This window comes from Hibiscus syriacus, unplaced genomic scaffold (genome assembly GCF_006381635.1).
Source record: "Hibiscus syriacus cultivar Baekdansim isolate YM2019G1 unplaced genomic scaffold, ASM638163v2 tig00110239_pilon, whole genome shotgun sequence".
Taxonomy (NCBI): Eukaryota; Viridiplantae; Streptophyta; class Magnoliopsida; order Malvales; family Malvaceae; genus Hibiscus; species Hibiscus syriacus.
Window position 1 is genome coordinate 1,449,637 of NW_024062641.1, and position 72,089 is coordinate 1,521,725.

The 72,089-nt window shown below is 34.9% G+C and overlaps 1 pseudogene; it reads right to left on the reverse strand.

Annotated features, from left to right (window-relative positions):
• Positions 1-14,869: 14,869 nt before the first annotated feature.
• Positions 14,870-55,804, reverse strand: LOC120114656 (annotated as a pseudogene).
• Between the last annotated feature and the right edge of the window lie 16,285 nt (positions 55,805-72,089).

The following is a 72,089-nucleotide window of genomic DNA, read 5'->3' on the forward strand; positions in this document are numbered from 1 at the left end:
TGGGTCAATCTATTTGTGAAGTTAGAATTGCATATGGCTCCTTCGTCGTGAAGTTGAACCAATGATTGGATATCCTTCGTCGTGAAGTTAAAATCCAATCTAAAAATGAATGCTGCTTGTATGCACGATTCCATTCGTTGTGAAGTTGAAACCGTGAGTGTCCCCTTCCAAGTCCAATATCCTCCATCGTGAAGTTGAAATTGGCTCTGGAACTGGAAAATTATTTGTTGACAACCATCCGTCCCTTCGTTGTGAAGTTGAACTTGTGTTGTCTGGAGTCCAATATCCTTCGTTGTGAAGTTGAAATTGGTTCTGAAATTGGGAAATTGTTTGTTGACAACCAGCGGTCCCTTCGTTGTGAAGTTGAACTTGCGTTGTCTTGAGTCCAATATCCTTCGCTGTGAAGTTGAAATTGGCTCTGGAATTGAGAAGTTGTTTGTTGACAACCAACGGTACCTTCGTCGTGAAGTTGAACTTGCGTCGTCTGGAGCCCAATATCCTTCATTGTGAAGTTAAAATTGGCTCTGAAATTGAGAAGTTGTTTGTTGACAACCAGCGGTCCCTTCGTCGTGAAGTTGACTTGCATTGTCTGGAGTCCAATATCCTTCGCTATGAAGTTGAAATTGGCTTTGAAATTAGGAAGTTATATATTGACAACCAGTGGTCCCTTCGTTGTGAAGTTGAACTTGCATTGTATGGAGTCCAATATCCTTCGCTGTGAAGTTGAAATTGGCTCTGAAATTGGGAAGTTGTTTATTGACAACCAGTGGTCCCTTCGTCGTGAAGTTGAACTTGCGTTGTCTGGAGTCCAATATCCTTCGCTGTGAAGTTAAAATTGGCTCTGAAATTGGGAAATTGTTTATTAATAACCAGCGGTCCCTTCGTCGTGAAGTTGAACTTGCGTTGTCTAGAGTCCAATATCCTTCGCTGTGAAGTTGAAATTGGCTCTGAAATTGAGAAGTTGTTGTTGACAACCAGCGGTCCCTTCGTCGTGAAGTTGAACTTGCGTTGTCTGGAGTCCAATATACTTCGCTGTGAAGTTGAAATTGGCTCTGAAATTGGGAAGTTGTTGTTGACAACCAGCGGTCCATTCGTCTTGAAGTTGAACTTGTGTTGTCTTGAGTGGCGCGACATCCTCCATGGTGGAGTTGAAATCGTGGATGTTTGGATTTGAAATCTATTCTCGAGCAAATTGTGAGTTTATTATCCTTCGTCGCGAAGTTGAAATTGACTCTGGCTAAAACTTGAAAAAGTTATGGTGATGTGGAGAGAAATCTCGATCTTCGATGGCCTGTATGGAATTTTGAAGATTTTGACCCCTGGTCTTGAATTCTTCAAATGTTCAAATCTGATGTTTGTTTTTATATCCTTGATCCGAGAAATGCCTCTCGATCATTTCAAGTATATGCATGAGCCCTGATCAGCTTCCGAGTACCTGTACTTTTCAATGAATCTTTGTGCAGTAATATACGAATATCTTTTGCATGAATGAATAAATCATTAAGTTTAAGCTCAATCTAAGATGCTCAAAAGGAATTGGTGTAGAGAAAAGGATTGTCTTTTATTCATGAGGGAAAAAGAAACAAATAATACATGACAAAACATTTTGGAAGATGAAGACATGATGAAGTATAAATGAATGTCTTAGATTTCAATAATGTGGGCACTTCTGAGCTGAAAAGCTGTTAGGTGACCTTGAATACAACCTTTGCCAAAGGATCTTTGAAAAATGCGACAATCCTCAGGTGAGTGCAAACTTTCTCTGACTCGTTGAGTCTACGGAAATTCAGATGCCGGGGAGTTTCAAATGTTTGGGTTTCTTGATTTATCCAAATCTCCCTTTCGAATTTTCAACTTGGATCCGTCCTTGGTTGCAAGACGCCCTTTGCGGGTTTTCACCTTGAACCCACCTTTTTGCTCTTTTTTTTTATCTAGGGCGCCCTTTCGGGTTTTCACCCTAAATGTTTTTTTACTTAGGACGCCCTTTCGGGTTTTCATCCTAAGCGTAGTATTTTTTTACTGCATCTGAGTTGATGGGATGTGGCAGGTCAAGTCCGTCCATTTCGGCCAGGACAAGGGCCCCTCCGGAAAAGGCCTTCTTCACGACATAGGGTCCTTCCTAATTTGGCGACAATTTTCCTCGGAAATCTTTCTGAACTGGAAAAATTCTTTTTAGCACCAGATCTCCTTCATGGAATAATCTTGGGCGTACCTTCTTGTCATGTGCTCGAATCATTCGTTTTTGATAGATTTGACCATAGTGAATGGCTTTCAGTCTCTTTTCATCTATCAGATTAAGCTGATCGTATCTGGATTGCATCTATTCTGCATCATCTAGTTTGACTTCTGTCAAGATCCGCAGTGATGGAATTTCTACTTCAATGGGCAGTACTGCTTCCATTCCATAAGCTAGTGAAAATGAAGTTGCCCCAGTCGAGGTCGTACTGAGGTTCGATAAGCGAACAAAGCGAAAGGAAACTTCTCATGCCAGTCCTTGTAGGTCTCGGTTGTTTTTTTCACTATCTTTTTAATGTTTTTGTTTGCTGCTTCTACTGCACCATTCATCTTTGGTCTGTAGGTAGTAGAATTGTGATGTTTTATGTTGAATTGCTCATAAGCAGCTTTCATCATTTTATTGTTCAAGTTTGTAGCATTATCAGTAATGATCCTTTCAGGTAAACCATACCGACATATGATTTCTTTCTTCAAAAACTTACAGATAACAGATTGAGTGACACTGACATAGGAAGCATCCTCTACCCACTCAGTGAAATAATCAATAGCTACAAGGATGAAACGATGACCATTCGAAGCCTTTGGATGGATTTGTCCAATTACATCCATGCCCCACACAGAGAAAGGCCATGGTGACGTCATGACATGAAGCGGATGTGGTGGAACATTTATTTTATCTCCGTAAATCTGACATTTATAACACTTTCTAGCATAGTTGATGCAATCATTTTCCAGTGTGGACCAGAAATATCCAAATCTCATTATCTATCTCGACATCATATGTCCATTTGCATGTATCCAGCATCGGCGCACCTTAACAGAACTTGATTATGGCTTTTCTTGTACAAGACTTCTCCGTCAAGGATGTATCCAGCTGGCATCCTTCTAATGGTTCTTTTATCGATTTCAGTTGCCTCTTCTGGATAGCTTCGATGTTTGATATACTGCAAAATGTCATCGTACCAAGGCTTTGTGTCTTTTACTTCTTCAATCTGGTAACAATGAGCCGGGTACTCATACGACTGCATGTCAATTGGCATCATCTCAGACTCCTTGCTAACTTTGAATGCGGCTGCCAAGGTAGCCAAAGCATCAGCCATTTAATTCTCTTCTCTTGGCACATAGTGGAAAGTGACTTCATCGAAATCTTCGAGCAGATCCAGTATTAGCTTCCGGTATTCTATCAGTTTTGTATCTTTGGTTTCCCATTCTCCGCGGAGCTGATAGATTACTAATACTGATTCTTCGTATATCCGCAAGGTCTTTACGTTTTGCCCCAGTGCAGCTCGAATTCCCAAGATACAGGCCTCATACTCTGCCATATTATTGGTACAATCGAAGTTCAGTCTGCTGGTAAATGGATAATGAATTTCTTCTGGAGAGATCAATATTGCCCCGATGCCATGTCCTAATGCATTGGATGCCCCATCGAAGTACATTTTCCAGGAACTGTCTGTTGAAGTACCTGTTTCTTCTAAGGATAAAGCCATCAAGTCTTCGTCTGGGAAATCAGAGTCTAATGGCTCATAATTCTCATTGGCTCTCCTTGCTAAGAAATCTGATATGGCACTTCCTTTGATTGCTTTTTGGCTCACGTATTCAATGTCGAATTCGAACAATAGCATCTGCCATCGGGCTAACCTTCCGGATAGAGCAGGTACCCCTATCATGTATTTTAAAGGATCTAATTTGGAAATCAACCAAGTGGTGTGATACAACATTTATTGTCTGAGTCTTTTTGTAGCCTAGACTAAAGCACAACAAACTTTCTCGATGGGAGGATATCTGACCTCGCAATCGGTGAACTTCTTACTCAGATAGTAGATGGTTCTTTCTTTTCTTCCAGACTCGTCATGTTGACCCAGGACACACCCCATTGAGTTCTCGAATATGGATAGGTACAAGAACAGAGGTTTGCCTGGGATGGGGGACATCAAGATAGGAGCATGAGACAGATACTCTTTCACCTTTTCGAATACAATCTGACAGTTTTCATCCCATGCCCCAGGGCTATTTTTTCGGAGAAGTCGAAAGATTGGATCACACTTATCGGTTAACTGAGATATGAACCGAGCTATGTAATTTAATCTGCCCAGAAAACCTCGGACCTCCTTTTGTGTTCGAGGTGGAGGTAGATTCTGGATGGCCTTAACTTTGTCAGGATCAACCTTAATGCCTTTTCTGCTGACCACGAAGCCTAACAGTTTCCCGGATGTTACTCCAAAAGTACACTTGCTAGGGTTCAGACGAAGCTGGAACTTCCTCAATCTTTGGAAGAGCTTTATCAAATACTCGACGTGTTCATTTTCGGTCTGTGCCTTGATAATCATGTCGTTGATATAAACCTCGATTTCTTTGTGCATCATATCATGGAATAGGGTCACCATAGCTCTCTGATATATTTCCCCAGCATTCTTTAATCCGGAAGGCATCACTTTGAAACAGAAAGTTCCACACATCGTGACAAAAGTGGTCTTCTCCATATCTTCGGGATGCATTTTGATCTGATTATACCCCGAAAATCCATCCATGAATGAAAAGTAGTTGTTCCCGGCTGTATTGTCCACCAAAGTGTCTATGTGTGGCAGAGGAAAGTTATCCTTAGGACTTGCCCTGTTAAGGTCCCGGTAATCGACACACATGCGTACTTTCCCATCCTTTTTTGGCACAGGCACTATGTTAGCCACCCACTCCGGATATTTGGCCACTTGAAGAAAACCAACATCAAACTGCTTCTTAACTTCTTCTTTGATCTTAAGGAGCATTTCTGGTCGCATTCTTCTCAGTTTTTGCTACACTGGTTTGCATTCTGGTTTAATTGGCAGTTTGTGGACTACCATATCTGTGTCTAATCCAGGCATGTCTTGATACGACTAGGCGAACACCTCTCTGTACTCCTGAAGTAAGACTATCAGGTTGTGTCTTGCTTCCGTTGAAAGAGTCGTGCCGATTTTAACCTCCTTTCAATCTTCCTCAGTACCCAGATTCAAGATTTCGATTGTCTCTTTATGGGGCAATATTTGTTTATCTTCTCTTTCTACCACTCTCAACAATTCAGTTTTCGATCATTCTTCTAACTGTCCCAGATGTCTCGAAGCTCTTGAACATTGTTCTGTTTTAGGCTGATAGAGGCATAATTAACCAGCTCTGACATATAACTTCCTTGAAGACTGTCTCCCTTTTCCTTCTGGGTCTTCTCGGACCATAGTCGTACCTCTGGGTTTTTAATCTCTTGCATTACAACACCTTTGTCCATTTGTTCAGATTATTTTGTGTGTAATAAATGCTTTTTTAGGGATCAATGACCTCTTGTTATGATGCAAATGCTAGAAAACAAACACAAAGGTAAAAACGTTAGTAAAATGAAAACATATAAGTAAATATGAAATGACGAAAGAAAAAAAATAGTAAGAAGGAACAAAAACATGGTTAGGGTAAAAATGTCATAGGGTTTGAAATGTGGTTTCGGGGTAGGCTCTATTTCTCCATAGCTTCTCGGTTCAGGTTCTAAAAAACGGTACCCGAGTTCTCCTTGCCGGTGCCCCCGTGGGCTTGCCAGACCCTTAGTCCTAAACCTATCACAGGCTTGTGTGGACTAAGTTAAACTCGAGAGGACACATTCCCTTATGCCCATACGGAGAATAAATTCGCACGAAGGCATAAGGTATATGAATCCCGAAGGCTACTTGCTAGGCCCATACGGTGAATAAATTCACTCGAAGGCGTCGTTTTCACCCCCACTTAAAACGGGTTTGGAGCTCGGGTTTAGAGCCTTAAATGAAAAAAGTTCTGGAAGCTGAAATCATTAGAAAACGGGCAGTCAACTATTTACTCAGAAAAATATAATAAAAAAGTAAGCAATAAGGATCGAAATGTTACCTTAAAATTTAAACTTACCCTTTTCATAAAAAAGACAACTGGAAATTACCTTAGCCTGACTCGCTTACCTGTCCCCAGCAGAGTCGCCAAGCTGTCGCAACCGTCTTTCAGTTGTGCCCCGGAATTGGGCTTCGACGTGAAAAATGGATTGGAAGTCGCCACCGATCATTTACTTAAAACAAATGGGTTGATCGGATACCCTATTTCTTACCTGATCTGCGTCTTACCAAAGATGTGTCGGGTTCGGGAGTCGGTTACGGTCAAGGAAGGATTAGCACCCTAGAACCGCCCTTTCGGTACTATGTAATTTCCAGTCGTCTTTAGTTAAGAAAATATAAATTTAAATTAAGAGGTAAAAATATCGATCCAAATTGCTTACATCTAATTTATTAACAACATACTTTTTAAAAGTCAAAAAATGTGTTTAAAAGAACTGAAAACAAATAATACAAAAAATGAAGGAAATAAAGCAAGTAATATAAAATAAAGAAAATAAGTGAATAAAAAAGTAAAGATAAAAATACATAAATAAAATATAAATAAATAAAATGAAGAAAGATGATAATATATACATATAATATAATATTAAATGAAACGAGTGAAAACAATTGTGAAAGAACAATAAATAAATGCTAAGAGGAAAAAACAAGTAATAATAACATAAAGTTAAAACGTCAAACCTAATCTATTAATTAATTAAACTAGAGTAATGCATGGAAATGAAGAAGAAAAAAAACGGTGGGGGAGGGTAGGTAGATATAATTAATGTGGGTATAATATATGTATATAATAATACAAAATTATAAAATATAGTACTTTAAAAATAATAACCAAATAAATATAATAAAAAATATACGCATATATATGTATATATGACAAAATAGATAATATAAAATAGTATAAGTAAAAAAACAAGAGAAGAATATAAAAAATACATACATAAATATAATATATAATAATAAATAATAAATAAAAAATATGTAATAGTAATAATAAAACGGAATATATTTAAAAAAAATTAAAATAAAAATTAAAAATAAAAATTTAAAATTAAAACATGAACTGAAGGGCTAAATTGATAGAAAACCACGATTGAGGGTCGAAATCAAAAGGAAATTTAGTTTAAAATCCGAAATAGGAATCAAATTGAGTTTTTTAAAAAAAATTGTGAGGACCAAAAACGTAGTTTCCCCTATTTTTAACAAAAACGCGCGGATCCTCCCCGGGTCGGGTCGACACGCGGGTCACCATTGGGTTTAGTATTTAACCCAAAAATTTTGTTTTGTCTCTCATTTTTCCTTCTTCACGAGCCAAAGACCCTTCCCTCTCACTCTGTTCTCTGCCTTGTTCTTCAAAATGAAGAACACAGGCGATATTTTCTAGAAACCGACAGTTGCTCCGCCTCGCCGCCGCCGTTGAACGACGACGGCCGCAGTTCATCGACGGTAAAATCACGAAAATGTTCTATTTTCCAGGAGCTTTTCTCCTCCTCGTTTTGAAAATCAAGTTGGTTTTTCAAAAAAAGGGCATCGGGTTTTCGTAGATCTACAAAAATAATCTCGAGCGAAAACACCCTTTCATCGGCCAAAAAAGCGACTTGTGGGTTCGATCCGCACCAAACAACACAGGAAATACAACCTGTAAAGCAAGAAACCGAATGAACAAAGTAAAAATCTACCTTTTTTATTATCTCTTTTGAAAATCTTTAAAAGGGCTTGAATCTTGTTGGCTATTGTGTGCTTGTATGTGTGATTGTCACGTAGTGATCTTGCGTTCGAATCCAGTGTAAATCCCCCCCTTTTACAACCGTTTATGTGTTCTATTTATAGTACAAAAATACCCTAAGTTTAGCCTATTTGATTCCGAGTGAAACTCGGTTTCTTGTTGTTGAATAACACACGGCGTTGCTTTGTGTTTCATGTGTTGGTGATGAGCGAAATGGCCGACGGAGTCTTCAGTGTGAAGGAGTCCGTAGTGGAAACGGCGCTGGAACATGCATGTGGCGCTGGAATGATTGGAGGTTGAAACCCTAAAATAGGATCTTCTATGAACCGTTGGATCTAGTCTAGATCCAACGGCCATGCTGACGACTAGAATGAGCTAGGGTTTGGAACAACCCTAATCTATTACACCAGGCTTGACCTGCTGTTGGGCTTGGGTAGCTGACTTGGGCCATTGTTATTTTGTAACTTGTTTATTAGGCTTGTATTTAAATAAAATAAATGAATGAATATTTTTATAATATAGTTTGTAATATAATAAAAACATATTATATAAAACTATATCAATGGACTAAATTCGATGTCTACAAACGGGAAATCGTTTCTACTTTCTGAGGATGCACGAGGACGGAGCATTCATCGACGTCGACAGAGACGTGCACCATCACAACCCCATCATCCCCCGACTCGTGGACGGAGAGCAGGTGCTTTCGGTTCGTCGTCAGCTGCACCACCGGAACCTTCACAACAATCACCGTTTGCAACGACGTACACGTCGTGGCCATATTTGATGCCACCACCGCCTTTCCCTTACCAGATGTCGTCGTCACTGCCGCCACCATCACAGAGTTATATGACCCCTCCTGGAGGATATTATGGGTCTATGTTTGTAGATCCAACTTAAGGTTCATATACTGGTTATTTGGCGGGTACAACCTCATCACCGATGGCCGCCGTACAAATACCTCCTGTACACCTCCAGGGTTCTTATTCTATTGAGGTACTACATCATCATCAGCTCCTCATCAACAAGATGTATCTGCTCCTGACGACGGTGATGACAATGAGGAGTCAGAACTAGTTATACGAAGAAATCCTCCTCGAGACAGACAGCTACCGCCCTGCGGAACACATTCTCACTGCAGACATTGATAGATTTTGATATTTTATTATATTTGTATTTAGTTGTTTATTGGACTTTTTTATTATAATTTTTATTATTATTTATCATTTAATACTTAATTTATTTTGTTAATTTTGTTGGACTTTTTGTTAATTTATTTTGTTAATTTTGTTTATTACCATTTAATATCAGATGATGGTTAGATTTTATTATTTATTATTATAATATTGTAAGTTTGTTTTATTTAATTATATTCAAATACCAAATTGATATTAGTTTGAAAATTTTAATAATTGTGTTCGATAACTTTCTTAAGTTTGTCACTTATTATCTCTTTTATTATAATCACATATAACGGCAACGTTGAATCTCATTTTCTTGTATTGTTTTTTAATCTTTATCAGCGGTTATTAAATGACATTAACTTTAAGTAAATGTAAATTAAATTACAAGAATTATTATTTGATAAACAATAACTACATTAGTTCCTCATCAATGGTTACTTGATGACAACAGAAGTTGACATGTTCTTCTAGTGTGTCATGAGTTTCTACAATGCCCACATTTTTTATCGTGTCTAGATTTTTCTCGAATATCCATATCACAATGAATCCGAGTAGATTTTGGATGACCACAGTCCCTCAATAAAGTCAGATCTGGTACAATCTGAACCCAATTCTAAATCTCATTAGGGTCTTTGTCATTACCTATGGGGGGAACTCAAATTCGTATACCTTAAACACTTATGATAGTAGGTATATTAGATCCACAAAACGGTTATAGTCTTGACGGGTATGCGAGCAAGCTGCTATCACATGAGCGCATGGATACTTCAGAGCTTGAAAAAACCTACAGTCGCACCATTTGACCTGTATATTTTCTCTTAATGATACAACTTCAATCCCTTGAAGAGGTCGTGGCAACTCTGTGATACGAAACAATTCATGCATTCTAGAGAAGCTTGTTACATACATTCATTTGATGCATCAATTTTTTTTGTAGATCTGTAAGTAATCTAGGGTGATAGACATGACCACCTTGCATCCAGGTTTGAGCTTGTCCCCCGAGCTTCGAAAAAAGCACCCCCAAACAAAAATATATAGTTTTTACCAAAGCCGCTACAGGTAAGTGACATGCACCCTTTAAGGTAATTGGTAAAAACTACTGTAGCGGCAAATCTTGAAGCATGGATTCAAATGTTTGAGGTAATAGTTTGTAACATGAGCATAAAATGTATAAATTACTAACTTTGTTTCTTAAAAAAATGAAAATGATCGAAAGAAAAAAAACTACAGTAGTTTCACTTACCTATGCGCACAAGTAATTGGCGCTCATTATTCTTCTTGAACCTTCCATGGTAGTTCACGGCAATGTGTCGGATACAATACCTGTGTTGTACAAAGGGTGGTTGACACAATGGACTCAAATAATCCATTGTTGCTTTGATCCCAACTCCGCGATTTGAAAAAACACATATTTTTTCCCTTGTGATAACATGTGAACGTAAGTTTTGGAGGGAAAAAGCCCAAGAATCTGTATCTTCTCCTTCAACAAGAGCAAAAACAACTAGAAGAATGTTACAATTACCATCTTGGACTATTGTCAATAGTAAAACTTGCTTGTATTTTCCATACAAGAAAGTCTCGGTGATCTGGACGACTGGCTTGCAGTATTTGACAGCATTAACGCACTATGGGTAAGTCCAAAAAACTGGCTTGACAGATGACTTCAAAGTCCAAGTTGGGATTATCTTGGTTGATCCCTCCAGCACAACATGTGTGAGGACCGTTGTATACCGTTAGTTCCCATATATTATTTTTCCTCTTCCTCTTCGATATGCGAACCATCCAATTGCATCCGTCTTCACGTCGGGCACAGTGGTATACATATTTTTCTGTCGTAGAGCGGGCAACTATGGATTGAATAGAATTACGGATATTGAAATTTTTTTATAGCCAACATCGCTTCTTCTTTGCTTGAAAACTCCATGCCTAAAGATAACTCATCATTATTTATTTATGAGTCAATTCCATTTCCACCGAGATGAGGTATATCTGGAAATTTTAACCCGTACATTGCACCATATTCAGCTTCATACGTGTGTGCTGGAGGGTCAGTTTGTGCCATATTTGAGGGAACTTCATCTACATCATCATCATCATCGGAGTTGAATTGCGGTGATTCTGGGTGAATAAATAGTCCAGTCTTAGCACCATCCGCACCTGGCTCACGAAGTAGTTCTTATGGTAGAGATGATGGTTCCTCCATGCTCTCCACATTTAGGTCGAAGAACCTACTACTTGCACGCCTTTCCCTTGAACTAGAAGGCATCAACATTGAGATCGAAAACGCTCGCAGTCGAATGCCTCCCCTTGGAGCTTGAAGCCATCATGTCAAATGGAAACTGCACAGATTGTTGTGTCGAGGGCATCTCCATATTAAAGTCAAAGAAATTGGCAGATGAATGCCTTCCCCTTGAACTGGACGCGATGTTTCCTTAGGGATTGTTCATGGACCCACCTCGGTACAGATCGTAAGAAGTTGCTGATGAATGTATCCCAATTGAAGTTGATAGAACGACAACATGATGCAGATTTCCCATTATGACATTAAAATCATTACACATTACTGTAGTCGGGCTGTCAACTTGATCAACTTGTTCAGCCAGTCCATAGTGGAAGCTTAATGACAGACACCAAACAGCACACACTTCAACAAACTTTGCATACATCTCCGTATCGACGTCTGAATAATTACTTTGAGAATCAATCATCATTTCAACATCATCATTGTTCGATAGTTCGAACGCAATATAAGTTAATGGCAACAATGATGTTGGAAATCTGTACTGAAGCGACAACATTCTTCTAGTACTTCCAACATGAACCTTCCTTGAAATCTTCGTTATCAACTCCTCAAGAGTTATGTTTCCCTTGAATGATATTTTAACATAATGATTTGATATGAAAACAACGCCGGTTTCATCTTCCCGAATTTCTTCATCATAATAAACAATAGCTGAAATTCGCGTCATTCTTAGAGTTTGAAAGTGAGACAATATTATATCTGCAAAAAAAACCTGAAACAAGCCTAATTAAATAAATAATATATGAATTAAAACATAACACATTAAAATAATTTAAATAATAATAAAATTTTAAATATATGAATTAATATATCACACATAAACGTAAATAATTTAAATAATATAATTTTATATTATTTTCGTATCGGCAAAAATATTTCGACGTATGCTCCCGCTTTCCAATTTTACAACCACAAAAATTAATTGAAAACAATTAGTACAATTTTTTTTTTCAAATAATCAAATATAATTATAAAAAATATTATAAAAAAATTACCTTATAATGAAAAATCGAACGAACTTCTGAGTCAAATATAAGAGGATTATCGGGTGTTTTCTACTGGTTGAGAGTATTATTGTATTAATTTTTCGATTGAGAGGGAGTTGTAAGAGAGTTTATGGGGAAATGTGTATTTATAGTTGAGAGAGGAGATGCTTTAAACCCGAAAAGTGCGGGTGCAATTATGCAAGGCGCGACCCATGCACCGTGCCATTCTGATGCGTCTAATAATTGCAGGAAGGCGCGACCCATGCACCGCGATATATCCCTACGTGGCAGAAGGTGCGGCCTATGCACCGCGTCTTACCCAGCGTGTCGCCATGTCAGCATAAGGAGCGGTGCATGGGCCGCACCTTACACCACTTGGTGTCAGGTCAGCGTAAGGCGCGGTGCATGGGCCGCGACTTCCTACAAAAGATGTTAGATCAGTAAATAAAGATGAAAAAGTATCTTACAGATAAATAAAGATTTGCAGGTGTTTTTTCAGAAAAATCTCCGTAGTTGTAGTGGTGATTGGAAAAGAAGGTTTAAAATTGGCAAAAAAAGAAGAAGAAAGTGTTTCAAAATGCAATCATAATCTGGTGGATAAATAAACAAAGGTTTAAAATAAAGTGTGTATGTGTGGGTGATGTTTATTTTTGGTGGATCCATCTACCTGCCTCCACATTGTATTGATGCTAGTTGCTCATTATTTTACTGTTTTCAAGATGTAGCAAGTCAGAGTTTAGGACAGGGAAAGGCAGCCACTAACGTAGGGAGGTGGGGTGGCCTGTAGCCTGCAGGTGTAGGGTTAACCTGCTGTAAATGGTTCAACGATATTCAGGTTTTTGAAGCCATACACCATGGAAAAACCAACTATTATCTTATATTCCTATTTCCTACCAATAAGGATGGTAGAAAAACTTCCTCTTACTACTATCACTCCAACAAAATATCTTGGAACGGATCATTCTGATTTAGATATTTAAATTTATAAAAAGAAATTTTAAATGTTATGATGAATACTTGATTCTGTATAAATCATATTTGAATGCACTAAAAGTTGGATGGCTAAATTTGTTTTGTAATTTGAAGTTGAATTCAAATATTAGATCAAAACATTATGGGATGCAAGTTTTGTCTGAATTATACTGCAGATTCTTATGAACTACTAGCATTTTATAGGAAACACTACCTTAAAACTCGAAAGGTTCAAATCTGGGTTTGAGTCCACCTGTTGGTGATTTGTAATTGTTTTGAGTCCTCCAGTAGTCAATTCTCTTTGTCAACCTCCGCAACAATAAACTTCTAGTTAGGAGTCTTCTCAAAAGAAAAATAAATCATTACAAACTTGAAGTTTTCTTGTCCATGAAGACATTATCATGCATTCAGAAAACAATGATTACACTTGAAAATCAATTATTGTTCTCTGATTCGTCAAATCTATTGGGGTCGCTGCCCTTATCTAAGTCTTTTGGGATTGGAGTGTTATAATTAACAGCTCCAAGATTGAAAACAATAAGACATATATATAATATATCCATTGCCGGATAAGTTTCTAATAATTAACAATGCAGTTTATAAAATTAAATGAAAGCAATCAAAAACCAAAACAAGTTTGAATATATACTTGTTGGTTCACTCTTGCTTTTCTCTGCTTTTATATATATATATATATATTATTGGAATCCCAGTGCAAGTTGCCTATGCCCATTGGCATCTGTTTCGCTGTCTGTAACAGAGCAGAGAAATACAGATTTGGGCTTGCTGCCTTGAATCAGTTTACATTCTCCACATTTCTGCTAAAGATGCTGGAAATAGTTTTGTCTGTTTCTGGGTTTTCTGTTTTTGGGCTAATTAATAAGCAACGCTGGAGTCTTGAAAGTGTGAGCCCAAGAAACAGGATGACAAGCATCTCCCTCTCTCATCCATGGATGACCCCAGCCTTTCGGGTCTGCAATAAAGCTCATTAAACCTGAATATTAATTCTGTCAAAACCATTTTCCCCAAACATTTCATATGCTTTGCTGGAAGATAAGATAATAATGGAAAAATGGTCAGTCTCTCTGTCAATGAGGGCACAATTTAGAGCAAAAATTATATGCTTCTCCTGTTTACCGAAAAGAGTATTTAAATATAATCGTTTGATAAACACCTTAGAACTATAGATATGGCACATCCAAAGGACAACCACATACAGAAATTGAAGCGAGTAAATAAAAAACACTAATACTAACAGATATGGATTCCATATACAGTCATTGGTTATAATGTTACTTTGACGTGAAACTAAGAAACGATTTCAGTTCTTCAAACTATTTATTAAGAGGCTACCTCAATCAACTTTAATACCAATAATTCGCAGGCTTAATGATCACTCTTCCCTTTGGAGGAAAAGAATCTGCTAAAGCCTCGTAAATGTTTCTCCGAGCAAAAATTATATGCTTCTCCTGTTTACCGAAAAGAGTATTTAAATATAATCGTTTGATAAACACCTTAGAACTATAGATATGGCACATCCAAAGGACAACCACATACAGAAATTGAAGCGAGTAAATAAAAAACACTAATACTAACAGATATGGATTCCATATACAGTCATTGGTTATAATGTTACTTTGACGTGAAACTAAGAAACGATTTCAGTTCTTCAAACTATTTATTAAGAGGCTACCTCAATCAACTTTAATACCAATAATTCGCAGGCTTAATGATCACTCTTCCCTTTGGAGGAAAAGAATCTGCTAAAGCCTCGTAAATGTTTCTCCGGAATTGGGTTAGAAGACGAAGATGAAGAGCTCGACATTGTAGACCTGGGTTTTGAATTGATGGGTGATCTCAAAGGGGTTGCTTCAGTATCGGATGGGTTGCATGGTATGTTAAATGACTCCATGGGGGACTCTGCACCAGTTCCGCTTCCAGTCCCCCCAAGCAGCAGCAACACTCTCTCTCTTTGTCTGATATAAATCCTGCAAGTAGATGCTGCTGGTTCCGGGATCATAGTTGCGGCTCCTCTCATTTGTATGGTGATCCCATTATATCCGTCTGAGGATGGAAAACTTTCAGCTGTTTGCCGCGAAGGAATATGGTTTCTTGACGTTCAGCTAGTTTCTCTGCTAGTTCTTTCTCCTGTGGAAGAAAATATAACTTGAAAAGTGGAAGAATGACTTGTACTAAAGCAGCAAATCAAGTTTCAATAACAGCATAACTATGAAACATAATAGAAATGAAAGAAGCTTTATCTGATATTTTCAAATTCGTGTGAATTAAGCTCTAGCAAATCTTTCCATAGCTACATCCCCCCCAAGGAAAATACCTCACAGGGACAGTGTAAAGTATGCATAGTCATGCAAAAGAATTTGGCATTTTAAGCAGTAATATTAGATTTCTTAGTGGGTCTCAAAAGACCGGTTCTGAGAAACACATGATGAAATGTAGCCTCACCTGCTTGCTCTTGAGGTCATTATCTGCTGATAAAGAACATACAGAACATTTGTCATTCCTAAAGGTGATGGAAAACCGTTATGTTAGTCACAAAATAAACTGGAACATAGAGTACGCAACAATATTTGGTAGTAACTCTATATTGTACCTTTGCAATTGCTCTTCTAGCTTCTTACATCTGGCAAAAGCATCATGATGGCTTCTCTTTTCATCTCGAAGCTAGCTTTTACCTGGAGAAGGTTAACCTCGGTCTCTAACTCATTTGCACGTGTTTCTAGTGCTCTATAAGACTCTGTCATGCACTTGAGTAGTGTCTCAGCCAAGCTGTTTGACCTTTGAGCACAAACCAATTTGAGATTTAGCTTCTGCTAGAAGCTGCTCGGTTTCATGTAACTGGGACTTCAATTCCCTGAACTCTTCTGAAGAGTATTCACTTGTTTGTTTTTGTTGATATTCTGAGACCGTGTTTCCATCATCAGGAACCTCAGTATTGGAAGTTGGATTTAAAAAGTGGGCACTGCCATTTTGATAGCTTCTGCCTAATGAGTCGTTTTGTGTTACCTTATTCTCTGGAAAAGCAACCTTATCTATGCAATCAGGACTACTGATTTCCACTTCATTACCCTTGTAGCCAAGCACATTGAATCTTAGTTCACTGGCTTTGGCTAAAACAGCAGAAAGATCAAAAACAAAATCATCCAAATTCACATTGCTGCAAAAGACTTTATCGTAAGTGACCAAGAACTCATCAATTCTGTAGCTTAATCCCTTGCCGTCAGAGGATATGTCATCAACTGCCCTTGCTTCCTTTTCCAAGGACCGTACAAATTCATGAATATGAGAAAGTGCATTAACTAATTCTTGACGCACAGTTTCAGAAGTCACCCTATCACCTGGGGACATGGGATTTTTTCTCTTTGGTTAAGCTACCACCTCCAGAATAGGCCTGTCCATTGCATGTGCCAACATAGGCATGCACTTCTTCAGATACACCATTGATCGAATGCGGGTTCAGGATTTCGCTTGCATCCTGCCCAACATGTTTGATGTCCTCCAGAATTTTATGCATACCAACATCTCTAGACGTTGATTGAAGCACCGTCAAGAGCCTTGCTCGAAGCTTTGTGACAGACAAATTGACTGAATCTGATATGTGATTTGCTGGTGCTGATAGATCATGCTGCTTTTCAGAATGGAGTTCCTTGCAAGAAATCTCTCCTGAAGCATCGCTCTTAACAGTTTCAGAAGTTGTCTTACCATTTTCACTTGGATCATGTGAAGATCAGGCCAACTTCTTCATCTCAAGAAAATCGTGCATAATGTCCAGATGCATCGCATTCACAGTTTTGTTCGACTTTTCAGTAACATTTTCTTTCTTAAATTGAGAGAGTCCAGATATCAAAGCCATAGCCAATGTCTCAGAACAACTTCTGTCATCGTCATTTCCATCTTCAGACAAAGAAGTCATACTCGGTGGATTGCTAGCAGTTTGGCTCAAGTAAACTTCTGTAGGGATCTGGAAAAATGCTTTTGAGGGACTTCTTTGTTGATTGCTGATGGCAAGTTGTGCTTCTAAAGTTTGAAGCTTGCTAGATGTCTTGGCGCACAGATTCCTAGAAGCCAGTAGTTCACTGTTACGTATTGCCAAAGCTTCCTTCAGCATCTTTGTTTCTTCCTCCATTGCCAATAAACGATCCGCCAAAAACTCATACTCTATGGGATTTTTGTGCATTGTCAATGGAAAAATCTATCACAGTGGACAGGTGTGCAGTACAAGCCCGGGAAGGAGACCTCTTGAATCGAGTATCCCTGTAATCCTGTCCAAAACTCTCAACCTCTAGCTTCATTTGGGCAAGTGCAGAAGGGACTGGCAACTTTTTCCGCACAAGACCACGCAGTCTTTGGCACTCTGCTTCTAGCTTTGCTATCTTTTTTACACCCTCCATATGCTGCTTGTTAGCTGCTTCTGCAGATCTCATGCTCATATTCTTCTTCATTTCGAATTTCTAGCTCTTTGGAAAGCACATGAATCGCATAATTGAGCGAATCTATTTCCCTTTTGCACGATTCAATGTTACCCTTCAAACGTTCAATCTCAGCCTCAGCTCGTGATTTTTCTTCACTAATCTTGATCACCATGTTAGAACGTTCTTGCAAAGACAGTGAAATTGCATCATTGTCAGCTTCAGACTTGAGGAGCTCTTGGTCTAAATGAGCTAATTTAGCTTCAAGCTCAAACTTAATCTTCTCGCACTGCTTGTTTTTGCTAATTACCACATCTTGCAACTTCTGTTCGTGTTCTTCATTCAGAATCCGGATTTGCCACATGCACTCTTTAAGAGCATCATCCAAATGTGACGCCTTATCTTCAGCAGTGAGCTTCGAAAGGGTAACAGATTCCAGACTGTTTTTCAATGCCAAGGCCTCTGCTTCAGCCTTTTCCCAACCTAAAACAAAACCAGCACCACAGGTTGAGAAAGAAATTCGGATTAATCGGAGTTACCGTAGCACTACATTAGAATATTAGACTAGAACGTTCGAGCATATACTAACCCGAGACAGCTTCTTCTGCAACTCTGGTGTGCTGTTTCACCAGGTCTTCCTTGACAGTAATCTCTGAATTGGCAGCAGAAAGCTTTTCTCTCAAATCATTTACTCATTCTCCAACGCCTGAACTTGTTCCTCGTATGTTATAACTTGATTCTCCAAGCCAGTAAGACGCGAATGTGATTCGACTGAATTTTGAACATACTTTTAGCTTTTTTTAAGGTATTCTGTTAAAAATACCACAAATTTGATATCGGATAAAATAACTCAACAGTTAAATATAAGCAGATCCAAATCAACTGCGTATATAACCTGATCGCCTTGAGATGGAGCTGGAGATAAAGTAGTTGCAGCGGCGGCGGCTTTATCAGATGATTTTTTTTCATCCAAGGCCAATTACACACCGAGGGAAGACGATCTATAATCAGTTGAAGAAAAATATAGAAAGAAAACCGAGACATTTACATGTTAAGACAATGTTAAGGGGTTATAGAAATAAAGTAGAGGCATCGCAGCCTTTCTCCGACCTAAGACCCCATAGCGGATGACTAAAGGCTACATATTGCAGCCACTCAGGCTAGGAATACTACTCTTAGATGGGTTTCCGGATCGAAATACCATAAACAAATTCAATTTCCTTAAAGCCACATTCAAATACCATAAACAGAAACGTCTGGTGACAGCTAATTGCCTCACGTATTCAGTCTGGACAACACGCGGCAAAATAATTCCAAGTGTATTTAATTGAAAATCACCATGAAGTAATTATCTATTCGCATTTAATTTATTTTGCTGGTTTAGGTAGTCATTCTTGTGAGGTGGAATTCGCTTTGATAAAATCAGATAATAGCACAGCTTTCAAAAATCAAAAGCATCTTCATGCATTCTAAACTTTCTCAGCCGCCAAACAGCACAAACGTCAGGGGAAAAAACAAAAAAAATCTTGCAACTTCGAAAATTTTCAAATCAGGTCGAACTAAACAGAATGAAAAAAAGGGGGTACGAATTCGCAGTGGTTTGGAACTTAAAGAAAACAGCAAAGACAACAAAGAGAAAGTGATAGAATAAACGAATCGAGTCACATCAATACCTTTTAAACAAATCTAAAGCCAATGCTCTGGGATGAAAGCTTGAAACAAGTAAGATCGTCAGTGTTTCCAGTGTTGTAATTGAATCAGATGAGAAAACATATTCAAGCCAATCATGTTCATCAATGGCCACATTTCATCAAATGCAAAAGATTGAATCAAAGAGAGAGATTTTAGAACCGAGACGTGGTTTCATATTGATTAAACGAGAAAGAATAATAAAAGAAAAGGAATTTACTTAATGCATTTGGATTTAAAGGACTGAAGCTGGGGAAAAGAGTGATAAAAGTCTGGAACTGGACTTATAAATGAACTTAAATAAAAACTGAAGAGAAACAGAATATAAAAGGCTTGAAATGGAAGAAATCCGAAAACAGGAAACTTCACCGACAAAAAAGATAAAAAAATCAATCTCAGAGGAAACATTTACTCTGTATGAAGTCGACAACTGTCTTCCAATGAGAAACAAACTTAGTGCAGAAGTTAAAACAAAAAAGAAACAGAGTCAAATTTCCACTCACTCGATTCTGCAGGAACCACCAACATTCCCAGTTAAACAAAAGAAACCAATCAAAGGAATAAAAAATAAGAAGCACCGCTTCATCTCGCGTTATTACATAAACAAGATTTAGCTTGAGAAATTCAGCTTCCTGCAGGCCAGGGAAATTGAATACGCAAAAAGAGTTGTCTCGCTCGCGGTTTAAAGATTTAAGATCCAAATTTATGCATTTTTTCTTTATTTTCAATGTTAATGTTAACGTTATGAGAAAGAGAAAGAGAAAGAAATGGTGGCAAATGGGAATGGCGATGGAAGAGGAGGAAGACGGTGGAAGTGGTGGTGGTTGAAACCGGTTTTTATCTGTTTTGTAGAGTATTGTAGATAATTTGGGACCAAAACTGAAATCGATTGGACGAAATTACCCATTATGAAATCAAGCAAAGACAAGAGAGCCTGTACTCTTTGGGTAGAAGCAACGGCTTAGCTGGAAACGATGGTTGGAAAGTTATTTGTTTGTGTTTTTATGTTTTGTATGTGTCACGACTCTCGCTCTCTCCGGACCACCGTCACTCCAGCTCATTAGGTTTCATAAAGACTCGTCTGCTACCCTGCTCCGTCGCACCATTCCTCGCCATGTATCATCACATCTCCCACCACTAACGTTTCAGTTTCTACGCTTTTGGAACATATAATTTAATGTTGGTGTCTTTGATATGCTCTTAAACCAACTATACACATTTTTGAATAAGTAGGGTGAAGTGCACAAACGAGGGAACGTGCAAGGAAAGACAACTAATATAAGAGGAAACGTACAAGGAAAGACAACTAATATAAAAACAAAGCGGCGTAATCAGAAATTTGAAAAGAAATTTAACACAAAATAGGTATAGTACTACTGAAAATGTTGAATTATATGTAATATATTAAGTTATAACTATTTTAAAATGATTTAAAATGACGTAACCATATAACTTATGTTGTCGGTAAGTATTGATACTTCAAAATAAATATTGATATTTTCGAAATTTATAATATTTCAGATCGCAACATACTTTCCAAGTAATAATATACTTTCTCAATGAACCATAACGTTATTGAACGCAATCAAATTTCTTATAGATATTCATAACATATGTAGCTTTTAACTTATTTTTGTTATCATTTGAATGACTAAGGCCACATCAGCTTAAAATCTAGTAACATTTTAAGAGCAACCTAAAATGTTAACTATATTGATTACATTTATCGTTTATAACTTATCTCCTTACTGTTTACAAGGGTAACGTTTTCAATTTCAACCAACATTGTTATCTAAATCGACTACTTTTCTGGTCCAAAATTATAACATTTTGTGTTCTAAACTGTTTATATCAATACCTTTCCCTCAAAGATCGATATTTTCGATTTTTAAAAAATAGAGAAAAATGACAAGGATGCAAAAGTATCTAACGTTTTTAAAAATATCGATACGTAGAGAAAAGTATAAAGTAATTATAGATAACATAATTGGTTTAAGGAAAGACATATTATTTGAATTAGAAAAAAATGTTTCTTATCTGAAATTCATTTTCCATATGAGCAATAGATATCGATACTGTAGAGAAAGGGTGTGAACGAAGCTAATATCGCAATTTGAAGAACAAAGATGTATGTTCGTGAAAACCTAGTTTGTAGTTTTTTTCAATTAACGATTTTGGGTTTACGAAGTAAGGTTTAGTTTTTAGGGAAAAGCTGTAATATCATGGATCGATTATTGTTATAGGTTGAATGAATGAAAAATAATTGGTTGTCAAACATTATAAATTATGGTTAGTAAAACAAGTAGAATGTAACATTATAGGTTGAATGAAGAAGATTGTGGTATAGATAACATTATAGGTTGAATGAAGAAGATTGTGTTATAGATAACATTATAGGTTGTAACTAAAATTGTAATGAAATGGAGAAATTATTCCTTTGTATATAATCGATTACTATAATAATAAGTTATCGAAAAAAATTGTAATACTATAATCGGTTATCATAAGCAGTTACATAAATATATTAGATAAACTATAATAAACGTATATTGTTATAATAAATCAAAAGGAAGAAAAAGATGACATCACTAGGGCAAAAATTGTGAGATAAAAATGAATGATATGTCAATTACAGTTTGAGAAGATAACTTTGAAGATTAAGAGATTATTGAGACAAAAGAAACGTGGAAGAAACCAATGCCAGCATATATGCACTTTTAGTAAGTAACCATGTATTTGTACAATACTTGTTTGAATGGTTATTGACTGGCTTAAGGGTCGCATTTGCCCATGTCGTAGACCCAATTTATCACTTTCACCCTTATCGTGTTTTCACATTAATTTAGCCCTCAAAGTTGCTCAATTACATCATTATATATCATACCTCTGACTTAAAACCCTAAATTATAAACCTAAAGTTATAGTTTATAGTTTAGAGGTTATGGGGATTTGATTTAGGGTTTAAGGTTTATGATTTAAGGTTTAAGTTAGGGTAGGGTATAGAATGATGCAATTGAGCGACTTCGCGGGCTAAATTGATGCGAAAACACGATAGGGGCGAAAGTGATAAATTGGGTATACTATAGGGGAAAAAGTTACCTTTTTGCCTTATTGATTAAAAGTATTTAAGAAGTTTATATTGATGAAAAATTTGAAATGTTTACAGTTTGAGTGAATGTGAACGGTTGAAAGGACATGGCAATAAAAAAGACTTGTTTGGTATGTAAATTGACTTGAGAAAGTTAATATAAATGATGACAATTATAGTGTAGCATCCCAAATCCCAAGTTAGTAGTTTCGGGTAAACCTAAGTGGACTTTAGAGTAAGTCAAGAGACTAATTAAATGTTTGGGTTAGTTGGGGCTTCCCATGAATTAGACTTAAGCTTAATTGACTTAAAAATGGCATTTTTAAGTTATGACCAAAGATGGAATGACCAAAATGGTAGTTTACCCCTAATGTTCTCTAAAGGCTGATTACATTTATCGGAGCTTATGTCATGTAAGGAGAAATTATCTCATTTCCTTATTCTTCCTCCAGTTTCAAAATCCTTCAATCTCATTCTTTAAGTTTAGCAAATATAAGAACTTGTTGACCTTCAATCACATTTCAGAATTTCTAAGGTAAGAAACAAAATCTTTACATCCCAAACTTTCATTCAAGCCGTCTATTTTAAGATTTGGCCATAAAAAATCTTAGGTGAGGGTTTAAAGTGGGTTTTGGATTTTAGGGTTCCTCAGTGCTCCCAATCTATTTTTAGAGGTTTGGAATTATGTTTCTAATCTTCTTAAGCCGTTAGACGAGTTAGTAACTCATTCTTTTCTTTTTTATAATTAGTGAAAGAGTTTGGAGAAGGTTCCAAAACCAAGGGTTCCTTATTCTTTTAGAGGTTTTGGATTTTAGGGTTTCTCATTCTTTTCTTTGTTATAATTAGTTGATTCTTGGTTGATTTGGGAGATATTTCAACAACTTAACACTAAGGTAACACATTTTCTAACCTTCCTATACCATATGTGGATAACTAAGTGCACTTTTTTAGCTTGCATTAGTTTATGAAGGTCATGGACATATTTGTGGGTTCTAATTTAAGGTGTTTTAAAGCATGCAAAATGACTCCACATGACCTCTATCCACTTATATAATACTTAAACATAACTTGATGACCTTAAGGGGATGGATGGGTAGTGTTAGGTTGCATTTTTATACCCAAAGCAGGATATTTCTAGGCTTGGGTATCGATACTAGATGAATAGTACCGATACTGCCCTTCGTGTAGTTAAAATTTGTAAGGTATCTTGGCCGATATTATTGATATTGTTCATAGGGCATCGATAATGCTCATAGGGTGTCGATACTCAAGGGGCAGTATCGATACCATTCTTAGATTTTGGATTCCAGTAGCCAATTTTGATATCGATACTCAAGGGGGTATCAATACCATGGTAAGTGTATCCATACCCTAAGCAAGGGTATCGATACTCAGCAAATTTTTAAACATTAAAACTAAATTTGGTATCGATAATAAAGGTATCATCGATATCCTAGTAGGCCAATATCGATATTTCAATTAGGGGTTATCAATATTGCTAGAACTCATTGGATTCTAGTAGCCTATTTTGGTATCAATACTTTAGGTTAGTACCGATACTCATGCATCGATATCGATACTAAGAGGCTAAGTATCGATACTCTCATCTTGATTTGGGTAAGGAACCCATCTTATTTCAAGTATTCTGGTTAGGGGATCAAAGGTCTTCAAAACTCTATAAATAAGACTACAAGTGAGAATAAGGTAAGGATTATAATTACAACTAGAAACAATATAAATTAGGAAGACATAAAATTTGAATTTGTTTGACGCTCGAGAAACGATCAGAACACCCGAGGTACTCTAGTAGTAAGATGATCATTTGTATGTTAAAATGTCCATACATGTCTTAGTAAGTGGATAAGGCACTTTAATGCTGACCCAGTATAGATGCCCCAAGTACTCGTAAGAAGTAGGATGGTCGGGTGGATATTTTCGATGTAAAATTTTTTAATCCCACCCTAGGTAGACTAGAGGGATATGTGTCTCTGATATGTAGTGAAACCCTCCGAAAATACAATGATGCCTACCTTTGTACATATGTTTAGCTTAGAATCCTCGTATGCTAACATTTATGTTTGCTAGCATGAATCATGTAGTAGATTCATGTAGTATAGTTTGGTTATTAGCGTGGCACTTAGCTCGTGAGCTTAGTGTTTGGAATCTATTTTAGTGCACATGTTCTTAGGAGGAGCGTTTGGGGAGCTTATCGTACAAGCCGCACTATTGACCGATACAAGCATCAAAGTACGTCTTGAGTCTTTATTAGAAGGCATGTACTATATATGGACCTTCTTGTATTCTTGTTGTAACTGTACTTTGAAATACTATTTTAAAATAGTTTGTATGTATTTTGGGGGCTCCCATATTTGTAAACTCAAACACTAAACTTTACTTTATGATTATGATGAATGACTTATAATCTACGTTTTTAGTTATTTTAAAAAGAAAATTTTAGGTTAGCCACTCTGGTGGTCCTGTGTAATGTTTTAGTTCATCGATCTCCGGGCTGTATCGAATTATGACGTTACATATAGAGAATTTGTAACACCCTAATCCAGTTCGACCAGAAGATTATTGGATCATAATGTCACACGGGACCACCGAAGTGGCTAACCCAAAATTTTTTCTCCAAAACATTGTAACCATTATATAAAATGTCATCCATAGGAATGTAAATAAAACATAATAAATATGTTTAACAAGTACGAAAGTTCTCTCAAAACATCAAAAAATAATACACTGAGTTTAAAACAAAATAAAGTTATGATTGCATACAAAAAGTCTACAATAGTACATGCCCTCTAATAATAATTAAGACGTACTTTGAGGTCTTTACTGAGTTAGAATTGCTGGCGATGATAATGCTCCTACGCTGATCCCCTAAGGACCTGAACACGGAAACACATTATGAACGCTGAGTTTACGACCTTAGTGCCTCACTAATACCTGTATTATACTACATGCATTCACTAAATGCTCATGCTAGTGACACATGTATAAAGACATGGAATTGATGATCTAACATGTTGATGTAGACATCATGGTGTGGATAAGGGTTCTGCATCTCAGATCTCACACACCCCTCTAGCATTTCTAAAATACCCTTGGGATATTTGGCTGAGATCCAGAGCTGCATCGGAAACGTACACCTGGTCAGCTTATGCTATCGAATCTTGGGGTATCTGAGCCTAACTGGCGACTGAAGTGCCTTGGCACTGATTGGGATATCCAACTATATGATTGTATTTGCTAAAGTAACTCGAGTGTCTTAATTGCGTCCCTAACATCAAACAAGGCTATTTTTATGTCATTATAACTATTATTTTTTCTAATTGTTATGAGTTTATTACTGTTCACACTTGTAGTTTTATTTTATGGTATTCTGGTGTTATTGGGTCCCTCAATTCTAACCCTTAAAACCCTTTGGTTTATACCCAAAATTTTTCGCAGGTACCAATACTAAGCTCCTCAGTATTGATACTACTGACTTGTTAAAGGCTGATAACAAAGGGTTGGTAGCGATACTCTTTCTTGAGTATTGATACTTTCCTGAGTACCGATATGAAATTTAGCTTCGATGTTTGATAACAAAGGGCTGGTAGCGATACTCTTTCTTTGTCCAACTGGTGATACATCCCTAAGAAAGGACTATAAGAAGTTGTTGTGTTCGGAAGGATTAAAAGGGTAATTAAATTGGGCAAAATTTATCATTAAAAATTTGATAGATTGAATAATTAAATTTTAGAAACCCGGAAGCCACACATACCGAAAAGGTTGCATTGCAATATTAGAGGTAAATGAGTATTAAATATGTCTTTGGTTATAATACGTTTTTAAATAAAATGTGTCGAATGAAAAAATGGGTTGCCATGTATTCTTGCACGGGAAAAGAAAGATGTGGTTCGAATTATGAAAAAGTTGAAAGTGAAAAGACCCAAAAAGAAATAAAAGGTAATAAAAGTAAGATTATGTTATTAAGCATTAAACAAAATCATTTAATATTATTCTCTTCAATATCATGATTGGTCCTTGAGTATCGATACCTACCCTTGGTATCGATGGGGGTTTATTTGGTTCGGTTCGGGTTGGTTTAGATTGGTGGTTTTTGACTGTTCAATATTTTTCAAACTCAACCTCTAAAAAAAGTAAATTTAAGAATTAAATCGAGTGCAAATATATAAATTTAAATTTATAAAAAATATATTATTTTAAATATATTATTTTTAAATTTATCTTATAATAAATTTAAAATGAATATGTTTTGGATACTTATTTTCTTTTATTTTTTAATTCGATTCAAACAGTTTATATATGGAAAAATCAAAACTGAATTGAATTGGATATTTATTTTTTAAATCGAACTAAAATTGAACCGGAAATTGATAAGCATAATTGAATCACACTGAATTGTCCAATTCAAATCATTTTTTTTATTTTCTCGATCTCATTGCTCAACCCTAGGTACCAATACTAAAACATCTGTTAGAGTTTGAGAAGAAATAGTAGTATCAATACCCTTAGTTAGAGTATCGATACTTTTGAACTGCGGTATCGATAATATCTTGAGTATTGACAACAAATTTTACTTCGATGTTATGAAAAATGACTTAGTATCGATAACCCTACTAAGACTATCGATACTCTACCCTCAATATCGATACTCCCATGAGTACTAATATCAATATTGGCTATTGAAATTTGCAAGTGAGCTCAATATCTATACTCCTCATACGAGTATCAATATACAACCAACAACATCGATACTCGATGAATAAGTATCAGTATTATTTTTCCAGTACCAATACTCAAATCATAAATACTCTGTTTGGACACAAAAATGACTTCTCATTTCTCACATAATCCACACTGAGGTCCCCAATTTTTATTTTAGTCTTATGTATGTTAAGAGGGGTCCTAATAGGTCCATAAATATGCTAAAAATACCAATTGCTGAAATATACCATTAACATGCTTTTATGCTTCATAACTCATTCAAGCAAACAAAGCACACCTAGAGATCTATAGGTGGTAGAGATGAGCTACAAATATGTTACTTGGATCCTAAGCTGCTGAAAACACCCAATGTTCAACTAAGAGTCAACTTTTCATTTCCTTTTTTAGAGCTTTTTCCAACTTCTCTCACTAGGTAAGAATAAAAAACAAGAGTTACTGACCTGGTTGGAAGCTTAGAAAAGGATTTAAAATATTTCTTGAGGTCTAATTCTCTAAAAAAAATGAGCTGATTACACTTGAGTTTCTAAACCCCCACTAAGGGCTACAATGGCTAAAACTTGATTTTGTGGTCTGAAATGGAAGCTTTAAAGATGATGGTTTCGATTATTACTTTTGCAAGACCAAAATAGAGATGAAGGCAAAAAAAGTTTCTACCTTTGCTAAAACAACTAGGGAGAGGAGATGAAGTTTGAATAAAGATAAAATGACAAAGGAGAGGAGTGAGAAAGAGAGAAGTCAACATGTGACTTCACTCATAATTAAAGAATTCAGTCTTTCTAACATAAAATGGGTAAATTGTTTTCATATTCCTTCAAGCTTTGATCAAAATTTGAAAATACTCTTTTTATCATTATAAGGCCCAAACCAAGCCCAACTAATGTTCATTTGGTCCAAGTCTCCCTACAAGACTAATGGGCTTATCTAAACTTTCTTGGGTTAACTCGAAACTACTAACCCGAGATTCGAGCCGTTACATTATCGAACCTTATAATACATATATCGATATTTTTACTATTGATCATCTTTATCATTTTTTTCAATTTATAAAAGTATCGATCATCATCTCATAAGTGTCGATATTTTAAATTTTGATCTTTTATCAACTTTTACAATATTTAAAAGTATCGATTATTACCGCATAAGTATTGATATTTTAACTTTTTATTTTATTTTAAACTTTTTCAATTTTTAAAAGTATCAATCATCATATATTAAGTATCGATATTTAAAAGTTTGAACTGCTTTCTTAAATTTTTTTGTCTCGATTCACTCTGAATAAATATAAATACTTCTTCATTGATAACATTATTGGATGCAACCATATTTATTATAGATATTCATAACATTTTTTGTTCAAAGCTAAAGTAATAGTTTAGGAGCAACTCATTTTATTAATAAAAATATTAATGTTCCAGGTCACGATCTAATTTCTTAGTGAACCATGACATTCTTAGGCGTAACGAGATTTCTTATAGATATTAATAATATTTTTTATCTTTTAACTTATTTTGTTCAAAACTAAAGTAATATTTTAGGTGCAACCCAATTTATCAATAAAAATATTAATGTTCCAGTTCGCAACCTAATTTCTTAGTAAACCATGACATTCTTAGGCGTAATCAGATTTCTTATAGATATTAATAATATTTTTATCTTTTAACTTATTTTGTTCAAAACTAAATTAATATTTTAGGTTCAACCCATTTTATCAATAAAAATATTAATGTTCCAGATTGCAACCTAATTTCTTAGTGATCTATGACATTCTTGGGCACAACCGCATCCATATTCATTATAGATATTTATAACATTTTTATCTTTTAACTTATTTTTTCAAAGCTAAAGTAATATTTTAGACACAACACATTTTATTATTATAAATATTAATGTTTTAGATTGCAACCTAATTATTAGTGAACTATGACATTCTTGGGCGCAACTGTATTCATCATAGATATTCATAACAATTTCTGCTTTTAATTTTTTTTATCATGTGAACATCTAAGGCTCCACAGCTTAAACTCTGGTAGTATTTTAGGCGCAATCCATTTTATTAATAAACATATTAACATTTCAGATCACAACCTATTTTCTTAGTGAACCTTGAAATTTTGGGTGCAACTGTATTTATTATAGATGTTCATAATATTTTTTTACTTTTTAACTTATTTTGTTATCATGGGAAAATCTAAAACTCCATCAACTTAAACTATGATAGCATTTTAGGCGCAACCCATTTTATTAATAAAAATATTAACATTTCATATCATAACCTACTTCCTAAGTAAACCATGACATTCTTAGGCACAACCGCATTTACTATAGTTATATATAATATTTTCAACTATTAACTTATTTTGTTATCGTGTGAATGTCTAAGTCCCCATCAACTTAAACTTTGGTAATATTTTAGGTGCAACCTAAAATGTTAATAAAATTCATGACATTTATCGTCTATAGCTCATTTTCTTACCTTTCATAACATTTTAGGTTAACCTATTATGTTAATAATATTCATGAAATTTATCGTTTATAACTCATTTACCTACCCTTCATAACATTTTAGATTAACTTGTTATGTTACTTCGATTGATAACTTTTCCAGTTCCGAATTATAACATTTTGTGTTTTGCTTTTAACCTGCTACATTTTTTACATGTCACAATGTTTATTAGCCTTATTTTAGGTGGCTGAGAGCATAACTCCACCAAAATGATTCTCTTACTGTAGGGCATTCTTTTATTGAGTCCTTAACTATTAGAAGTTATAAAATGATCCGTCGATTATAAGGCGTTGCTTTGTCGAGTCACATGATCATTAAATATTATAAAATGGTCACTCGCCTATTCATATGTAATAAATTCGTCTTTTTCTGTCAAAAAATTGGCAATCGTCTGAGGTGGACATTAGCTTATTGATTGTGATATGATAAAAATATGATTCTAGAACTATTTGAATTGTATTTTGTGAATTGACTCTCTATTTATATTATGTCATTGAGTCAGTGCTTGAAACATTATGCCGTCGAGCTAGTGATTGAAAGTAACGAAAATGTTAGTAGACATCATTAAAATATGATTTTGTCATATTCAGTTAGCAAATTAACGTTAAACTTAACATCAATTTTTAAAGTAAAATGATGAGTTTAGAACATATGAATAATCAAGTGATCATTCAGTTGAAAAATTAACCAAGAATTTTTTAAGACTCAACAAAGTAACAATCTATAGTTGGAGATCATTTTATAACATTTAATAATCGAGGGATTCAACAAAATAGTCGAGGATCATTTATATACTTTACATTAAAAACCATTAAATATTAAACATATTTCACACTATTTTATACGTGAAAAAAATAATTTTTAAAGATTAACATTTAACATATCAATATATTAAGATTTTGTGATAAGATAGTTTTAAAAATCTGTAACACATTAAAATACGATGATAATAATAAATTGTGAGAATTTATGATGTTAGGTGAATTATTGTTAGTTTTGGAGATGTAGGTTTTGATTAAATGCTACTCTCTAGGTTCTTGGTTTTTGGGTAGGGATGCTTTGCCTAATAATTTTGGACCCAAGAAATAAAAAGCCTCACTAATCTTGACAACTAACAATGGTTTACTTATCTTTCAAAATATCTTTACTTGTATTTCATAGGGGAGAATAATTCTCTGATATAATTGAATAAAGCCCATAAAACTGAGTTAACCGATTTAAGTGGATAATTCAGTTTATTCAATCAGATGCTGAATTAAGTTAGAATTTTTTTGGTCGTATTTTTTAATAAAATTCTATAACTGAATTGAAGTAATTAGTTTATTTATATTATAAATAATTTTAAAAATATATTAATTAATTAATATAACTAATCAAGTCTATCATTGTACTTTTCTATCAATGATATTAAAATTTGAATACCCTATTTTGTTAGAATCAACTTTACTATTAAACAAAGACATGGGTGGCATTCAAAATCACTCACCAAAACAATTAATAACGGAAGAAAATCAAGGTAAAAACAAAAGTTGAGTTTTCTCTTGTTTGTCATTATTTAATTTTGGGACGATAATGAACGATAAGGCAGTTGCATAATTGTAAAACAAAGGTACGTAAAGGAAGTGAGAAACGGACGCGAGTGATGGAAGGATAAAACTGATAAAAATAGAAGAGTCGTGGACCTGGTTGCTCTGCTATAAAACCCTCTACTCATTTATATAACAACTGGGAACCACGACGTGACAGGGGCCTTTTCTCTTTTTTTTTCTTCTTTCAATTTATTGTAGTTGTTTCAAATAAGTTCAAATCTTTATTCATGCGAAAATTTCATGCCAACTTCTTGTTCCAAGGCGAGATTGAATTTAAAATAACTTTAAACAAAAGTAATTTTTTATTTCTTTATGGAAAATGGTAATACGTCAGTCTTCACACTCGGAATTATCACATATATTATCTAATCCTTTTGTCTTTACGAAGTCTCATTTTCGAGCGAGCATTCTATTAAGTCAATTCGAGTTAAAACATTTTGAGTTATTCGAGTTTACAAGTCGTATTTTACAACTCGAATTTAACTTGAACTTTTTTCAAGTCGAGTTTAAGATGAGACGTGTTATTCAAGTTTCTATGCTAATTTTATTATAATTATTTATAGTATTATGGTAAGTATTGGTTCCAATTTTTTGACTTTCTCTAACCATATAAGATATATATGTTTAATATTCTTTTCACATTATAATGTTATTTAATAAATCAAATACAATCTAGAAATATAAAAATAAAAGAATTGATGAGAGTATAAAATAATTAAGGAACTGATGAGAAGAAATAATTTGCAAACAATTGCAATCATAAGATCAAATTGAGTAAAATACAATATTAAAGGTCTAAAGAGAATATATTTTTAGTAAAAAATAAGAATTGAAGTTACATAGGTATTCTACAATAGTATATGAGCGTGTGGTTCAAAGTTAGTAAAAGTTGGCTTAAACTAAATGATGAATTGAAAAAAATAAAGAAATTATGAAAAAAATGAGGGATTAAATTGAAAATTATTATCGAAAAGAGGAATTGAAAGTACATATGTATTCTACAATGTCTGAGGAGCAGTTAGTTCAAATTTGATTAAAAATAAACTTAAACTGAAGGAGAAATTGAATGAATAATGTTAAAATACATAGTTAAATTTTTTATTTTTCAAGTAACTCGAAATTTCCAAATTTTAACTCGATTCGAACTTGAAAACCGAATTGATAATTCAAGTTAACTCAAATAACTCGAAATTAAAAAAAAATCGATTTTTCGAGAAAAATCAAGTTTTACTCCCCTAATCTCATTATTGGGACAATTAACACGCAAGTGGTTTCATTGCATGTAAAAACACAATAAATAAGTAATGTATTTCAGATAATAATAACGCTTCTAATAAATGAGACCTTCTTGATTGGGGCACTAGCACTAGGGTAAAATGTTACTAGGGTTATGATTAAGAATGATGTGAAACGAAACGAAGCATGATTTTCAAACCTATGGCTAATAATTTTCTTGGCATGCATCATAAGTAAACTGTGTTTTTTTTTCCATGGCGGTTTTATTACACGTTTGTCATAAAATTATGCTCTAAGTAATATGGATTCACGGGTTAAGACATCATTTTCATTTCCAAAATCAAAAAGAAAATGAAAAGAATAAAAAGTGATGAAGCATGAATTTAATATAGCAGAAAAAAAGTTATTATTAATTAAATACCTCGCTGCTATTAGCAATGTAGCTGAACATGATTAATAATTTAATTATACCAGAAATATGAAAGAAAGAATATATGAAGAAATAATGGAAAGTAGAGAATAATATGTATATTCTTGGCAAGAGATCAGTAAGAGTAATAGATTGTGGGCACCTTAACCAAAAGAGGAAGGGTATGATTCTGGGTCGTTTTCTACTATTGAGCTTTACTCCTCCTTTCCTTCTATGTATGTCTTATTGTCTTGTACATTCGAAGAGGACCCAATAAAAAGATTTAATGAAGTTAGAGGATTGAATTGTAGATTAAGAGAACTCGAAAGACCAATTAGCAAATAATGACTCACTTGGTGATGAGATTCGCCGGTGGGGGTGTCTTAACCCATGTCCGAGCAAAGACCCTAAGGGTGTGTTTGGTTGGGAGAATGTGAGATTCCCATGGGAATGGAATCCACATTCCCCCGTTTGGTTGGCCGGGAATGTCATTCCCGATAATCTTACATTACCAATAGTGGATTTTTTTGGGTATATTACCGGGAATGTCATTACCTCCATTTCCTTAGGTATTGTTGGATTACCAGCGTTTTAGACTAAAATACCCTTAAAAATTTTTTCTTTCAAAAATATCCTTAATCTGTCATTGAATAATAAAAATTCTACGAATGTTCAATTACAAATTTATCCTTAAACTATTTTAGATTTACAAAAAAAAAGTTTATAAATAAAATTTTATATGAAGTTCATGGGTTAAAATAAAATTTTACCCTTTCATTAAACATTTTTATATTTTCAATTTTGTAAAAAAAAATTATATAAATTTTATGAATTTAAATTTTTTAAAGAAAATATATAAATATTTTTCAATTTGTTAAAAAAATAAATATATAATAAGGGCAATTTGGTCAAATATACATTTCAATAATCTTTTATTCCTTTAACCAAATACGGTAATCTTACATTCCTGCTAAACCAACCAAACACAAAATACAACATTAACAGTAATCTTATTCCCTGGTAATCTTTTATTCCCATTGGTAATCTTACATTCCGTGAACCAAACGCACCCTAAGGGTTTAAGAAAATAATCATGATGTTATTGATACATCATACATTAATGTTATAATAATGAGAAAATCGCCTCAGTGACCAAAAATGCCTTATAATATACGATTTTAACCAACTTTTTTTGGATTTGCCAAAATGACCAACAAAATCGCAACGCGAAATAAAAATCGCAACGCGATCCCCAGAATCGCAAATCAGTTTCCAAAATCGCAACGCGATTCTTGAAAATCGCAATGCGATAGTACAAATTCGCATTGCGATTTTCCAGAATCGCAACGCGAATATGAAAATCGCAACGCGAACACATAAATCGCAACGCGTATCCGTAAATCGCAACGTGTATCCGTAAATCGTAACGCGTATCCGTAAATCGCAATGCGTATCCGTATATCGCAACGCGTATCCGTAAATCGCAACGATAATCCGTAAATCGCAACGAGAATCTGTAAATCGCAACGATAATCCGTAAATCGCAACGAGAATCTGTAAATCACAACACTGAAATTTTGGGTATATAACTACGCAACAGCAGCAAATCATAAACTAAATCCCTAAATCGCAACTCATTCCATCTCCATCTATCACTCTCTCCGGCGACATCCGTTCCTATATCCAACGACATCCTTCCCAATCCGGCAATAGGTTTTAGTTTCGCAGCTCGTCTGTTTAGTAAATTAATTTACAACCATGAAATCATCTAATGTTGATCATGTTTGGATAGATTTGTGTTTTGGAGGGTCATGGGATAATGTTCATGGTGTTTTACAATATATGCCTTTACCCATGAATCTTCAACTAAAATTGTCTTTACAAAAGTTAACTTATGAAACTCTAATGCTACGTGTTTCAAATAAATTGAATTTAGAGCCCCTAAGTGGATTTAGGCTATCTTATCAGAGAAATGGTAAAGTTTATTTGTTAACCGACAATGAAGATGTTGAACGATTCATTGCTTACATTAGTGTTTCACAAGATGATGTTACATTGTATGTTGTTGAACCTAGAAGTAGTATTGTTGGGTCAGTAGCGGGTAGTAATCAACTAAGTTTTTCTCAAAACCCACAACCTTTCTCTAATCCAAATCCCAATCAACTTTCAGCACCAAATTCCGGTTTTCGTATTGACCAGTTAGACGATGATGAGCCAACAGAAAAAATTGTGAGTACTAGTCAGTATTCGAAATTTGGTCTTGGTCAATATCCGGACTTTGATATTGGTCAATACACGGATTTTGATGATGTTTCAGAAGAAGAAACAGACCCTGCGTGTAATGATTTTGATATTGGTCAATACCCGAATTTTGATGATGAAACAGCCGTTGCCGAAGAATGTATTGTTGATGATAATGAGGAGGAAGTTACGACTGTGAATGAACATGTTGAACATCCATTCTGTAATTCATATAATCCTGAAGAAGAAAAAGAAGAAGAAAAAGTCCCCGAAGAAAAGAAAATGCCACGGGCGTATAACTGGAATATGCCAGAATTACTTCAGATACCGGAAGAAGAGTTGGTAAAGAAAGCAGTTGATTGTTACACAAAAGTTATTCGTATCAAGAAAGATGATTGTTTTGATACAAAGGAAGACTTGAAGATAGCTTTGTATACGAAATGTGTGGAAGATGGCTATCAACTAAAAGTTAACAAATCAAGCAAAGATCGTTTCGAAACAAGGTGTATGATTGACAAAAACTGTACGTGGCGTATGATTGCAAAGAGAATAAAAGATTGCGAAATGTTTCAAGTTAGGACTTTTATTGATAAACATACATGTTCAAGAACCCAAGTTTTTCCTCACCATAGACAGGCAAACAAAAAGGTGTTGGGTGGTTTTCTGGCTGAGTTAATGTTTTTGAATGGCAGGGTATATCGGGGACATGAAATTATGACTGACATGAATGCTCGGTTCAAGATTAGTATATCATATTCTCAAGCTTGGAGAGCCAAATGTTATGCCTTGGAATTGTTGAGGGGGTCGCCAGAAGCATCGTTTGCCCAACTGCCGGCTTATTGTCACAATTTAAAGCTGAAAAATCCTGGATCGGTAACTCATATCAAAATAGATAGAGATGGACGCTTTGAGTTGCTGTTTATCGCCATTGGTGCTACGGTTAGTAAATCAATATAATTTTGTTGACTCATTTTTGTTAGTTACATGCATTTCACATTTAAATGATTATATTTCTTGTGTATATTATTTTGTAGATTCGTTCGTTTATTACTTGCATGCGCCCAGTTATTATAGTTGACGGAGCACATTTGAAAGGTCGATACCTTGGAGTAAACTTATTAGCAGTAGCCATGGATGCTAACAATGGGATATTGCCAATAGCTTACGGGGTTGGCAAATCTGAAACCTCTGATTCATGGACATGGTTTATGGGGCATCTTAGGGATTGCATAGGTCCTATTAGCAATCTGACAATCATATCCGATAGGGCAAACTCAATTGACAACGCTGTTAGAAGGTGTTTCCCAGATGCTTTTCATGGACTTTGTGGTGTTCATTTGTATAGAAATCTAAAATCAAGGTATGCTGGTATAAAAAAGCACAAATGGACATACTGGAAGGCTGTAAAAGCTTATCGGGAAGTGGATTTCAATAAGCATATAAATTGTTTAAGACGTGTTTTGCCTCAGTGTGCTCAAACACTAGAAGATGTCGGGTTTGAAAGATGGTCAAGAGTACATCAACTTGGAGCAAGATATGGTTTCATGACGTCTAATAGTGCAGAATCAATCAACGCTCTAAGTCGTCATTCCCGGAAATTACCCATTACTATGTTAATGGAGTTTTTTCGAGCCTCTATTCAACAGTGGTACTACAAGAAAAGAAACCATGCAGGTATTATTTCTTTGAATTCGTAACTTATCATATTTATATATTTTACTAAGTATTGTTTATTTAAATTTACAGGAACATTGGAACATCGTGTTACACCATGGACTGAAAAAAGATAACGAAACGTGTTGTGAAGTCAACGTCATGGAGAGTTGAACCATGTTCAAACACTTTGTTTCAAGTACTGGATAATAACTTAAATGGGCTAGTCGATCTAAATGCAAAGACGTGTAGTTGTATGAAATGGCAAACATCTGGTTATCCGTGTGGCCATGTTATAAAAGTTGCTCTTCATTTAAACCAAGATGATTCAAGCGCATACGCTATGGATTGCTACACTACAGAAGTTTATCGACAGACTTATGCCGAGATTGTCTACCCTATTCCACATCCTTCTGAGTGGGACATACCAGATGACTTACAAACAGTTTTGCCACCAGCCATGGACAGAAGGCTACCTGGCCGACCAAAAAGTCACGATCGTATACCGTCTAAGGGTGAAGAGAAGAAGAGATCGACATGTAGTCGGTGCAAGGAAAGTGGTCATACAAGGTTGACATGTGGATCACCAGTGCCATCAAAATCATCTTTTCCTCTACCAAAATATGGATCCTCATCAAAATCCAAAGCTCATATGGTATCAAGCAAAAGGCAATCATCTTTAAAATCCCAATCACAATTGGCTTCACCTTTTGGGACTGTTAACTTAGGTGATTTTTAAATGCAAACGTTGTATTGTGTGGATTTTATGTGTGAACTTTTAACATTTTCAGTTGAATTAATGACTCAGGCCAACCATTTTGACTTAACCAACTCTTGTTATTCAGTTGTTATCACTTATTAGGCATGCATTTGACTATCGCAACACGGAAATTACAATCGCAACGAGAGAATCGCAATGCGAAATGAAAATCCCAACATGAAAATCGCAATGCGGAAATGAAAATCGCAATGCGAAATGAAAATCGCAACGAGAGAATCGCAATGCGGAAATGAAAATCGCAATGCGAAATGAAAATCGCAACGAGAGAATCGCAATGCGAAATGAAAATCGCAATGCGAAATGAAAATCGCAACGAGAGAATCGCAATGCGAAATTAAAATCGCATTGCGATTCTCTCGTTGCGATTTTCATTTCCGCATTGCGATTTTCATTTCGCATTGCGATTCTCTCGTTGCGATTTTCATTTCGCATTGCGATTTTCATTTCGCATTGCGATAGTCATTTTTGCCTTCAACATAATGCAGATTGAAATCAACAAAATCAACCATTACATTTCAATCAATTAAACAAGCACAAATAAGAATTATGTTCGCATCAATTACACAAATCAACTTTTACAAATCATCTTTTACAAATCAATTAAACAATCAAAAAATAAGCAATAATTCTTATTTCCGATCATCTACTATTGAATCAACTTTTACAAATCAATTAAACAATCAAAAAACAATCAATTAAACTATTGAATCAACTTTTGCAGCCATACATCATTTTCACGCAGTTCACTTCTGAGATTAACCTGCAGAAACCAAACATTTGCTCAAACAACACTTTCTACACATCTAAAACCTACAAACAGCAAATTATTGAATTCTAGGTACTTAACCAAACATTTTCAAACCAAAAGTCTATAAACTTACCAATTGTTTATGGACATTTTTATAACGCGGATGCAGGTAGGCAGCGTCTCGTATATATCGATTTAGCCATATAATGCCGAAACCACAAGCCTACTGCAGCTCTATCTCTATCGGTGGGAGGTAGATACTTGGTGCTTCCCGTCGTCAAACGCTCCAACGCCAAGCATACGAGAGGACCACAATCTCCTCTGGCTCCGCTCGTTTGTTGTGGCGCGGTCTCGTCTCTAATAACTGTAATATTGAGCTTCTTTGGCTTCTTGTTTCCAGAACGAGTCCAATAATTGATCGCATCCAAGAATTTAGCCAAATGAGAGCTCCATCCCTTAATAATATCTCTTAAATCAGCCAATGATATGTAATTTATCATGCTGTCATACACTATTGTCTTAAGGGATGGGAGCTGAAGCTCGACGAGAATCCAATGTTTACGTTCCAAAACAGGGATAAACACCTGCAATCATAAGTAATAATTCATTCATTTGCGCACTTATTTCATAAAACCTTTAAACTCAATCTAAAATAAATACTAACCTTATCGACCTCCCACCATGCAGGATAAAGTTTAGCTTGTCCATTGCCCAAATCAAATGATTCATCTTGTGCATTCTTCAAGTGAACGGCGTGAAAAGACGTCGGCATAATTGTATATCGTATATTTTTATTTTTCTTAAGTTTTCTTATTATTAGAAGACGTGTCACCCACGCATCGATATGCTGTTTTACAAAAAAAGGCATATATTAGTGACTTACATAAATTTAAAAAAAAAATTAATCAAATTGAAATATAAGAAAAATATAAGACTTACCCCCCCATCGAAATAGCCATTGTCTTCGACCCCTAATAATACGCCCCACCAAGACCGATCAAGCAACAAATAGATATCATCGGTGAGCTTGCATATGTCAGTGAAACACCCCTGGCTCCGCTCATGTAGATAAAAATCAACTGCGGTCTTAGCCCAAAGGGTGTTATCCAGAATTGTGTTCGGTAGTTGTTCCCTCTCCTCTTCAGATACCGGTATGGTACTGGCCGGTAACTCATACGAGAGCCAACTTGAATCCATCATGTCCGGCACGTCAGAGGGTTTCTCAAGAAGCCTACATATGACGCCATGTGAATCGGGCTCTTGAATGGTGGGAGGGACCTCTTCAATGATGACAGTGGCCTCTTGAACGGTGGGAGGGGACTCTCGAGGAATGATAGGGGGGCCTCTTCAACGATAGGAGTGGACTCTTGAGGGATGACAGGCGAGTCGGGCTTCTTCTTGCGGTGTCTTCGCACTATTGGGGTGTATGGAGACTTAATAGCACGTGCACGCTGTCTGATGTGTGAACTCCGTCGTGCAAGCATAACCCGACGTAAAGCATCCACTCTATCGGGCCGCTAAATAATTAAATAGAAAAATCAGTAAATAAACAGACATGATATTTAAACAGTGAAAACAAAGACAAATATGTTTCAAACTTGCATTGTATTCACCCAAGTCATTATTCTATCATAGTTCACAAAATGCATCAGATAACAAAGAAAAATATGTTTCAAACTAATACCCTGAAGTTAGTATTTGTCTTTGTTTTGTCTATTGGTTGAAATAATGCAATCCATTCAAGTTTCAATTTGCAGAAGAAGAAATAGTTTACTTTCGCAACACGAAACTTAAAATCGCAACGCGAAATGAGAATCGCAACGAGAAACCAAAATCGCAACGCGAAACCAAAATCGCAACGCGAAATGAAAATCGCAACGACAGAATCGCAATGCGAAATGAAAAGCGCAACGAGAGAATCGCAACGCGAAATGAAAATCGCAATGCGATTTTGGTTTCGCGTTGCGATTTTGTCGTTGCGATTTTGGTTTCGCGTTGCGATTTTTTTGTTGCGATTTTCATTTCGTGTTGCGATTCTCTCGTTGCGATTTTAAGTTTCGTGTTGCGAAAGTAAACTATTTCTTCTTCTGCAAATTGAAACTTGAATGGATTGCATTACTTCAACCAAAAGACAAAACAAAGACAAATACTATTTCACAGTGTTAAAGAATACACAGTTTAGCAGAATTGGCAGCAACCGAACAAATTTACTTTCAACCAAAAGACAAAACAAAGACAAATACTATTCACAGTGTTAAAGAATACACAGTTTAGCAGAATTGGCAGCAACCGAACAAATTTACTTTCAACCAAAAGACAAAACAAAGACAAATACTATTTCACAGTGTTAAAGAATACACAGTTTAGCAGAATTGGCAGCAACCGAACAAATTTACTTTCAACCAAAAGACAAAACAAAGACAAATACTATTTCACAGTGTTAAAGAATACACAGTTTAGCAGAATTGGCAGCAACCGAACAAATTTACTTTCAACCAAAAGACAAACAAAGACAAATACTATTTCACAGTGTTAAAGAATACACAGTTTAGCAGAATTGGCAGCAACCGAATAAATTTACTAAGCAATCTAAGTGAAATGGCTAATCTAAGTGAAATTACGAGTAAATTTATCATTAAGTTAAATATGGAAAATCTTAAACTTACCTCATTGCGTAGAGTATGAACCTCATTCTGCAACGATACTATCATCTCACGTAGAGCGGCAACCTCACCACGTAAAGTTGACACCTCCACACGCCATGCACCATCGTTATCGCGTAGAGTACCGATCTCCTCACGCAAGGCATTGACCTCATCACGTAACTCATCCCGTGGAGGTGGAGAACAAGGAGATAAATGTCGTGGCCTCTTTACCGGTCGCCTATCATGAGGTGATGGTGGAGAAGAGGCTCGATGATGTGACGGGATAGGTGATGGCTCTCGTTCTAGAGGTGTATAGTCAGGTCGATCGGGTGATGGCTCTGGGTGAGGTGATGGCTCTCGAATTGGAGGAAGTGGATGCTGCTCATCATCCGTGCCATCAAAAAAACTCTGACTAGCTTGCCACCAATCAGTGGCAAGCTCTTCCTCCGTGGGTGTCAGTCTTTGTAATGGAATGTTGGCCTCCTAACAATATAAAACTCAAACAAAGTTAAACGTCTACTATTAATAACTTGTTTATATATTATATGAAAGTATTTGTGTTAACTTACATTATTTATTGTCGCATATGGTATTAAGTCTTCCCAATCCAACAGATTTTTCCTCTTCCAGGAAATAGCCCTGGGAATATCATTTGACGTTTTTATTGCATATGTACGCATGCTGGGGAAAGCCTCGAATATCCAAATCTACAAACAATATAATAACAAAATTAGTAATTGTTAAATAATTAATTATAATTTTAGAAACATTATATAGAAATTCTTACCTTAAAGGCCCAAACAAAGCCTGACAAAGTGTATTTCGACCCATCACCACGCAAACTTTTGCGGTCATCAAAGGCAGTAGACAACTTAGTCCAGGTAGCTTTCCATATATACGAACCCCACGGAAACAGATTCCATGCATTCAGGTCCTCTACCAATATTATTAGCTCCCGAGGAATAGGTTGTCTGGCCTCTCTGCCTAAAAAGCCGGCATACACAAGTAGTAGAAGGCATACTCGGACAACATCGACGTCATCCATCCGAGTGAAACCAGCTTTCTTATTAAACAATTTCTTCAGGTCGTCGACGTGTAGGTTCGGCTTCTCCATTGACTCATCCGGAAAAACCCAGGATAACCATGATGGGCGGGCGATATGACGAGTGTACCGGCCTACATCATCGTGTCCGAATCGTAGACCAGTGATTAAGCAGAACTCCTTCCGCCCAAAACAAGTATACGCTGGTGGAAAATGAAACCATATCTCTTCCTCACCACGTTGTATACTGTCGGGTAGATTTGATGTCATGGTCTGAAGCCACAAATGGGTCAAATTAGCATCTCCACCCGGATGCTGTACTCTCAGCCATGGCCCGAAGCAGGTTTCCTCAAACAATTGTCTTTGTGCAGGTGAAAGCTTCGAAGCAATTGTAGTGGCTAGGCTAACTTTATTCCTTAATGTCAATGAAGCCGAAAAAAATTTCTACAAAAACAATAAACATACCAAGTTAGATATACCAAAAACTACACTGTGAAGATATACCAAAAACAATAAACATAAAAAGTAGTAGTTTATTCTTGAAACTAAAATTTGCAACACTGTTTTGTCTTTTGGTTGAAATGAAAATCGCAACGAGAGAATTACTGTCGCAACGAGAGAAATGAAAATCGCAACGAGAGAATCGCAACGCGAAATGAAAATCGCAACGAGAGAATCGCAACGCGAAATGAAAATCGCAATGCGATTTTGGTTTCGCGTTGCGATTCTCTCGTTGCGATTTTCATTTCGCGTTGCGATTCTCTCGTTGCGATTTTCATTTCTCTCGTTGCAGATAGTCATTTTCACGTTGCGATTTTCATTTATCTCGTTGCGACTCTTCTGCAAATTGAAACTTGAATGGATTGCATTACTTCAACCAAAAGGCAGAACAAAGACAAAGACAAATACTAACTTGAAAATCGCAACGAGAGAATAGCAACGCGAAATGAAAATTGCAACGAGAGAATCGTAACGCGAAATGAAATCTAAGTGAAATGGTTAATCTATTATTGAAATGACCAGTAAACTTATCATCAGTTTCAATATGAAAAACCTACAATAATGCAAAAATTTCAAAATAAAAAAATTAAAAAAACTAACCCTCGGAGGTTGATTTTCCATTTCTGAATATTGTGAGGGATTTCTGACCGTGAATGGTTGTGAGGGATTTCGCCGGAGATGGGGACGGAAATCTTCGGAGATGGGGACGGATTTCGCCGTAGAGAGTGAGAGATGGAGATGGGACTGAGTTGTGATTTTAGGTTTTAGGTTATGAGTTGCGATTACGGGATTTTGTCTTAATATTCGTTTTTGTAATTTGAAAATAAAATACGCGTAGCGATTATAATGACGCTTTAAAAACCGCGTTGCGATTTACGGATACGCGTTGCGATTTTACGTATTGTCGTTGCGATTTACGGATACGTGTTGCGATATACGGATACGCATTGCGATTTACGGATACGCGTTGCGATTTACGGATACACGTTGCGATTTACGGATACGCGTTGCGATTTATGTGTTCGCGTTGCGATTTTCATATTCGCGTTGCGATTCTGTAAAATCGCAATGCGAATTTGTACTATCGCATTGCGATTTTCAAGAATCGCGTTGCGATTTTGGAAACTGATTTGCGATTCTGGGGATCGCGTTGCGATTTTGTTGGTCATTTTGGCAAATCCAAAAAAAGTTGGTTAAAATCGTATATTATAAGGCATTTTTGGTCACTGAGGCGATTTTATCTAATATATTACTAATATTTAATTTATTGATATATTATTAAAAAATAAAAAGTTAAATTTTCAAAAAAATAAATTTATTAAAAATATATTTTAATAGTTTGAATTGATTATAAGATATTAGTTTTTCATTATTTTTTTTACCATTTACAATACATACACATTCTGTAGACGACGCTACTCGAACTAGTGATTTTAAAGGAGAATAATACTCCTTTTAACCACTGAAATCAAGTTCATTAAATTAAACTTTTATATTTTTCTTGACTTTTTTATTTTTATTTTTTTAAAATTTTAGAGTGATTTTAGTAGTTAAAAGAGAATTTTATTTTTTTAATAATTTAAATTCGAACAACATAATTTATATGCATATAAATTTAAAGGTAAGCCTTTAAAAAAATGATAAATGCAAAAGCAATACAACGGTAGTCCTCGATGTTCCTGGTTTTCATCTCAGGTGTCCTCTACATGTCACAAAGAATTATCGCCAGAATTAAGCAATCAGTGAGAGAGTTCATCTGCTTATCTTTTAACTTTTAAGACACCGTTGAAGCAGGACGACCAACCACTTGTTTTACATTATTCAGGTCTTAACCTTTAATCAGTTCTGAGAAAAATTATACTCAGCCAGCAGAAGTAAGGCAGCACTGTAAAAGAATTTTCATGGAAAAATAACGAGCAAACCACTGAATTTCCAATAAAGCAACTTAATAAGCGGCATATTCAAAAATATTTTTTAAAGACGATATACATATGCTAATTGTAATACTCTAATTTTATCCTAAAGTTAAAATGGGAACAAATTATAAGGACCAAACTTACAATTGTACCTTTTTTTTAATTTTTAGGATGTAAAAGCCAAAAAGCAAGCAGTGTAACAGGACCTCTTTTCTTGTAAACCAAAAAAAAAAAAACAATAAAACAGGGATTTCTCCCTCTCTCGTTAAAGTTTTCTTTCTTTCATAACTGTTTTTTCCCCTTTCTTAGCATTTAAAACAAAAATGTGTTTAGGATTATAGCTGGGGTTGAGGTTCTGAATCGCCGGTTGGGGGGTCTTTGAGAGGCACGGTGGTCGTTCGGCCATGCATGGGGTTGAGTCCTTTTTTAAGGGTTTGAGTTTAAGACTTTTTAACAGGGAGGTTTTGTTTGGTTCAACCTTAGGATGAGTTGGAAGGTTGTTGGCCACCATTAGTGGTGGCCGGTGAGGACGAAACGTCGAGCACCGGTGTTCTTCCTAGGCTTGGCCTTTTCGGCCAAAAGAGGGAAGTGAGACGAAAGGAGAGGGGGAGATAGGGCCGATTATTGGCTCATTTTCAAGGGTCTTTTCAAATTCCATTTTGTTCGATCATTGTGGTTCGGTCGTCGGTGCGGCTGTGGGGGTTTGAAGGGAGGCCGACCGTGAGAAGATGAAGAAAGGAGGTTGATTTTTGTTGTTGCTATTCACGTGTTCTGGAAATGCAAATGGGGTTTTAGTTTTTTTATTTTTGAGTGAATCATGTATTAGGTCCTCCATTTCTAGTGTACTTCATGCTATTGTCACCAAAGTAAAAGGGTTAATCATGTAATAAGTTCCCCATTTTCAACATGTTTCACGTTTTGGTCATTATCGAGGGAAAACAACCTTTAGACCCTCTATATTTTAGCCTTTGTTGCACTTTGGTCAGTCAATTCTTATTTATTTCGAAATTGCATGTAGATTTTACTAACTTTTAATTTGGTCACTATTATGCTATGTTATTTATTTCAAGTTATCTACTAACCTTTATTTTATTGCATTTTAAACCATTGTTATTTATTTATTTATTGTTTCTAATATTCGATTCGACCTTGTGGTGATCCGATCCAGGGTATGATCCACATTATTATGGTTCGGACTCTGCTAACCACTAATATTATTTTATTTTATTTTATATATATTTGTTTGAATTATTCAATTTGACCTTGTGGTGATCTAATCCGGGTATGATCCACATTATCATGGTTCAGACCCTACTAACCACTAACAACTAACTTTTCTAACTTACTAACATTCTAACTTTTATTTTATTGTTTATACTAACATACTGACCTTTTTATTTTTATTGTTCTTACTAACTTACTAACATTTTATTTTATTGCACAAACTAACCCACTAATTTTCTAAGATTCGAATATTCAACGACCTTGCGTTGACCCACCCTGGGGACGATCCGCATTATTTATGGTTCGGGTTAAACGGTTAAAATCAACACCTAACTTTTAAATTTATGCAATTTATTTCTTTTTTATTTTAATTTTTTTGTTTATTTTTCCCTAACTTTAAATCTAATTTTTTATTTTTATGCTCTTTAATTTTCCTGCATTTTATTTCAACCCCTTTTAATTTCCAGCATTTAATTTTTTGTATTTTCATTTTAAGCATATTAACTTACACTTCATTTTATTTTGGTCACTGATATTGCTTATGGTATATTTATTCCTAATGTCTATACTTTTTACTATTTACATTTCAACCTTATTTATTTATCCTTTATTTTGGCTGGTATTTTAATCTTGGTTGTTGGTTTATAGAGTTTGCATGTTGGTCCTTTGTTTACGCTAATAGGCTACCGATGTTTGACTCGTATTTTAGATTAGAAATCGAACTTGGTCATCTTTATTATTGTTACCCTTTTATGCACATATCTTTATATCTATATTATTATTTAAAATTTATTTTTTATATAAATCATCATTTTTATATATAGAAAATATAAATTTTGTTGTGAGGGAGATCTATGAAGACATCTCCCAACTATAAGGGGAAATGTCTTTCGAAGTTTTTTCGCACAAAAAGTTATTTTTTGTATTCGATAATCTTTTTTTTATCTTTTTATTTTATTTTATTTTATCTCGTTTTATTTTTATTTTCATCTTTGATATAAATAAAATATAAGGCAATGTCTTTTTGCGAGGGGAATATATGGAAAAGTCTCCTAACTACAAAGGAAGTGCATTCCCGAGGATTGTTCGCACAAAAAACATTATTTTATCTGAGCATTTCTAAAATTTTATAATACTATACTCTTTTAAATTATATCATCCATAAAATTAAAGAAATAACATTTTGAAAGGGGCATCCATGAAAGAGTATCCTAACTACGAAGGAAGTGCATTTCAAGGATTGTTCGTACAAAATGATGCGATTTCTCTTATAAAAATAATTATAATTTTTGGGTAAATAAACAATTTTATTCCATAAAAATATATTTGTGCTCTTTAATTTTTGTGCCCATTGCATTTATTATTTGTCATCATATTCTAATTTGGAAAAGCAACATTGTTTTAGTTTGAAAAAATTGACATCTTTTTAAATAAGTTCGAATAAATAGAAGGATCGTAATTTAAATATATTTTCAAGTTTGCAATTCCCAACATTTAAACATTCTATAATCATTTAGGTACCAAACTTGGGCGTTGTGGGGGTGCTCACCCTTCCCCACACGTAATCAACTCCCAAACTCTTAAAAATGGATTTTTATTAAACTGCAAACCATTTTTTCATCTTTTAATGATTTTTTTTGAACTCATTAAAATGATGTTTTAGGTTTTTAACCTACCTAACTTAAAGGTTGGTGGCGACTCCAAAATCAAATTGTTTCAAAATTATATTTCATCACTTTCCCCGAATTAATTTTTTAAAGTCTAACGAATCCCCGAGGGAGACGTTATGACAGCTTGACGTCTCCGCTGGGGACTTAGAGAGTCACGTCATAAACGATTATACGTTGTTTTTATTCTTGGGAATTACAAACTTAAATTGTATTTAATTTATGATCTTTTTGTTTATTTTTTAGTTTCAACATATCATGCATTATTCTATTTTTAACTAATTGATTTTTGATTTTACTGGTCTTCAGATTTGAACAAATTTTTGGAACTTGTGAAAGTGTTGTCTTTTGTCATGGTTTTAAAAGTTCATGAGTTTCTCCTCACTCACAACACGTGCATTTACATACCATAAGCTCACTTACGAGCTTTGTCCCTTTTAAGTTGAGGTAAAAGCTTAACCTACGTGAGATAATTTGTTTCTCCGCATGGGTTTTAGCAAGTAACATTATGTCTATGTGAGATAAATTCTTTCTCTGCATGGACACAAGGGAATGTATCCTCTCAAATTGAACTCGATCCGTATGAGCCTGTAATGGGCCAAGATTAAGGGTTTGACAACCTAAGGAGGTACTAACATGGATAATTCGAGTACTTTTTTTCTTAGAACCCAATACCGCATATAGTGAGCCTTAGTAACCCACCCTAATAAAATTCATGCTGAAACTCTATCTATTATTAGGTAACCGAATAAGTGTACAAAAAGGAGAAACGACACTAAGCCTCTTTTATTTACTCGTATTATTTTACTTTTTGAATAAAGCTTGTGAACTAGAAAAACAAGTGGTTAGGTTTTATTTTCGAACAAAGCATGGGGCCAGAAAGCATGTTTTGGGTAGGATTTAACCTAATAAGGGTAGAAAAAACATGTGGGAAGGTGTTGCAATTACCTTTCAATAATATTTGCTTGATATTTGAATTCTTTTATACTGACACATTTTCTATGTTTGATTGTTTATTGTTTGGCATTGCATTACCATCATAAATAAAAGAAATGTATTGATTAACCAAGTAATCATCAGAGTAGAAGAGCGATCATTAAGATGGAGAAGAGTTTTCATAACAAGGAAGAACATAATCCGGTTATCCGAGTTTGGTATGAAGAAACACAAAAAGTAAAAGGAGACAGTTTGCCTAGGGATTATGTATCACAGATGTCCACAGATGTTAATGTCAATTTCAAGCAGAATGATCTACAAGAGCTGATAGAGATTTGGGAGAGTTGGAGAGTAGCTACCAAGGAGAAGTTTCACAAGAAATATGGCGACATAACCTACCTCCTTTATGTAAAGATAGAGGAACTTTTGCTTAAAGCTCTGGTCTGATTCTGGAATCTTGCTTACAGCTGCTTCACATTTAATAGACAATATTTAACGCCAACAATAGAAGAGTATACAACTCTATTCAACTTCGAGAGCCTCCAGTTGGATAAAATTCATTCCAGAACTCTGAAAGTCCAATCCTTCAAAACCAAACTTTTGAAGATTACTGGTAGAGGTGAAAATTGGATAGTAGAACACATCCAACAAAAGGGATAAAGCGAGTGTTTTCCGTGCATTATGTCAAGAAGGTGATAGTCGAGCACATAGATGAAGATAAGAGATTAGACACCTTTGCTCTGGATATATATGGTCTGGTGATATTCCCAAAGACTTTGTTCCACGTGGAGGTTGCTGTTACAGTTTTATTTGACAGATTTGAGAGAAGTATAAATCCTGCACCGGTTATCCTGGCAGTGTAACACCCCCAACCCGGATACGAATCCAAGGTGTCACATTAACTTTACTAAACGATTTTATTTACAAATTAGCAAAAATTCAAATTCACATTTCAAGAAAAATGAACAATTTACATTAAAAACAACTGACTTTACAAAACATATTAGAGCATATTCAACTCAAATCTCTTAGTACATGCCAACTACTTTTAATATACCCAAAATACATATGATTTAAAACTCTTTCCTTATCTGATCTTCGGAAAGGAGAGGCTGACCTGTCTTGCTCCTCTTTGCTCCTTAATCTTCTCGAAACCTACGTGTGAACATCCACACGCTAAGTCTATGACTTAGTGAGGCATAACCACACATAATGGAAACTTAATTATCTATTGATGCATGAACCCTTAATACAATGATATCACACAACATCATATATAACAATTCATATATCCTTTCATGTAACAATTACATACATGCCCCCATATTATCGTCTACACTATTAACATTATGATATATTATTATCATTAATATTTCTTATCATCTAATCTTGTACGTAACACTTATACACCTTATATCATACCTTTCATACACCAAAACATAGAGCATTCACATATAATTTATTTATGTTATATCTTTTTAGTAGCCCATGTATACTTCTGAGAACTAAAGATATGTGAGAACATTGAGGTTGTGCACATATGTTGTCACCACAACTCATATAAATTCCCTCTAGTGGCACATAAAATTTGTCCCGAATGACCACTCCTTAAGGATCACATATATAGTCCAAAGGACCAAATATGTGTCCTGAAGAACCGCATATATGTTCCAAAGGATTGCATATATATCCCGAAGGACCACATAAAACCCTCGACTCTTGGCATGCCAACTATACCCCTAGCTCTCATAACACATAACATGGGTACTACTTTTTATATCATTTCACATATTTACATAGGCATGTAGTTCACTTACACATAGGACATTTCCATATAATTCACCTATCATATATCATATGACTTATATCTTGTTCTTATGTCTTCTCATAGACATATATTCACAAAGCTCATCACATATACGTAGCTTATATCACATTTTCATGTATCACATATATTTTGTCATATGACTTATATTATATTCTTATATTATCACATAATCATGTATTTACATAAATCATATAGAACATACAAGAACATATCAACACATATACTCATGCATACATAAAAATCATGTCAATCATATGCTTGTATTTATGACTTGATGAACTATAATAATGGAAAATAGACTTATCGCAAGTCCAATTTCCATATGATCCTATATCAAAAATAAGATGCACTCACCTGGCCTCACTAGTCAATACCAATATCTTATCTCTTTCTTGATGACTATTACTTGGTCAATTTGTCTGGACTTTGCTCTCGATCGATATCTACACACTTATACAATCCAATAAATATCGGGATTTGAATTACTTGAAAAGATTCTTATTAATATAAACTAAACAAAGCATTGATTCCTTAATTCTAAATTAGGTAGTATCGGTACTACAAGTACATTACCGATACCTCTATACTTGTAGCATCAATACCATCTCACTGTATCAATACCCATTTTGTATTTTGAAATATCATTGCAAGAAATGGTACCGATACCTCTCCATTGGTAACGATACCCATGGTACCGATACTACCACTTCAGTATCGATACCCTATGAATAATTATCCTATTTTTTCCTTATGGTATTGATATTGTTCATGCAGTATCGATACACATGCATAATTATCACATATCTAACCTTGTAGTATCAATACTTACTCAACAGGTACTGATACTACTAGCCCAGAATATGCTTCACTAACCTGAAAATTATCCAATACCAACCTAAACCTTTCATTTTTTAATCCCTTTCATGCCATAAAACTCAACTACACTTACTTAAATCAATTTATATACATATCTTGAAACCAAGATATCTCAACACAAATCTTGAAACCAAGAATCTCACTACATTTTCAACATGTTCTAATTTCATTTCTAACACCTTAAACTTCTTATTCTAATTAATGAAAAGTCAAATTTAATCTCAAAACTCATTTACTAACTTCTTTCCATAATTTCACTTAACAACCCCTTATATTAAATCTTCAATTACTTTCTCATCTTTTAATTTTACACTACTATAACCTTTCCTTAACACTCCAAGAATCAAACCAACTTAAAAATGAAAGAATCAATCAATTTGAAACCAACTCACCTTATCACTGAAGGCAGGGGAGGAAGAAGATAACCAAGTCTCCAGACTTTTCTTTTTCTTTATCACATTTCCACGTGATAATATCCTTTATAATGGGAAGATAAAAATCCTTCATTTGAAAAAGACCAATTTACCTTTACTTCAATCAATATTTACTAAATAATCCATTAAAATATTCTCAATTAAGTCCTTGAACTTTTAAATTTTTTCAAAATTAAACATAAAGTTTTCAAAGCTTCTATTTTAGTCACTGGCTCTGATTTTGGGATGTTACAAATCTCCCATCTTTTTAAGAAAATTCGTCCTCGATTTTTCACTGCATACATCGATAAGAACATATATTCTAATGTTCTCATGCTACTTCATTTACTTAATCTTTCTTGTTACCGCTAGTAGACTTACCTTTTTCCGTACTCAATTCTTCATATACATCCAACCTTTATAAATCCATATAATGTCACTCATTGTATAGACAGTAACTCCAATACTTACTACTCAATATCATGAATCAATTGATTTATTTCATCATTCTCTAATTGCTTTCAACATAAACCAAACCTTTACTCATTCCCTAATCCTTGTCTGTATTATGATACAAATAATATTTTCATATAATCTTACATACTCGTGCAAAGAATAATCACCCCTTTATAATAAAAGGTGCTAACTTACTCCATTTCCTTATACAAATCCCAATTAATCTCCAATGAAATTATGATATAACTTATAACGACTCTTTCTTGTTTCACTAAGAATTTAAAATTTTACTACCTCAATATTAAACTTATAATCCACACCTCAATCTAACCCTTGTCATACTAGATCCTTTAAACTCCATCATTTAATTTACTTATATACTTACTCCTTCACTCCTAAAAATCTTCTTACAACATAGATCATATCTTTTCTTCCTGCTTCAATACTATTTTCCTATCACTTATACCCATATCTGATTACCGATCTTTATCACATTGTCATAACTTGGATAGTCAACTTTACTTATATAGAATCTCATTCTTTATCATCTCTTGTACTTGTATTTCCTCAACTTAATTCATCAAATACCAAATCCAAATAATCATTTAATTCATGAAAATACTTATTCTACTACTTTAAAGTTCCCTTCAAACATATAAATCCTTATTTCCTTGAATACATCATATCTATATGAATAGAATACACAACCACATTCAAATCCACCTCATACTTGATTAACTTAATCTTATATCTTTTTTAAATCTTACAACTCTATTACCCTTACCATTACAGTTAATCAGAACAACTTTTCAATCTAGGGCATAAGCCCTAATCCAACCCATAATATACATCCTTTTCAGTTGAAATCAACTCAGTGTAATTTACTCAACTTATCAAACCCACACTCTTATTCATACATAATACTATTACCCTGTTTCAAACTTATAAACACTGGGCTTCATTTGTCTTATAAACTTGTCACCAATGTACTTATTCTCGAACTCTTCTCCAAATTCTAACCACATCATTTGATCTTTTAACGTTCTTATGGTAACATTTGTCCATCATATTCTATCTTGTCCTCATAATAACGAAACTACTCCATATAACTTTTCTGATTCAAAGCATTGGAGAACCTCTAACACTATTCTATCGTATTTTCAACTTTCTGAAAACAACATTTTCTCTCACATGGCACTTCCTGAGGTATCCGCTCTTCATCCAGCCTGGCCAGGGCAGGTGAATTGCTACCACCATCAGGTTTATCATCTTTCTCTTACTTTGAAAGTTTCATTACTATACTTCTAATATAACAACATAATCTTACTCTATTAACAAGACAACTCACTCCTTACTCTATCAGATTAGAAAATTTTCACTTTGTGTTGGAATGTACACATTTTAAAACTCGTTTGACTTCGGTTTAAGCCTAGAATTTGCTAAACCTTAGCTATGATACCATTAAATGTAACATACCCAACCCGTACCTGACCTGAATATGAATTTGAGGTGTCACATTAACTTTACAAAACGTTTTTCTTTACAAATTAACAAAAATTCAAATTCACATTTCAAGAAAAATGAATAATTTACATTAAAAACAATTGACTTTATAAAACATATCAGAATATATTCAACTCAAATCTCTTAGTGCATGCCAACTACTTTTAATATACCCAAAATACATATGATTTAAAACTCTTTCCTGATATGATCTTCGGAAAGGAGAGGCTGACATATCTTGCTCCTCTTTGCTCCTTAATCTTCTCAAAACCTACGTGTGAAACATTCACACGCTAAGTCTATGACTTAGTGAGGCATAACCACATATAATGGAAACTTAATTATCTATTGATGCATGAACACTTTATACAATGATATCGCATAACATCATATATAGCAATTCATATATCCTTTCATGTAACAATTACATACATGCCCCCATATCATCGTCTAAACTATTAACATTATCATATATTATTATCATTAATCTTTCTTATCATCTAATCTTGTACGTAACACTTATACACCTTATATCATATCTTTCATACATCAAAACAGATAACATTCACATAAAATTTATTTATGTTATATCTTTTTAGTAGCCCGTGTATACTTCTGAGAACTAAAGATATATGAGTACATTAAGGTTGTGTACATATGTTGTCACCACAGCTAATATAATTCCCTCTAGGGGCACATAGGAATTATCCCAAAGGACCACGTAGAAATGTCCCGAATGACCACATATATGTCCCGATGGACCACATAGATGTCCCGAAGGACCACTCCTTAAGGATCACATATATATTCCAAAGGACTAAAAATGTTTCCCGAAGAACCACATATATGTTCCAAATGATTACATATATATCCCAAAGGACCATGTAGAACCATCGACTCTTGGCATGCCAACTATACCCCTAGCTCTCATAACACATAACATGGACATTACTTTTTATGTCCTTTCACATATTTACATAGGCACATAGTTCACTTACACATAGAACATTTCCATATAATTCACCTATCACATATCATATGACTTATATCTTGTTCTTATGTCTTCTCATAGACATATATTCACATAGCTCATCACATATATCTCTTATCTCTTTCTCTTATCACATATCATATGACTTATATTCACATAGCTTATATCACATTTTCATGTATCACATATATCTTGTCACATGACTTATACTATATTCGCATATTATCACATAATCATGTATTTACATAAATCATATAGCACATAAAAGAACATATCAACAAATATACTCATGCATACATAAAAATAATGTCAATCATATGCTTGTATTCATGACTTCATGCATTATAATCATGGAAAATAGATTTATCGCAAGTCCAATTTCCATATGATCCTATATCAAAATAAGATGCACTCACCTGGCCTCATTAGTCAATACCGATTTCTTATCTCTTAACTCTTTCTCGATGACAATTACATGGCCAAATTATCCGAACTTTACTCTCGATCTATATCTACACACATATACAATCCAATAAATACCGTGATTTAAATTACATGAAAAGATTCTTATTAATATAAACTAAACAAAGCACTAATTCCTTAATTCCAATTTAGGTAGTATCAGGACTACAGGTACAATACCGATACCTCTATACTTGTAGTATCGATACCATCCCATGGCATCGATACCTATTTTGTATTCTGAAATTTCATTGCAAGAAATGGTACCGATACCTCCCCATTGGTATTGATACCCATGGTACCGATACTACCACTTCAGTATCGATACCCCATGAATATTTATCCTATTTTTGCTTTATGGTATAAATACTGTTCATGCAGTATCAATACCCATGCATAATTATCACATATCTAACCTTGTAGTATCAGTACTTATTCAACAGGTATCGATACTACTATCCCAGAATATGCTTCACTAACCCAAAAATTATATAATACCAACCTAAACCTTTCTTTTTTAATCCCTTTCATGCCATAAAACTAAACTACTCTCACTTAAATAAATTTATATCCATATAACACATCATTATCTTCAATATCTCAACACAAATCTTGAAATCAAGAATCTCACTACATTTTCAACATGTTCTAATTTCATTTCTAACACCTTAAACTTCTTATTCTAATTAATGACAAGTCAAATTTAATCTCAAAACTCATTTACTAACTTCTTTCCACAATTTCACTTAACAACCCCTTATATTAAATCTTCAATTACTTTCTCATCTTTTAATTTTACACTACTATAACCTTTCCTTAAGCTTTCTTAAAACTCCAAGAATCAAACCCAACTTAAAAATGAAAGAATCAATCAAGTTGAAACCAACTCACCTTATCACTGAAGGCAGGGGAGGAAGAAGATATTGAAGTCTCCAGACTTTTCTTTTTCTTTATCCCCATTTCCACGTGTTAATATCCTTTATAAAGGGAAGATAAAAATCCCTCTTTTGAAAAGACAAATTACCCTTACTTCAATCAATATTTACTAAATAATCCATAAAAATAATCCCAATTAAGTCCCTAAACTTTTAATTTTTTTTTTTAAAAATTAAACACAAAGTTTTCAAATCTTCCATTTTAGTCACTAGCTCTGATTTTGAGATATTACAGGCAGAGTCCTTTCGATCCTTAAATAATTGTCATAGATTAGATGAAGGTCAATTCATAGGCTGCACTCAACTAATCAGCGTTTGGATTCGTAGTCATTTCTTGAAAGAAGAGAAAGTGTCTTATCACCAATTCTCCGCCATGTACTCGTCATTGAAAGAATTTATTAACAAGGGCTGGCTAGAGAGATTATCAAGGAAAAGATGGATGTCAGCCTTTAGTAATTTACAGGATCGAGACATCGCTTGGTGTGTTCCTGGGCTATGATATACCTATATTTTATTCAGATTTGGAGATCTAGACTACGTGACGTTGCTGGGATTATATGGAGAAGTCAGTTATTCCCCGTTAATGGTCTTCAGACAGTATAGAGCACACCAATTTGTTCCAGTTACGAGAAGCTTGAATAAATCTGGAATCACATACCATGGAGACCATTACAAGAAGAGAGCACATGATTTATCTCTTTCCTGGAAAAGAATCTTTCAAACAAGAGCTAGCCAACATGGCTGAGGTTATTCTACTTCGCACTAGTTTATCCTCTGAGTATGGAGAGAAAGTTGTTGGGATCATGGAGCTAAATAAAACGGCTAAACCACATTTGTATATCGATCTCTCTTATAATAAAACGGCTAAACCATGCATCCATGCATCAAGGTTGTAACGGCTAGTAACAACTAGTTTATTTGAATTTAATGAAGGGGTATCGATGCACCTTGATAGTGCACCGATGCATCATGTAATGGGAAACCTTTTTGAGTAGAAAAATCATCCCCAAACGGCTCCAAAACATCCCCAACGACTATATACAACATCAAACACATTCCAAGCTATAAATACAAGCTAAGGAAACTTGAAGAAGAAAGAGAACAACTATCCAAGCAATCAAACACAAGAGAAGAGTTTTTCAATCTTATTTCATATTTCTCTTGTAAATATTTTGTTCTTGTGAGCTCAATCTTGTAAACACCTACCTTAGAGAGATTTTCTTGTTTACTTATTTTATCCTTTTGTAAAGGGGAAAGGTTCTAGCTTATCCCGTGTAAAAGCTAGGGAAAGGTTCTAGTTTAGCTAGGGAAAGGTTCTAGTTTAGCCCGGAAAAACTAGGGAGTTGTAAGGTTATCTCTTTGTCCTCAAAAGAAACAAAAAATTAGTGAATTTGTTGGAAAATCCTTGGTGAGGAGCTAAGGTAGTGGACGCCGACTTTGGCTTAGAAAGTCAAACCACTCTAAATCGCTATGCAATTTTCTATCTTTCAATCTCCTTACTCCCTAAACTCAAAAATTGTTCCGACCCCTCTTTGCAAACCGTTCTGGTTGTCGAATCGAGCTTCCAAAAATCCCAACAGAATGCAATGAGATGGGGAAATTGGCTAGGCTCAATCAGGAAAAAGGAAAAAAATATGCCTCTTCATCCATGGAAAACCTTTGAACGTGTGATGATACTCCACAACCAACTATTTCACCTGAGAAGCTTCCCAAAGGCCAAAAGAGTCACTATATCCTAAGGGCTACGATGTTGATGCCATATGTAGCTATCACATAGGAAGTTCAGGGATTTCCACTGAGAACTATAAGTCAGTGAAGTGCAAGGTCTAGAATTTGATTGATTCAAGGGCATGGACATTCGAAGAATGATGGGGCATTTTACAATTGCGTTAAGAGCATTGTTTTGTTTGAAACTTTTAATTTGTCTTTAATATTTTCTTAAATATTTTTTTAAATCTTTTAATGATTGAATTTAGGCTACCTTCTAGGGTTGAATAATTGAACGAGTTTTAATCTTGTAGTTCTTCAAATATTGAATGGATTACAACTTTTTTTAGTTCTTCAAGAATTATAGATTTTTGACAAATGACAAGATTAGACCTTTCTTATCCCATTTAAACCAAAAATAAAACCTCTCGATTCTTTACCCGAAGTAATTCATGGTCACTACCAAAAGACTAAATTTTGACATTACATCTCTTCGAGACTTTGAAATATTTCATTTATTTTTTTCGAGACACAAAAGGTCATACTCTTACCTTTTGATGAGCCAATAAAGTCACACCATCGTCTTCCTAGATACAAAACAGACATTTTTCTACCACTAAAATTTGAAGGCATTGTGTACAAGATATTCATTTGAACGTGAACCTTCCTACAAGAAGAAACAATGTGGGACATCTCGAATCAACTTCCTGAAGAGAAGCCTAAACAATTGAGACATGTTAGAAGCAGGAAGCAGAAAAAAGAGGAAATTAATTCAAAAGAATTCTATCATGCATTAATTACATTGTTTTCACGTGAATAAAATTAAACCTGAAAATCTATCCCCCTGGAGATACCTCTCCTGTAAGGACTTATGTGTATGAAATGATTAACGTATTTCTTTCATCATCCATTCAAAAAAGGATAAAATATATATCCCTTTTGTCCCCATTTGAGCCTGAATTATATTTTTTCTGATTCCATCCTAACCAAGGATAATCTCCACACTAGGGGGCAAGGTGAAGGAAATCTGCTCGCTTGAGTGAAGACCTTCAATCCAGATAAGACACCGAAAGGTGAACCAAATGCAAACTGCAAAGATCAAATCAAAGCAAAGAGAAAAAATCAAATGAAAAAAAGAAAAAAAAACAAAGGAAAAAAAACAAAGAAAAAAGAATAAATATAGAAAAGAAAACAAGAAGCACATGCAAAAAGTCCCTCGAGTCAAATGATGCATTGAGGTTCAAACCATAAGATTGATCAAGTACAATCATTCCATAATCAATTCACCAGAAGATCATAAAACAAAAAGAAAATAAAATACATACGAGTATACTCAAATCGAGCAAGATAAGATTGAAGGCATCGGGATGAATTAATCATTGGTTCAATTACCCTTAAACACTTGTTTGGGCCAATTTATCCCTTTCTTTCATAACCATGAACCATAACCTACATTACGTGCCTTAAAAGTCTCTTCTAATCATACATGAATTTCTAAACAGAAGAGACTATCTTTAGATTTCATCCTGTCCATCAGGATTAATCTTTTATTCACAAAAAGTTTTCTAAAATCTTTAATGCATGATAAAAAAATGAAAAAACGGGGTTCAAGACGTAAAATTTTGAATAACGTCTTGAAACCAAAGGAGGACTCTAGTTGAAAACCTAAAAAGGTGGCTCGAATATGAAAGATCGTACAACTGTTGTATAGGAGGTGATCTCACAAATCCCTTGACAAGATATCACACAACCCGAATGTGCTCATGAGAGCTTAGATCCGAAGAACACTTCCAGTAAATAAGTACATAAGCTACTCCATCAGATCAGTGAACATCAAAGAAATGAGAATGACAAACCTTCGACCAAAGATAACAACTCGAAATATCTTATCATTTCCTTGCTTAACCCTATCTCAAAATTAGCATTAATCTTGACATTTGTCAAATAACTATAATTTTTTGAAGGATTAAAAATGTAATTAATTCTTTGATATCCAATGAACTCTTGTTTTATGATTTGTCTCAATTGTGAAACCTATAAAGAGGCAATATTCTTTTTTTAAAAAATTATTGAATATTTTTCAAAATTATTTTAATTGATATTTTTCAATTTTTTGGAAATAAAAAGATGAAGAAAAACATTTTTAAACAAGATAATCTCTCTGGAGTGGGTCTTGATAATTGACACATGTCTCCGAAACACAAAAGCTTAAGCTTAGAATCAATATTAGAGCAAGAAATGATAAATTTTGGGGTATTTTTTTGAAGGCCCATATCTTCTAGGAAGGAAAGATCATTGAATTGAACAGATATTTATTTTCAATGAGGTAGAAAGGCGTGAAGGTCAAAAATTGTGAAACAAAGTCAATGGAGCTCGCTATATATGATTGGTTTGTCCATCATCACAACATACAATTGTATTATTCTGGTGATTTCTCATGCATTAATGTTGGCAAGCAAAAACGCCTCACTTATATTCTCACTGAGTTTTATTCTTTGGTGTCATCACAACGCTATACAAAATCTTTGAAACATCATGCAAAGAGCTTCCCTGGTTGAAAATTCTAGGCAGAAGCAAAAAAAAAAGGACGAATAAGTTGTAGAATATTTTACGAACAAGTAACTATGGAAATGAACCAATGATTCGATCCTAAGGGGTTTCTAAATTCAAATTTCACTCAAGTGGAAGGTCGTGTTTTTCCTGTACCAAAGTTAAAAGTGACATAGTTTTCTTACCGCGGAATGAGCAATGAAATCGTAACAGCAAGAAACTAATTTAGCCAACTAAGATTGAACGATGGGTTGTTGTTAACTTCTCAACATGATGTAATTCAAATAGCCTCATTCGGGATTCAATTTAGATATATCCTCTATTGAAGGAGCATCAAGAGCCCAATCAGAGAAAACACTAGTATCTTAAAGAATTTGAAGTAATGATCGGGGAAACCTAATCTGAACTTCCTGAAGCTCCACATTTCCTCCTTTATGAATTTTGTCGAGTTGGGTATAGTGACACAGTGTATGGCTCCAACTAGGGTCAATGATCAATACCTTACGAATTTGCTTTTAAAAATCAAGGAAAAGCTTGTAGGACTAAATTCGATGTTAGAAATTTAGCCAACACCTTCAATTCCAGTTGTTTCTAAGGTTCCAACAATTATCCTTGGCATAGATTTGTCTCATTGTTCTCTGAGGCAGTCTGATATTCAATCAATTACTGTGGCAATTAGCTTTAGGCAGTGGTCTTTGATTTCTCGCTGTAGGGTAGTTGTGCGTACACAATCTCCAAAGCTTAAAATGATAGATTCTCTTTTCAAACCATTTGGCAGGGATAATGATGGTATCATGAGGGAAGCTCTATTGTATTTCTATACAAGACTAGACAAAGGAAGCCAATTTTTATCAGAGGCAAAAATTTGTTGGGGCAAGAAGAAATCAGCACAAGTCAAGAAGTGCAAGAGTGCACACTGAATCAAATAAAAAGTGAAGACAACCAAATCAGGGATAGAATAAAAATTATCCATGCAACCATTCCCATCATAGAACAATAAAACATGCATCAACATACATACACATCACATGAATTTGCACATTTGCATCATACATTCATCATTGTATCAATAAAAAAGGTTTTTCCCTTCAAGTAAGGATGTTTTTATAATCTCTTTTGAGAAACTAGTTTTGTATTTCTCAAGATTGTTTGCCCAAAAATCAATCTAGTCTTTCTTAAGACTGTTTTTCCCTGAAATTCTTATTTCATTCTTAAAAGACATTTTTCTCCTCTCATAAGAACATCATCTAATTTTCCTCCCTCAAGGTCATTTTCTTCTCTCATGAGGACGAATTCAAAATATCATTTTTATCAAAATAAACATGAAATAAACTTCATCTTGACATTTAGAAAAACATTCAAGATAGTCATTCATAAATGCATCATTTTTATATTGATCTTTCAGGAAATAAAAGTTTGGTGATGACTAGACGTCCTCAGCACGAAGGAACAATGTCATCCACATATTTGACATCCTGAAGTGAACGATCAGATCTTTCAAATGCAACTAGATCTTCTCAACATTCAGGAGCAGACTTTCCTTCAGCTTAGAGATTGTTTCTCATGAAACAAAGTTTCATCTCATTTGAGACAAATTTTCTTGAAACAAAATTGATCTCAGTTGAGATTGTTTTCTCTAAAAACAAATTTTGTCTCGTTTGAGACAATTTCTCTTGAAACACAAATCCTTGAGAATGTTTCTTTCGAAACAAATTTCGTCTCGCTTGAGACAATTTTCCCCAAATTTTGAAATTGTTTCACTTGAAACAAAATTGATCTTGCTTGAGATAGTTTTCCTAAAAACTAATTTCGTATGGCTTGAGACAATTTTCCCTCAAAACAAAAAAATTGGAAATTATTTCATTTGAAATAAAATTGATAACATTTGAGATTGCTTTTATTAAAAACAAATTTTGTCTCGCTTGAGACAGTTTTCCTTGAAAAGTAAATTTTGAAATGTTTCACTCGAAACAAAATTTTATCTCACCTGAGATAGCTCCTCTTGAAACAAAATTTCCTTCCACTCATTTAGTTTCTTTCAAATATTTGTCACGTCGAAGAAGAAAATTCCATTTCAAGTTAATCATATGCAATTATGACTAGCTCTCCTCAACATGAAGAAGTAATGTCGTTTCCAAAGACAAATGAATTCAATGTTAGCAAAGACTTCGTTTCACAATTTTATGTCGAAGAAGAAAATTCCATTTCAAGTTAATCATTGGCAACTATGACTAGCTCTCCTTAACACGAAGAAGTAATGTCGTTTTCAAATACAAATTATCTCTTAAAACGACTAGATTTCCTCAACACGAAGGAACAACGTCGTCCACTGACTAGATCTCCTCAACGCGAAGGAATAGCGTCATACTCATATAATCAGACTTCCTCAACGCGAAGGAATCATATTGTCTCCAAATTATCCAAATTGACCATACTTCCTCAATGAGAAGGAACAACGTCATATGAAAGCGGCCAAAACTCTTCAACATGGATGAGCAATGTCATCTTTAACACCAAATTATCTCCAGATTGACCTGACATCCTCAACGAGAATAAACAATGTCAATTTCAACAAACAATTTATCTGAAAGCAACCAGATCTCTTCAACACGGATGAGTAGAGTCGTCTTCAACACCAAATTATTTCCAGATTTCCTCAACAAGAAAGAACATCGTCATCTTCAATAAACAATTTATCTTAAAGTGGCCAGATCTCTTCAACATGGATGAGCAGTGTCGTCTTCAACACCAAATTATTTCCAAATTGACCCGCTTTTCTCAACGAGAAGGAAAAAAGTCATCTTCAACAAACAATTTATCTGAAAGAGGTCAAATCTCTTCAAAATGGATGAGCAATGTCGTTTTCAACACCAAATTATTCCAGATTGACTCTATTTCCTTAACGAGAAGGAACAACATCATCTTCAACAAACATTTTATCTGAAAACGTTCAGATCTCTTCAACATGGATGAACAGTGTCGTCTTCAACATCAAATTATATCTAGATTGACCTAAAGTCCTCAACATGAAGGAACAATGTCATCTTTAAATCCTCTATTTTCAGACAAAGAATTGGAGCTCCATATGCGAGTAAATATCATAGCTTGACAAAATTAGACCACTATTTGTCTTTGCTTCGTCATATTTTACACAATAGACGAGCAAAGAAGGGAAACTGTAATACCTTAATTTTGTCCTAAAGTTAAAATGAGAACAAAATATAAGGACCAAACTTACAATTGTACCTTTTTTTAATTTTGAGTGGCTTTAAAATCCAAAAATCAAGTAGTTTAACAGAACCCCCCATTTCTTGTAAACAAAAAGCAATAAAACATGGTTTTTTCTCTCTCTTTCTCTTTCAAGGTTTCTTTCTTTCACATCTATTTTCTTTTTTCCCCTCATTTTCTTAGCATATAAAACAAAATGTGTTTAGGATTATAGCTGGGGTCGACGTTCTGAGTCCACGGTTGGGGGGTCGTTGAGAGGCACGGTGGTCGTTCGACCATGTATGGGGTTGAGTTAATTTGTAGGGTTTCTGTAACCCCTAGACCAACCTATATGTTTTAATCAAGTCTAGCAGGTCATATTAATGATTCTTAAAGAAATTTTTCTAAAAACATTATTCGATAATTAAAAACATGTTACAAATGACATTTATAAAAGTACAATAATTTAACAATAAAACCTAACTTATGAATATAAAACTAAATAGTTAAAAATTTAATTTAAACCATGTCGTAAAATTTGGATCACTATAAACCAAATATCAATAACAAAAGCAATAGTCATCACTAAAACAATACTTTGAATTAAAGGCCCATGTTACCAAAATAAAGTCAACTTGAAAGATAAAAACATTACAATCAGATGTACTACCAGAGATGTGCTGATTCTCCAAGTGCTTGATCAGGATGTCTAACCAAAAGTATCTAAAATGAGGAAAAACATTTTGAAAAGTAAGCTTGAGCTCAGTATGTCCCAACAGTACAATAAAATCATAGTAGGTACAATAAACAAGTAATAGTTCAGTAAATCATCATAAAATCATAATGAAGTTTTGCTTTGAAACTCGTAGTTTAAACCCTTCTACTGTACACCATTCACAGTTCCCCAGAATTGCGTATGTAGGGCTTACCTTAAGCACACAGCAAAAAGGGAGGCAACCTAAGGATAGGCTTTGGGGCCTGTATCCTTAGGTCCGTAGGGCTTACCCTAAGCATAAAGCAAAGGGAGCCAACCTAATGGAGCATCTTGGGGCCTGAGAGCATACCCAAGAGTCACATTAGGTCCATAAGGTTTACCAGCTTGATCAGAGTTGTACCTCCGTACTTCAGTCCAACCCAAAATCAATATTTCAAAAATACAATTTATGCAATAAGCATAATTTCCATAAATTCATAATCATTGTTATCATATACCAGTGAAAACCAATAATCATATATAAGTCATAGTACATAAGCCATCACCAGTAAATCTGTGCATCATTAAAACAATAAACCATAGATTTGGATGTGCCATATTTCAAAATAGATAAAACAATTAAGTAGTATATAAGGAATACACCTCGATAATAGGGTCAAACTATAGATCTATCGAGTACTGGCCTCACCTCGCTCTGCTACAGTTTTCGAACCTAATTCATAATAACAGTACATTACTAGTGGGTAATATAATTAATTTATGAAATCATAAGATTTACGGGTCATACAAGTGAATACTGGTACACGCAGTCTAACGCATTTAGAGGAGCTGGGTCGAGATGTCGAGCGATCAGGAGAGTCTCTTGTACCTTCAAACAATAATAATTTATCAGTCCCAAGTCATACTTTAATCATTCAAAGCTAAAACTTTTAAGTACATATGCATTTTTCGGGTTTGACTGGCAATTGGAGGCTTTCGGCTTCGAATTTCGCAAAATAGTCTGCAAAATTGGGACCAGGACGTTGAAAAACTTAAAATATGTCTTTTTAAAAATTTTGATTTTTTGGTTATAGTTAAATTCAATGGGTTTGATTGATGATTTCAAGGCTTTCGGGTTCTAATTTCGAAAAAAGGACTTTGGATTCGTACTCAGGACGTCAAAAAGCATAAAATATGACTTTTCGAAAAAAATTGACTTTTTGGTCAAAGTCAACGATCATGGTCAATGGTCAACAGTCAATGGGTCGGGTCAACAGGTCAGGTCGAGTCGGTCAAACTGGGTCAGACTGGTGAGTCAGACCGGTCAAAACTGGCCCAAACTGTTTTCGAAGCTCCCCCACGCGTAGGGACGGTGCGTTGGGGCGCGTGCTGTGTCTTGGGGTGTCCGAAAAATTCTCGAAAATTTCTAAAATTATTTAATGGAATTTTGAGACACTTAAAGTATCAACTCAGCATCATCAGGCAAACAATACCGACCATTAAAGCATAAAACTTCATCCTGATCAAGGGCATAATCTGAGCTCGTCCCCTGCTCTACTTGCTCAAAGATGGGAAGCAAGGATCTATCAAGAGGTTGCTTAGCTTTGATCTAATCAACCAAAGTCAGTTTAACTTGCAATTCTGCTAACAGAGTGCCATCATCATATAAATTCATCCTTGCCATTAAGGACCTCAACTTCGTTATCGCCTTTCGAGTCAAAGCATCCGCTACAATGTTAGCTTTACCAGGGTGATAAGCAATCACGTAATCATAATCCTTTAGAAGCTCTAGCTAACGACACTGTCTCAAATTAAGCTCCTTCTGGGTCAGAAGATGCTTTAAGCTCTTATGATCTGTAAAAATGTAACACTTCTCTCCATAAAGATAGTGTCTCCAGATCTTCAAGGAAAATATAATTGTTGTTAGCTCCAAATCATGGGTCGGATAATTAAACTCATGCGGTCGCAGTTGACGGGACGCATAAGCCACTACCTTACTCTCATGCATTAGAACACAGTTGAGTCTTGAGTGTGAAGCATAACTATACACTGTAAAATCCTTCTCAGACTTTGGTTGGATCAACACTGGTGCTTGAGTCAAAACCATATTTAATTTCTCAAAACTCTCTTGTTGTGCCTTGCCCCAGTCAAACTGCACGTTCTTTCTTAACAGATTCGTCAAAGGAACAGTAATGATCGAGAAGCCCTCGATAAATCGTCGATAATATCTGGCTAAGCCCAAGAAACTACGGATCTCAGAGATATTCTTGGGTCGCTTCCAACTTATAATAGCCTCGATCTTGCTTAGATAGACCTGAATACCTCTCGTAGAAATAATGTACCCAAGGAATGACACTTCTTGAAGCCAAAACTCACACTTGCTCAAACTTGGCATATAGGCAATGCTCTCTCAAGGTCCGTATAAGGATCTTCAAATGCTCGTCATGCTCTACTTCAGTACAAGAATAGACCAGGAAGTTCTAGAGGCTCAAAATGTTACATGTAATTGCCACAACATTATACTTTATCTTCATCAGTTAACACCTCAATTGTTGCTATAGTTCAGGCGGTATCATGGATGTTATGGCATTTATTCCAATGCTCATGTGCAAACACATCAATAACATCAATCAAAAAATATTCAACATTATTATCAACATATGATATATTATTTAAAACATTAAAATTAATGTGTTCATCATTCGAACGCATAGTAAGTTCCCTTTTTTTCCATATCAATCAAAGCTCGGTTGGTAGTAAGGAATGTGCGATCAAGTATGATGGGAATATCCTTGTCAGCTTCGCAGTCCAAAATGATAATGTCAATGGGAAATGAACTTATATACTCAGATCAACATATTCTCCACAATGCTAGTAGGATACACGCTGACCTTAACAAGTTGTAAAGTGACGGTGGTAAGTCTTGCTTCGCCACTTCCAAATTTCCTCAAATTGAAAATGGCATTTGATTGATGTTAACACCCAAATCACATAAAGGTTCACCTGTAAATTGATCACCAATAATACATGAATAGTGAAACTCCCTGGATATTTAAGTTTCGGTAGCAATCGACTTGTAGCCATAACACTACATCCTTCGGTGAGAGCAACATTCTAAAATTCTCCAAGCCTTTTCTTCTTGGAAAGGACTTCTCGCATAAACTTTATTTAGTTAGGATTTTTCTCTAATGCCTCAATTAACGGAATGTTAATTGTCAATTGTCGAAGAACACCAATAAAGGCTCTTTATTGATGATCCTTCTTTGTCTTCTTGAAACATTGAGGAAATGGTGGAGGCATCCTTGGTTGTGATTGCTGCAGCATTGGGCCTGGAGAGGCAACTAGAAGTGTAGAAGGAATTGCTACTGGTAATGGTTCGGGATAATTGCACTGTCTTGCTTCTTTTACTGTGGCATTCCCCGTAGTTGTCTCTAGATCAAATTCCTTGCTCTTTTCCTTGTCGTGCTTGGTAACCCCTTCATCATTCTTCTTGGGCTCCTCAATAGGGTTCACAATATGAATACCACTTTGATTAGTAATGTCTTTGTAATGCTCATTACATTGAGCTTTTCCTTGTTGCTTGGGATTTTCAATATCATTGGGCAGTGTTCCTTACAATCTATTGCTCAAAGTATTTTCCATTTGACCCACTTGATTTTATAAATACATTAATGAAGTTGATTAAATTTCCATGTACTCATTCATTAAGGCTTCAAGAGATGATAAATTAGTAGTTTGTGTTGAAGATTGGCCTGGAAAATTTTGCCTTTGTTGCGGCTGTGTAGTCTGATATTGTACTTGAGGTTGCATCATTGCTTGCTATTGATTATACTACTACGGTTGAGGATTGGAAACATTATGGCTCCTCCAAGACAGATTAGGATGGTTACGAAAGTTGGAATTTGTAGGTGTTATCATAATTTTCATTTATATTGTAATTTCTCACATAGAAGATTGACTCGGGTTTTAAGGGCACTCTTTAAAATTGTGAATATCTCCACAATAAACACAGAAGATGCTAGTTGTACCTTTTATCTCATAAATTCCCCTAGTTTTTGCAACTTTTACACCATATCTGTCAATGTTGAAATTTGAAAGGCCATATAATTGAACGCTTTAGTATCCACTTCTGCAGTATTACGTCTATCGAACATGTTTCTTGTATTTGGGTATTGGTAGTCATTGTTTGATATCCTCTCTAGAATATCGTATGCTTCATTATATATCTTGTCTAATAAAGCTCCATTTGTCGAAGCTTCCACCATTACACGAGTGTGCATGTTCAACCCATTGTAGAACATTTCCATTTGTGTCCAATGTGGAAATACATGCATTGGACACTTGCGCAACAGGTCCTTCAATCTTTCCCACGAATCGTACAAGCTTTCATCTTCCAACTTCTTTAATGAAGTAAGGTCAGTTTGGAATTTGGTATTCATGTTAAGTGGGTTGAATTGGAGGAAGAATTTTTGTGCTAGCTCATTCCAAGATGATATGACACCAAAATGAAGCGACGTCAACTAAGCTCTAGCTTTTTCACGCAATGAGTTAGGAAAAAGCTTTAGCTTTAGTGCCTCTTCAGGAACACCTTATTGCATAAATGAACCGTGGACTTCCATAAACGCTATAAGGTGTGCACGTGGATCTTCGATAATTGACCCTCCATATTGCCCCATTGACTTCAACATCTGGAACATAACTAGCTTCAGCTTGAAGTTTGTTGCATGTATTACTGTTCTCACAATGCCCATATGTAGATTGTCAAGGGTTGACACTACATGCTCTCGGATGGGTCAGTTACGATCATCCTTATTGTAGAATTGTTATGGCCTAGCTCAATTACCAGCCAATAATTCATAATCATCTCCATATTGTACAAATGTTTGATTTCTGGTAGCTTTTCTTCTGTGTCTTTGAAATGTTCTTTCTATCTCTAGATCGAAAGGCTCTAACTTGTCTCTACTAGGGGCATAAACCATTTAAACTAAAAAATAAGTGCCTACAAAAAGAAATAAACCAATAAGTAAACAATAAAATTAAACTCTAAAGTAAAAATTATGCTCCCGATAACAGTGCCAAAAACTTGGTATTGTGTAAATGTTACAGCTAACTGCAAGCATACACTGTCAAACAAGTAATAAAGTGGTACGAGGGTTATTACGGATGTCGAATGCCATAGGGAGAAATTGATTATAGTAGAGTTCATATATAAAGAAGTTGGATTTGGTGGTTAACAAACTCAAAGTAAAAAGAGGAGAACTGATATTAATAAAGTAAGGGAATGACATGGCAAACAAAGGAGCATCAAACATTAAACAAGCGTTAAACGAACATGTTCATAGATGTTAAGTGAACATATTCATTAACATTAATCGTATATATTTGTGAATGCTAACCAAATGAAACCAAATATTTTCAAAAAATAAATAAGAGAATCGATATTAATAAAGAAGAGGAATGCTATGGTAAACAAAGGACCAATAAGACCAATGTACCTAAGACGTTATCATATTGGGATGCTAGCAAAATGATAATGTTGTAGCACTATATTTTATGAGTTATGCAATAATTAATTTAAAACCTAATAGTTTCTAACTCTCATTAAAAGTTTATAGGTTCATAATTAATACATCATAACATTGGCTTCCAATATCTCTATAAGAATTAACTATTTTCGTAATTAAAAATGTTGTAACAATGTTAGAATGCAATCTCAATTAATTTTATCTCTAAAATTCTCAAAACAACATGCATAATATGCTATTATCTCTAATCAACATCATATAAAAACCATAGCTCATAAATATAGTTTAAAACAGAAATCATTATCCAAGCATTCCTTTCTCAAGTTCCAAAACATGATAGTAAAGCTAAACCCTAATAGGCCACCACTACTCACGGTTGCTCCGTTTTTGCTGCTACATTCACCGATGAATGGGCTAGGCTGCCATCATGGCTAAAAGATATGGAGAAAATGTAGGAGATGAAGAAATTGATGATCAAATGGTGATGGGAGAACTTCTATTTATAGTTTGAGGGAGTGGAACCTTAATTAATAGTCTTTTGCCATAATTCAGGTGATTCTAGATCCTTGACAACTGCACTCTTCCAACTGTAACTTCTAGAAGGTTCTTCATTATTCACCTAATAAGTAATCGGATGTTGTAAACCTGCTCAACAATCTAGCACATCATCTCAACACAACATCACCTGTACCTTCAAGTAATGCCCCTAGCATCAGCGTGTCCAATTTCAACATAAAACATAAAAATTAAGTCAACATTCACCAATATAGTCTCCTTATGCAAATGATGTAAAATAAGTACAAATTGATCCAAAAATGCTACTAGTAATGCTAGAGTTTAAGCTCGACCTATGTAAAAAGACTTCTAAATGATAACTTTTTTGTAGAGTTATTATTAGGGCGACATAAAACTAGCCTTGGTTGACGCTCAAGAAAACGACCAGGACACCCAAGTTACTTTAGTTGATGATGATTGTCCGAGAAGAAAAGTACGTCCTGAGTTAGTTAGTCTATAGGAGGAGCATTTGAGGAGCCTATCGCACAACAGATGTTCCAGAAAGTCCGAGAAACAAAGTACATCATGAGTCTTATTCTTAAAGGGCATGTATTATTCATAGACCTTCTTGTACTTCAGTCGTAACTTTATTTTAAATACTCAGTTGTATTATTTTGATATACTTATTTTGGGAGATCCCCATTGTAAACTCTATTTATTTATGTTGGATTTACACTATTTTGATTTATATTAAATTTATGATTTATAAAGGTTCTTAAAGAAAACGTTTGGGTTAGCCGCTCTGGTCGTCTTGCGTAGCATTTTAATCGACCGAATTTGTGTCAAATTAGATTATGGTATTATATTTATTGTTATCAGAACGTCAAGTTCAATCATTTCTAAGATCCATGGGTTAGAGATCATAAGAGTCTATAAGCATACACGCCTCTAGGGAGTTAAGAGTAATTTCATGTTTGGAATTACGATAATAACTCCTCGTTCTTTTCTTAATTTCATAGTTTAGTCATGGACTATAGCACCATTTCGATTCATGAGGGTAGGGATGAGAGTATACCTTATCTAGCAGGCGATATCGGTGATGAGTTCATCTCGAATACTATGTTTGAGGTCCTGGGAGACACGACGATCGACGAGGCAATCTTCTTTTGAGATCTGACAGTTGCCTTTAGACACATATTGAGAGCCATTCCTAGGACACCTACTGTGTCACCTACCCATCCAGCTCCCCTAACCCCACCCGTTGTAACATCACAAATGTCCCCAGTAAAAAGGCTTTGGAGGTACAAGACCAATATTTTATTTGGATCTACGGGTGATGATCCGATAGCTACCGACTAGTGGTTGAGAGAGACCCTAAGGACACTCCACCAGCTACGCCTTACCTATGAAGGTATGTTAGAGTACGTCACCACCCTAATGAAGGGTGACGCTATAGACTGGTGAGAGACCGTAAAGTTAGCAATGGAGCCCGGCGACCCATCTTGAAGTACTTCTTGGAGGAGTTATGATAAATTCCTAAAAAGGCTATTTTTAAGGCCTTTTTTCACTTAAGTTATTGTTTTTTTAAAAGCTAATTTTAGTCATTTAAGGATCATGTAACTGCATATAGTTGCATTAGTGGTGGTATTACTATTTTATCTTGTAAAAGTATTGTGTGAGATAAATGTGCAGTTGTTTATGTTGTGCAGGAAATAAAAAGTAAAAGGTTGCACTGGGAATGAACGTTGTGACATCATATGTTTCTGAAGTAGATAGAAATTCCTCGGCATTTCTGGCACAAAAATGGACAAAAAGATATTTTTGTAAAACGACAGCTGGCAAGGTACGTGTTTGATGGTTATAACTGCCTGCTGGGGAGCATTGCCTCCTGAGAGGATAAGATTCATGACTTAGGAGTTATTCTAGGGGTATGATGGGTAATTGGAAAGTTAAAACCCATTATTACCCTTAGATATTACATTATTATATACATCGCATATGAGAGAGAAAAGGGAGAGGTGAATCGATCACCTTCAACTAGATTTTCTTACCTTATTCTCTGTAGCCTTATTTTCATTCTCTAGTGGTGTTCCTCCATTGATGAGCTCCAAGGAGTGGCAAGCTAGGCGTCC